Source organism: Neoarius graeffei, chromosome 4 (assembly GCF_027579695.1).
Source record: "Neoarius graeffei isolate fNeoGra1 chromosome 4, fNeoGra1.pri, whole genome shotgun sequence".
NCBI classification, from domain to species: domain Eukaryota; kingdom Metazoa; phylum Chordata; class Actinopteri; order Siluriformes; family Ariidae; genus Neoarius; species Neoarius graeffei.
In genome coordinates this window covers 74,555,078-74,627,166 of record NC_083572.1, presented here as the reverse complement: position 1 = coordinate 74,627,166, position 72,089 = coordinate 74,555,078, and the positions used below count along the sequence as shown (strand labels likewise).

Genomic DNA, 72,089 nt, shown 5'->3' with positions numbered 1-72,089 from the left:
CTGTACACCTTACCCCCCTTACACACTTCCCCCCCTTCCTCTCTCTCTCTCACTCTACACGCTGTTTTGCACTGTTATTGGAGATGCTTTAATCTCATTGTACATGTGTATAGTGACAATAAAGGCATTCTATTCTCTATTCTATTTAGCCTCTTTTCGTGCTTGGCATAGGTGGTCTATGTTTCACTAGCATAGAGGAGTATGGAGAGAATGCAAGACTGATAGACCAATACTTTAGTCTTAACTGTGAGGTAACTGTTTTCCCAGACACGATCCCGAAGTCTTGCCATTGCACCTGCAGCCTTGGCTATGCATTTGCGTACCTCATTGTCAAGGGAGAGGTTGTCCGTTATTGTTGAACCCAGATAGGTGAAGTCATTGACCACCTCGATAGAGGAACCATCGATTTCCATGCAAGGAGAGGCTGGCATGCCTTGTGCTAGTATCTTGGTCTTCTTGAGACTGATGGTTAGACCAAAGTCAGCGCAGGCTTTGGAAAATTTGTCCAGTAGCTCTTGGAGTTGAGCCTCTCTGTTGGAGACTAGGGCTGCATCATCCGCAAAGAGGAGTTCACGGATGCACAGAGTTCTCACCCTGGTCTTTGCTCATAGACGGGCAAGGTTGAATAGGCATCCGTCAGACCTGGTGTGGAGGTATACACCCTCGGCTGACTCAGCAAAAGCGTACTGGAGGAGAACCGAAAAGAAAATCCCAAAAAGGGTGGGAGGCAGAACGCACCATTACTTCACACCACTTAAGACGAGAAAGGTGTCAGATGTCGCACCGTTTACATGAATGGTGGTATATGTGTCTTCGTGAAAGGAGGTGATCAAGTTTAGTAGTCTCAGAGGGCAGCCAATCTTCTTGAGCACTGCTAGAAGGCCCGCTCTGCTGACAAGGTCGAAGGCCTTGGTTAAGTCAATGAATGCAATGAACAATGGCTGTTGCTGCTCATGACATTTTTCTTGTAGTTGGCGGATGGAGAATATCATGTCAACAGTTGATCTTCCAGATCTGAAACCACATTAAGATTCTGGATAAACTTGACTAGCCAACTGCTGGAGGCAAGGCAGAACTACACATGCAAAAATCTTCCCGATAATCACAAGGAGTGAAATGTCACGATAATTGTTACAGTCTCCTTGGTTGCCTTTGTGCTTATACAGGATGATCATGCAGGCATCCCTTAGTTCTTGAGGCAGGTTGCCTTGCTCCCAACAAAGGCAGAGGAGCTTGTGCAAAGGTTGTAAAAGGGTTGGCTTAGCACATTTTATGACTTCGGAAGGGATGCCATCCATGCCAGGGGCCTTGCCGGAAGAAATGTGGTCTATAGTTTCGCTGACGTCTTCAATGGAAAGAAGCGTGTCAAGATCTTCCAGGACATGTCAGGTTTGGCTACATTTTGAAGATATAAATAAACAGTTTAGCGCAATGACAACACATACATATTACAGCGCATCCACAGCTCATAGATCATTTCATGTGACATGCTTTTGTTAATTTTTATTTACTGAGAAAAGCAGTCTTTTTAGACAGCAAGAATCCCATTGCTATGGCAGCGGGATTGTTTACTAGTGTCCGTGTTAGTACTGCATATGTGTTATCTAGCCGAGTGAGATTTAAACTTCATAAAAGTGAAGTCTGTTGATGCGTGTACTTGGTTGCCAGTAAAAAATCACACGGTTACAGAAAATTTCTGATGAGATTTTTCGAATTAGAAGCCTTTATTTGTCACATATACACACACCGCTGATAAAGCAGAAAGAGCTGAGAGGAGGAAAGCTGAGTTTTGTGTTATCATCGTGGTAAATTGTTCACTTATATCTTCATCTCATCTCATCTCATCTCATTATCTCTAGCCGCTTTATCCTGTTCTACAGGGTCGCAGGCAAGCTGGAGCCTATCCCAGCTGACTACGGGTGAAAGGCGGGGTACACCCTGGACAAGTCGCCAGGTCATCACAGGGCTGACACATAGACACAGACAACCATTCACACTCACATTCACACCTACGGTCAATTTAGAGTCACCAGTTAACCTAACCTGCATGTCTTTGGACTGTGGGGGAAACCGGAGCACCCGGAGGAAACCCACGCGGACACGGGGAGAACATGCAAACTCCACACAGAAAGGCCCTCGCCAGCCATGGGGCTCGAACCCGGACCTTCTTGCTGTGAGGCGACAGCGCTAACCACTACACCACCGTGCCGCCACTTATATCTTCAAATGTAGCCAAAACTTACAAAAACAACTATATACCTTGAAAACTTTTATTATGGAGCTGCTTTGTGCTGTTAGAATTACAATAAGTGCTTTTTCAAGGGTTTTCCCATGTACGTACCTTGCGAAGTCGCCATGTTTGGACACGAAGATCCAAATACCGTCCGCTGAAAGTTAATGCCTTTGTGATAAAATCTTTTTTTTCTTGTAAAAATGAGCCTAAAGTAAACTTAGAAAACTACGTTGACAATTCTTTTCGAAAAGGAAAAAGTGATTAAGCGCTATAGACAGCTAAAACTTTTGTGCTTGGCCTTGTCGAGGGTTTTGTTTACCTGAACGCTTGCTCTCCACTTTGGTGTTGCTAAGCGATATCCAAGCATGTAACCTCTAGCTACAAAGAGCATATTGAAGTAGATCTGGGTGTAAAATGGTACAGTGCAAAAGTCTTTGATACATGCAAAGAAATGCTGTAGAGCAAAGATGCTTTGAAATAATGAAAGTAATATTTATAATTTTAAAAATACTGTAAAGAGCAGTAAATAATGATAAATGAAATAAAGTCGATATTTGATGTGACAATCCTTTATCCATTCATTATCTATGTCGCTTATCTGTCAGGGTTGGGAAGAAAGCTGGAACCAATCCCAGCCAACTTTGGGCAAAAGGCAGGGTTCACCCTGGGCAGGCCACCAATCCATCACAGGGCTAACACAGAGACAAACAGACATTCACACTTACATCTATGGGCAATTTAGAATCCATATGTCTTTAGACTGTGGCAGGAAACCCACACAGACACAGGGAGAACATGAAAACCCCACAAAGAAAAGCCCCAGTCAACCACGAGGTTTGAACCAAGAACCTTCTTGCTGTGAGGTGGCAGTGTTGACCACTGCACCACTGTGCCGCCCAATGCAGCAACCAAACTAATATGAAGCAAACTTCATATTAGTTTGCTTCATATCCATCCATAACCTCAACTACAATTTTGATAAGGATATTATCTGGTAAGATTTACTAAGCATGTTGCAGAACCAGTCACGGTTCTTCTGGACACTTTGACTGACACAATTGCTTCTTATTTTTGCAGCAAAACCCAGCAACCTTCAGAATGTTTTATGTCTGAAAAGTGTCTCTTACATAATATGCTGCTTTCTTCGCTGACCTACAAACATTTTTCTGCAACATTTCATTTTGTGTATGGAAAACTAAATGTGGGGCGGCACGGTGGTGTAGTGGTTAGCGCTGTCGCCTCACAGCAAGAAGGTCCTGGGTTCGAGCCCTGGGGCCGGCGAGGGCCTTTCTGTGTGGAGTTTGCATGTTCTCCCCGTGTCCACGTGGGTTTCCTCCGGGTGCTCCGGTTTCCCCCACAGTCCAAAGACATGCAGGTTAGGCTAACTGGTGACTCTAAATTGACCGTAGTGTGAATGTGAGTGTGAATGGTTGTCTGTGTCTATGTGTCAGCCCTGTGATGACCTGGCGACTTGTCCAGGGTGTACCCCGCCTTTCGCCCGTAGTCAGCTGGGATAGGCTCCAGCTTGCCTGCAACCCTGTAGAAGGATAAAGTGGCTAGAGATAATGAGATGAGATGAGAAAACTAAATGTTTTGAATCTAAAATGTTTCCATACTGACCTGATAATATGGAAGTCTCATCTCATCTCATTATCTGTAGCCACTTTATCCTGTTCTACAGGGTCGCAGGCAAGCTGGAGCCTATCCCAGCTGACTACGGGCAAAAGGCGGGGTACACCCTGGACAAGTCGCCAGGTCATCACAGGGCTGACACATAGACACAGACAACCATTCACACTCACATTCACACCTACGGTCAATTTAGAGTCCCCAGTTAACCTAACCTGCATGTCTTTGGACTGTGGGGGAAACCGGAGCACCCGGAGGAAACCCACACGGACACGGAGAGAACATGCAAACTCCGCACAGAAAGGCCCTTGCTGTGAACCCAGACCTCCTTGGTGTGAGGCGACAGTGTTAACCAGTACACCACCGTGCCGCCCAATATGGAAGTCATAAAATAAAAATCTATAACAAGGTTTGTACTATATATCAGGTGCCTAAGACTTCTGTACAGTACTGTACCATATGTTTATGAATTAAACTGTAAGCCCTGTTTATTGAATAACACAACCCAAGGCAAGACTGTGGGCCTACCTTGAAGAGGGCCAAGGATGAAACCATATGGGACACCCTGACAAACAGTAACAACATAGAAGAAGAAGAAGCCTTTATTTGTCACACATACACTCAAGCACAGATTTAAGCACACAGTGAAATTCTTCCTCTGCATTTAACCTATCTGAAGCAGTGAACATTCACATGCACACACACGTGAGTAATGAGCACACACACACATACCCAGAGTGGTGGGCAGCCATGCTACAGCGCCTGGGGAGCAGTTGGGAGTTATGGGCCCATTATGGGCCTTTTCCACTACCCTTTTTCAGCTCACTTCAGCCCAACACGGCTCGCGTTTCGACTACCTCAGAGCAGCATGACTGAGCTCACTTCAGCCCTGCTCAGCACCCAAAACTCGCATGGTTTTGGAGTGGGGCTGAAGTGAGCTCAACCGAGCCGAGTGGGGCTCACATGTGAGGAGTGTCCTCACATGCCCACACACGCCCTGCGAGCACGCTGGGATCTGTAAACACCGTAAACCCGGAAGAAGAAGAATTACGACAAAGAAGAAGAAGAAGATCAGAAAACTAGAAGATGGAAGACCAACCCAAGCGAGGAAAGGCCAGCCAGTTTATTGTTTACTATCCGGGTCGTGAGACTACCGCTTAAAAGGTCATTGATGTCACTGTTTGCGCCACCTAATGACATCACGTGACGTCCACCCACTTTCGCTAACTCCACCCAATGTGTCCACCCACTTCCAGCCAGCACGGTTCAGCGTGGTTGTAGTCGAAATGCAACCCCAACAGCCCCACTCAGCTCAACTCAGCCCAACTCAGCCACGTTGGTAGTGGAAAAGCCCCAATAGGTGCCTTGCTCGCTTCAGCACTTCAGCCCAACCTCAGGCCATGGCTGCCTCATGTTAACCTAACCTGCATGTCTTTGGACTGTGGGGGAAACTGGAGCATGTGAAGGAAACCCATGCAGACACGGGGAGAACATGCAAACTCCACACAGAAAGGCCCCCACCAGCCACTGGGCTCAAACCCAGAACCTTCTTGCTGTGAGGTGACAGTGCTAACCACTACACCACTGTGCTGCTGAAGCTAGTGCTGTCTGTTGGGTAGAATCTGAGTTAAGCTAAAGCAGTACTAAGTAACACTGAACAGCTGGAAGTAAAATGTTGTGAACAGCATTATCAAAAACTACTGGAAGATGGAATAGTAGGACATAACGAACCAAGAATCGGCAGCACAAAGGAGGTCATTTACTACTTTGATATGGGTACATTCAGTAATGTCATGGGAATAAAAGCCAGACTGGAAAGGCCACAGCAAAGGAGAAATGCCACACAACAATCGGAAGACAATGGGCTTTAACAGCATTCATTCTGTGATACTGGTTTGGAAGATCACAACGTCTACGAGTATTTTAAAACAGCAAAAGTAATTACAACAACAACTAATAATAATAATAATAATAATAATAATCATAGAGCAGCACAGTGGTGTAGTGGTTAGCGCTGTTGCCTCACAGCAAGAAGGTCCGGGTTCGAGCCCCGTGGCCGGCGAGGGCCTTTCTGTGCGGAGTTTGCATGTTCTCCCCGTGTCCGCGTGGGTTTCCTCCGGGTGCTCCGGTTTCCCCCACAGTCCAAAGACATGCAGGTTAGGTTAACTGGTGACTCTAAATTGACCGTAGGTGTGAATGTGAGTGTGAATGGTTGTCTCTATGTGTCAGCCCTGTGATGACCTGGCGACTTGTCCAGGGTGTACCCCGCCTTTTGCCCGTAGTCAGCTGGGATAGGCTCCAGCTTGCCTGCGACCATTATTATTATTATTATTATTATTATTATTATTTCAGAAGTATATGAATATAATGTCTGTGACAGTCATTAATTCAAAATTCCCATTGAAGACATGACCTTTTTCCTGTCAGGAAAAAAGCAGATATTTGTGTTCGATGGAAGCTGATTTTATAGTGAAACAATAGCGACCTCTAATGGTTAGTTCTCTCTCTCTCTCTCTCTCTCTCTCTCTCTCTCTCTCTCTCTCTCTCTCTTTCTCTCACACACACACACACACACACATTTGTATAAATTGTAAGAATGATGCTTCACCATAGTAGGTATGATAACCCAAATTGTTTTGTCTGTTTGTTTTTAAGTAGACCTCTTTAATGGGATTATTCTATATAAAAGCAATTTTATTACATTTCAGTTGCCATAAAAGCATTATTACATACCGTATTATTACATAAATGAACTTTGTGGACTTTCAAAGAATTTTATTGTCATTTATTGTTTTCATTGACTCTAGCAGTTACACTTGTCAGATGAGGGCAGTGGGTATCAAGTGCAAGTACTGTATTTGTGAAGGATTTCAGCATCGTGTTTGTGCCAAATCATGTTGTTGTTGTTGTTGTTGTTGTTGTTTTTCAAAAACCAGTGAATGAATAGATTAATGTATTTCAAACGTATTTTTCTCAGGGTGAGTTTTACATTACACTGATTTTAAACTGAAGTTTTTCTCCCCAAAGGGTCCCATAAAATGGAAAATATATGAAGTGAAGATTATTATAAGTAATAGACTTCCAAAAAATAAGCAAGACTTTTTTAGACAGTTACTCACAGTGATTATAGCTGCTCTTACCTCAGTAGTCCACTTAAAACTGATTCCCCTCCAGTGTACAGGGTGTATGTAGGTCAATAGGTGTGTAACTGTTGTCTCGTGGGACATGAATGAGAGTGGACAGAGAGTGGACAGAGCCCAGGCAGGGGTGGACATCCTCCCTGCGGTCAGCAGTCTCCTACTTCCTTTAGCTAAAGTGACATTATGAGGACAAAGCAGCGTCCAGCCACGTTACCCTCACACAACAGAAAAACAAACACTGGCTACGACATAACTGCAGGACATGAGAAACTGCAAACACATCAGTGCTGAGGGAAATGCTGAGACAGATGAGTAGAACCAAGATACAGGCCAATAAACTCGCTCAGACATAATGCACTTCCTAATTCTGCCATCAATTTTTTTACAGTTTACTTTGAGAAACAAAAAGTGCTGTACGGATACATTCCTGTTCACCTTGTATTGAAAAATACAATGCGGCTTGCCTTATTGAGTCAATAAGGGACATGAGTTTTCCTGTATTTATTTACGTCATTATATACACACACTAAGTCTTCACAGTGGTGAGAATAATGTAATAACCCTTACAGAAAAACCACATGAACTTCACATGTGATTTCTCACATGTGAAATATGTGGAAAATGTGTTTTGCACATGGGAAACATGTGGTTTTGGCCCAATTTTATGTGAATCACATGTGGGAATGTTTTACGCATGTGCTCTACATGGTAACACGTTACAAAATCTCATCTCATTATCTCTAGCCGCTTTATCCTGTTCTACAGGGTCGCAGGCAAGCTGGAGCCTATCCCAGCTGACTACGGGCGAAAGGCGGGGTACACCCTGGACAAGTCGCCAGGTCATCACAGGGCTGACACATAGACAGAGACAACCATTCACACTCACATTCACACCTACGCTCAATTTAGAGTCACCAGTTAACCTAACCTGCATGTCTTTGGACTGTGGGGGAAACCGGAGCACCCGGAGGAAACCCACGCGGACACGGGGAGAACATGCAAACTCCGCACAGAAAGGCCCTCGCTGGCCACGGGGCTCGAACCCGGACCTTCTTGCTGTGAGGCGACAGCGCTAACCACTACACCACCGTGCCGCCCGTTACAAAATCTGATACCATGTATTCCACATGTGGTAACATGTGATCACATGTGAAATACATGGGAAATGCATGTGTTTTTCTGTAAGGGAATGAATAAATCAAACCATTTTCACAAGAAATTCACATGTGAAACGCAAAAGGCTGTCGATGTACAGGTGTCAGTGTGAGACAGGGCATGGTCCTGTCCCTCTTCTACTTCTTCTTTCCTGTTTGGGGTCGCCACAGCAGATGACGTCCCTCCATCTCCTCCCGTCTTCTGTATCTTTTTCTGTACCACCAACTGTCCTCATGTCCTCCTTCACCACATCCATAAATCTCATCTTTGGTCTTCCTCTTTTCCTTCTGCCTGGCAACTCCATCTCCAACACTCTTTTCCCAACATACCCTGGATCCCTCCTCTGTACGTGTCCAAACCATTTCAATCTCGCCGCTCTCACTTATAGTCTCCAGAATGTCCTACATGTCCCATCCCTCTATTTCTAATCCTGTCCAACTTTATCACTCCTAATGGAAATCTCAGCATTTTCATCTCTGCTACCTCCAGTTCAGCCTCCTGTCTTTTTCTCAGTGAGGACATGGACATGGTCCCGTCCCTGACAATGACAGACTGTAAAGTTTAATGTAGAAATTTATGGACTTCCTCAGCTGAAACAGTATGAGGCAGGTGATAATATCTGAGAAGCAAAAGAGCAGAAGACAGAGTGGAATCACCGCAGGCTTCCCCTCAGGAGAATACGGACATTTTGTTGTTTTACAGTTTGTACTTTTTTTTTTAACATACATGACTCACTGTTGAGGGTTTTCCTGAATATAATTACCCCACAGAAAAAAAAAAAAATCTATAATATAATTAGGCACTTATGCTAATAACAGAGTTACTATCAAGTTAGGCTAAATATTACATGGTGTAAACCAGTAGCCATGGTTACTAACAAGTTAGTTATCATTTATATTAAGTTATATTATTGTAGAACTAGTCCTGATCAGTTCAGTGCAAATTTGCCTAATCATGCTGATAATATCCCCATCATTCTCAGAGATTTTGGACAGAAGGTTAAAGTGCATATCACGGGTAAATTCAGGAGCAAGATCAATGTAATTCTCCTATTTTATATTAAACTTTGGTCAAATATCTGTCAAATTTTGCATTTTGTGCAATTTTTTTACCTTGCGCAATACCAGAAAAATTCGGTTGAAATCAAGCCATTTGAGGCGAATTGGTCCGCCTCTGAAAAAACTTGGCATTTGGATTTCCCGGCAAACACTGATTTTCGTGACGTCGCGTGCGGGACGCCTTCCTCTGAATCCTACGTCAACACTGGTTTGTTTGTGAGAAAACGACCTGGTGGTTTTCTGCAAATTTCTTCAACGCCATCACGTAATTATTAAAATGGTTAACAGATGTATCGTAGGAGGGTGTAGCAACACCAATCTTGATGGGATTAGTACTCATCGTTTTCCACATTGCGCTCAGGTGACAATTCCATATTTCAATGTAAAATCGCGAGCTGCTAAACTTGGTGTACACAGGCTGTGCACTGAAACCGTGCAAAGCTCTCGCAGCCTGCTGGCGCTTCTGCAGGTGACGTCACGAATCTGGCTCCAGACTCCCTTGGGATTTTTCCAGACGCGTTTTGTTATTTTATTTTTTTCTGCTGTAGACAGATGGCCTTGTGCAAAATTACCCTTCTGGATGAGTGTGTAAAGGGACATACTTTCATATAAAAAAAAAAAACGAATTTGGTCCAGGATATGCACTTTTAAGATTATTAGATATGTATTTAATAGGTCATAAATACAAAAGTATACATTGCATAAATTAACAAATTAATTCAGTCAATTAACAAATAAAACAAATCTCAATAAATAACCTACCAGTCTATCCTATGTATTATAATTCAGAAATATGATGATTTGTTTGCTTGTTTTTGTAGATTAGATAATTGCTTGAATGTAGTCAACTTATTCTTTTTCTATTCAATAATCAATACAAAGTCCAATTATCAATCTTCTATGATTATCGATTAATAGAATAAATAAAAGCAGGGAATGGTTTAAAGCCCCAACACTTTTTAAGTTTATAACGTTATTTTCTTAAGATTGTTAGAACCAGAATATTTAAAAAAAAAAAAGCTCACAAAGTTTTCAAAAGCATCTCAGGGAATAATATAAAATAATTGAAAAATGCATCATATATCCCCTTTAGCAACCTCAACTATATTTATTATTATTATTATTAGTAGTAGTAGTAGTAGTAGTATTATTGTTGTTGTTGCTCAACAACAACATTGTATAACAACCTCAACTATATTTATTAACATGTTATTAACATATGGCGGCACGGTGGTGTAGTGGTTAGTACGGTTGCCTCACAGCAAGAAGGTTCCGGGTTCGAACCCAGCGGCCGGCGAGGGCCTTTCTGTGTGGAGTTTGCATGTTCTCCCCGTGTCTGCGTGGGTTTCCTCCGGGTGCTCCGGTTTCCCCCACAATCCAAAGACATGCAGTTAGGTTAACATGGGGTGGCCTTGGGCTGAGGTGCCCTTGAGCAAGGTACCGAACCCCTGACTGCTCCCCGGGCGCTCTGGTGTGGCTGCCCACTGCTCTGAGCATGTGTTCACTGCTTCAGATGGGTTAAATGCAGAGGATGAATTTCACTGTGCTTGAAGTGTGCATGTGACGAATAAAGGTTTCTTATTATTATTATTATTATAGCCACAGTCTTGGAACATATGAGCTATACTGGTTTTGAACTGCCTGCGGGAAGAATGAACATGTAAGAGTCAGTCCATTCTTGAGCTAAAATGTTTTCATTGTCTACTTTTCTCTTTTTAGAGCACACCATGTGAAATTACTTCTCTCTGACTATTTCTCCGACTGTCGTCTCTTGTCTCTCCCCTGTGTGTGTGTGTGTGTGTGTGTGTGTGTGTGTGTGTGTGTGTGTGTGTGTGTGTGTGTGTCAGTCATTGGCTCGAGTCCTCGACTTGAGGACTGTACAGATTTGATTGGCCAAAGAAAACAAATGCATAATTATTGTTAAAATACTTACATTTCCCTCGTCTGCAGTTTTGCCACAGACAGTTGGGATTGATCCCTCTTTTAGGAACAATTTCACTGCTAGTCCTGCGCTATACTGAACCAGGTTGGTAAAGCAGTCAGACACAGAAGTGATTAGCGCACACAAACAGGTGTTAGTTGACTGTTTGCCATCAAAAATAAATTCAGTCCACTCACTTCTTCTGTGCTCTGAGGCTGGGGGTCGGTGTAATGATGTGTACTGCTCTGTGCAGCTGACAACAAATTCCCACGCTTAGCTCACTTTGATATAACGCTAGCGAGTCCAGTGCTTGTGAGAAAAAATGGTGCCACTTCACAACTTTCTCTCAAGCCGTGGGTGGAGATACTCAGATGGGAGGTGGTATACAGTGTCTTGCAAAAGTATTCATCCCCCTTGGTGTTTGTCCTGTTTTGTCGCATTATAAGCTGGAATTAAAATGGATTTTGGGGGGTTAGCACCGTTTGATTTACACAACATGCCTACTACTTTAAAGGCGCAATTTTTTTTTTTTTTTACTATGACACAAACAATAACTAAGATGAAAAAACAGAAATCTGGAGTGTACATAAGTATTCACCCCTTTTTGTATGAAACCCCTAAATAAGAGCTGGTCCAGCCAATTCACTTCATAAGTCACATAATTAGTTGATTAAGATCCACCTGTGTGCAATCAAAGTGTCACATGATCTGTCACATGATGTCTGTATAAATCACCCTGTTCCAGAGGACCCTGACTCTGCTACACTACTAAGCAAGCAACATGAAAACCAAGGAGCCTCCAAACAGGTCAGAGACAAAGTTGTGGAGAAGTATAGATCAGGGTTGGGTTATAAAAACATCCCAAACTTTGAATGGAGCACCATTAAATCCATTATAGCAAAATGGAAAGAATATGGCACCACTACAAACCTGACAAGAGAAGGCCGCCCACCAAAACTCACAGACCAGGCAAGGAGGGCATTAATCAGAGATGCAACAAGGACACCAAAGATAACACTGAAGGAGCTGCAAAGATCCACAGTGGAGATGGGAGTATCTGTCCATAGGACCACTTTAAGCTGCACACTCCACAGAGTGGGGCTTTATGGAAGAGTGGCCAGAAAAAAAGTCATTGCTTAAGAAAACAAATTTGAAATTTGCCCAACAGCATGTGGCAGACTCCCCAAACACATGGAAGAAGATTCTCTGGTCAAATGAGACTAAAATTGAACTTTTTGGCCATCATGGGAAATGCCATGTGTGGCGCAAACCCAACATCCTGAGAACACCATTCCTACAGTGAAGCATGGTGGTGGCAGCATCATGCATCTTCAGGGACAGGAAAGCTGGTCAGGACTGAAGGAAAGATGGATGGCACTAAATACAGGGCAATTCTGGAGGAAAACCTGTTCGAGTCAGCCAGAGGTTTGAGACTGGGACAAAGGTTCATATTCCAGCAGGACAATGACCCTAAACATACTGCTAAAGCTGCACTGGAGTGATTTCAAGGGAAATATTTAAATGTCTTGGAATGGCCTAGTCAAAGCCCAGACCTCAGTCCAATTGAGAATCTGTGGCATAACTTGATTGCTGTACACTAGAGGTCTGCGCGGAACAGAATTTTCAGTCCCGCTCCCGCCTGGTCCCGCATTGTGCAGTCCTGCTCCCGCCCGCTCCCGCAAAGAATTATGATTTTCAGTCCCGCTCCCGCCCGCGCCTGCCATATTTTGTCCCGCTCCCGCCCGCAAATCCCACATGATGCAGACATTCGCGTTATTTCTCACGAAAGTTCTTGTCATTGGCTTGGGGAATTAAACATGCTGAGCTTAGCTGAGCTCTCCACTGACCGATCCTTCATTTATTGTAAGTTTATTGTTTAGACTCTGACATTCTGCTGACACATTCCAAGTTGAGCGCTGCATGCACTCATGATTGACAGCTCTCGCTTTGATTGACAGCTCTCGCTTTGATTGACAGCTCTCGCTTTGCGCACTCGCACTCCCACTTCCGAGTCTGTGGCGTTATGATTCCAACCGCGATTTCATTCTCCTCTCATATGAAGTGCTGCGCAACCACAACCAGCTCCTCAGATTATACACTGTCTATTTCTCGCTTTAAATTGAACAATCTGTGCGATACACAGTCCTTTTTAATACTAGTTAATACTTTTTAATACTTTTTTTAATACTTATGACTAATACTCGACTTTTTAACGGTAAATGTACCTCTTTTTAAAGCAGCACTTACTTCTGAAGCACTGTGAGCTTCACTAGAGGAGCTCTGCTCTTCTGCCATGATCGGAGATCTCAAACACGGAAGAGCAGAAAGGAATCGGAAACGTATGCGAGATTAGACCACATCCGCAAATTTAGGCATCTTAAAATATTTTTATTAATGCCAAATAAAATATTCAGCACAAATTATATACGATAGACATAAATTAATAATTTATAAATTTTATTTTAAACACGTTTTTAGTTAGCGGGACTGCAGCTTATCACCTCTCCCGCCCGCACCCGCATTGTGCACTCCCCCTCCCGCCCGCAATAAGCTTTCAAAATTTGTCCCGCGCCGCACTGCTTTGCGTCGGGTCCCGCGGGTCCCGCAGGACTCCCACAGGAGTGCAGGGCTCTACTGTACACCAACACAACCCATCTCACTTGAATGAGTTGGAGCAGTTTTGCCTTGAGGAATGGGCAAAAATCCCAGTGGCTAGATGTGCTACGCTAATAGAGACATACCCCAAGAGACTTGCAGCTGTAATTGTAGCAAAAGGTGGCTCTACAAAAGATTGACTTTTTTTGGGGGGGCGGTTGAATACCTATGCACATTCCAGAGTTCTGTTTTTTCATCTTTATTATTGTTTGTGTCACAATAAGAAAACAATTTGCACCTTTAAAGTGGTAGACATGTTGGGTAAATTAAATGGTGCTAACCCCCCCCCCCCCCCCCCCCCCAATCCATTTTACTTTCAGCTTATAATGCGACAAAACAGGACAAACACAAAGGGGGATGCATACTTTTGCAAGACACTGGATGTCCTCTTTAAAATATAAAAATAAGATGTATTATTCAAAATGAGAGAAAAAAGTATTTGGTCATTTCAGACCAAATACTGGCGCTTAATTTGCTTGGGGCACATATATGAAATTAAGGTGAAGGTAACTATAAAGTACCTTGGGTTTCATGCCAGAATGTTAAGGGAAATTCATCCATCCATTATCTGTAGCCGCTTGTCCTGTCCTACAGGGTCGCACGCAAGCTGGAGCCTATCCCAGCTGACTACGGGCGAAAGGCGGGGTACACCCTGGACAAGTCGCCAGGTCATCACAGGGCTGACACATAGACACAGACAATCATTCACACTCACATTCACACCTACAGTCAATTTAGAGTCACCAGTTAACCTAACCTGCATGTCTTTGGACTGTGGGGGAAACCAGAGCACCCGGAAGAAACCCACACGGACATGGGGAGAACATGCAAACTCCACACAGAAAGGCCCTCGCCAGCCGCTGGGCTCAAACCCAGGACCTTCTTGCTGTGAGGCAACAGTGCTAACCACTACACCACCGTGCCGCATTATGGGAAATTCCTGATAAAAATACCTTATTATGACAAAGATAAGCTCAAACATGGACTTCTAACAGTAATAAACAAGCCAGAACCTAGTGCTTGCATATTTTATGGTGTTTAGCCCCATCTACCTTATCAATACATAATAAACATGCTGCCAGTTGAGCCAAGCATTAGATCTAATAAAATACAGTAAGCCCTCAGTATTCGCGGGGGTTAGGGACCGAACATGGCCGCAAATAAGCCAAAATCGCGAATACTTGTAACCCCCCCCCATAAAACTGCTCTTTATGTAGCGCACGGTACTCTCGTTGATGCCGTAGTGACGAGCCACTGCCGCAAAACTCTTCCCTTACTTTAGCATATCGAGAAGTCCTACCTTCTCCTGCAGCATCATTACCTTCTTCTGGCGCTTAGGTTCCTTGGCAGGAGCCTTAGAAGATGCAGAGCGTTTAGGAGCCATTGTAGGGCGTAAAAATTATTCAAAAATACCAAGAACGCACAACACGTGAACAAGTCTGAACTACGGGAACCGCGAGACTGTACTGTACAATGCGCTCATTCGTATCAGCCAATGAGCAGCAGCCCGCCATTCAAACTTCAGCCAAGAGCGAGCGAGCATTCGGCTCTGAGAATGTAGCAGTGCGTAAACGTTCGATATGTTCGCCGCAAATGACCGCGAATCGCTGAGATTTCCACGAATGTATAGGAGATATGTTCTATATAAAATCCTGTGAATATGTGAATTCGCGAATACTGAACTGCGAATAGGCGGGGGTCTACTGTATATTGAATCCAAAGCCTACATCCAGATATACATTTTAGCATTGCACAGAGCTTTCACACTAACCTGATATAAAATGTTTTCCACACACACTGAAATCCAGTCTTCCTTTTTAACTGCAGCTCACCATTTTTCTCATTTTTTTGTATTCACCGGGAAGTGGTGAAAAGTTAAACCAGGCTTATCTCCACATCTGTTATTACATCCAAAAGCACTACAGGTCTCTGGCATTGTTCTTTTAGATGTAACTTCGACAAGTTTATCTGCAGATGTACTGAATTAGGCTTACAATCACTTGCGCACACTTGTGCTGGTCGTTGTCAAACACAAAGCTCACCCGGCAACACGGCTGCATAAACAAATCCACAGTTGCAATGACATCACGTGAAAGTCCTCCATAAAGCTCAGAGGACGTTGGGTCTGTTTTTCCAACAATGGTGTTGGTGAGTTTGTGTTTATTGACAGCATCATGAACTCAGAAGTGAACAGAGACAATTTGTTTGTTTGTTTCTTTGTTTGTTTGTTACTTGCAAAAATTGGAGATTTTTGCAAGTATGTTGATCTGTCTGTTTGTTTGTTTGTTTGTTTGTTTGTTTGTTTGTTTGTTTGTGCCCGAGCGTTGTCATTTCTTGACCAATCTTCACCAAAATGCACAGGACAACTCACTAGGGTTACACAAAGACATCATTAGTTTTTGGTGGGTCAAGGTCAAAGGTCAAGGTCACCAGGTCAAATCTTGTAAAAACACTTAATCGGCCATAACTTCCATTTCTTTGTGATTTTCGCAAGTATTGTGCTCTGCACAACTTTTCATTTGTTTGTTTGTTTGTTTTTCCTACCTTTCACAGCCCTTCTCCCTGGCAGCTAACACCACCAAGCTGAACACCAAGAGCTTTTATTTCATGTTATAAACTGCAGAAGTCACTTTATGCAATCTAGAACCTAAAGGCCTAACATGAACAATTAAGACTAATGAGATGTGATAGTAGGTCATTAATTTATGCTCAGTAGTTTATATAGAATATAATACCTTTATTGTCACTGCACAAATGTACAACGAAATTTAGTTCATCATTGGAGAGCAAAGTCGCTGCGTATGTGCACGCCGCCACTCTTGGGCACTTTAGCCCAAGGCCCTCCCATGTTAACCTAACGGCATGTCTTTGGACTGTGGGGGAAACCGGCGCACCCGGAGGAAACGCACACAGACATGGGGAGAACATGCAAACTCCACACAGAAAGGCTCCTGTCAGCCGCCGGGCTCCAACCCAGAACTTTCTTGCTGTGAGGCGACAGTGGTAATCACTTACATCACTGTAAAAAAGATTTTAATAAAGTGTTTATTGTGCATTATCACAACTAACTAATTAGTTATTTTCACAGAACAAGTCTCAGTTAGATTTGTAACTGAGATCTTCCGCTCCTCAGACCTGCCTGATCCATCCTGATGCCCTGTGTCTAGTTGGAGTCTCATCGCATCGCTCCTGTGGAGGACGGCCCCATATGGACAGTTGAAAGTCCCACTTGGAAGACGCTCTGGACTCTTACAGTAATGCTTTTATGCCTGAGGACTACAGTCAACTTGCTAACTTTAGGACTGCAGTTGTCATGAACAGTTTTGCACTCAAGTTTCCATCAGTGAAGAGTTTATAACGTCAACGAAACTGACTTCATGTTAAAACTATAATGAATTTCCTGGTTTCACAGTTATACTTTGACTCTACAGGTCACTGAATAAATAGAAATGAGTTATTTATAATCACATCTGTTATCACCCAAATGAGGATGGGTTCCCTTTTGAGTCTGGTTCCTCTCGAGGTTTCTTCCTCGTGTCGTCTGAGGGAGTTTTTCCTTGCCACCGTCGCCACAGGCTCGCTCATTGGGGATCGATTAGGGATAAAATTAGCTCATGTTTTGTCTTTAAATTTCTGTAAAGCTGCTTTGTGACAATGTCTGTTGTTAAAAGTGCTATACAAATAAACTTGACTTGACTTAGATGCTAAAATGTATCTTATAATGTTGACAAGAAATAGAAATGAATCTGATTTTTTGCTTGGTTTTTTTTGTTTGTTTTGTTTTTGTTGGGTCCATGAAAAAAAGAACACATGATCAACTGTATTGTCTTACTGTCAGTAACAGCACTGAAAACCAGAGTTTGGAGCAGCCTCCAAACATGACCACTCCAGACTGCACCTCCCAACATTCACAGCGCCCTCCGTCACCAAAATATTAAAGACTGCACCTGCCTCCAATTACTTCCCCTATATAAGCTCTCACTCTCAGTCAATGCGACGTATCATTCTGTGTCCCGTACCTGAATTTACCGAGCCGTTTGGTTTCCTGACTGACTTCCTGATTTAGACCTTGTTTCCTTGTCTATCCTGTATCACTCTGCTCGCTGATCAATTGACCCACACCCGTTTCCTGACTACGATTTCTGGCTCACGATTTGGCTCCAGCTGCAGTTTGCGCCGCACCTGCTCTCCCCTGCACCTGCATCCATAAGTGCCTGCGTTCTGACAGGATATTTCGCCAGCATGGATGCAGCAGAGGAGGCGAAGCAGACTGCAATCGACACACAGGGGCGATTGTTAGAACACCAGCAGATGATAAGCAATCTCAACACCAGGATGACACAACTCACTGCTGTGGTGTCGCAGGCCATCCTTACACGCCCCTCCTCTCCATCCGGCATGTCCCGAAGCAATCATCTGCCAGAAAGGTTTTCTGGGGAAGCTTCCCATTGTGGGCGGCATGGTGGTGTAGTGGTTAGCGCTGTTGCCTCACAGCAAGAAGGTCCGGGTTCAAGCCCCGTGGCCGGCGAGGGCCTTTCTGTGTGGAGTTTGCATGTTCTCCCCGTGTCCGCATGGGTTTCCTCCGGGTGCTCCGGTTTCCTCCACAGTCCAAAGACATGCAGGTTAGGTTAACTGGTGATTCTAAATTGACCGTAGGTGTGAATGTGAGTGTGAATGGTTGTCTGTGTCTATGTGTCAGCCCTGTGATGACCTGGCGACTTGTCCAGGGTGTACCCCGCCTTTCGCCCGTAGTCAGCTGGGATAGGCTCCAGCTCGCCTGCAACCCTGTAGAACAGGATAAAGCAGCTAGAGATAATGAGAGAGAGAGAGAGAGAGAGAGAGAGAGAGAGAGAGAGCTTCCCATTGTAAAGGATTTCTTCTTCAGTGTTCCTTGTATTTTTCATCTCTCATGGGGACAACAGATGAGCACAAGATCTCCCAGTTCATCAGTCTTCTTGCCAGTAAAGCTCTGAAATGTGGGTGTTCACCTCAGATGATTGGAGTTTTCCATTAGCCTTGTAGAAGTCAAGCCAAGAAGCCTTTATTTGTCACACATACCCTTAAGCACAGACTTAAGCACACAGTGAAATTCCTCCTCTGTATTTAACCCATCTGAAGCAGTGAGCACACGCATGCACACACAAGTGAGTAATGAGCGCACACACACATACCCAGAGCAGTGGGCAGCCATGCTACAGCACCTGGGGAACAGTTGGGGGTTAGGCGCCTTGCTCAAGACCACTTCAGCCCAACCTCAGGCCATAGCTGCCCCATGTTAACCTAATCTGCATGTCTTTGGACTGTAGGGGAAACTACCGCACCCAGCTGAAACCCACGCAGACATGGGGAGAACATGCAAACTCCACACAGAAAGGCTCCCGAACCCAGAACCTTCTTGCTGTGAGGCGACAGTGCTAACCACTACACCACCATGCTGCCCAATAGCGAATATAAATTCACCTTATAGCGAATTTCGAACTATGTTGGAGTAAAGACTGATTTTCCTGTTCTGCTTGATGGACATGGCTATGTGTCTGGGTTGGTTGCACTGCTTGCAGATTATAGAAGTAGTACCTTTTGTCTGCCTGAACACTGTGTGTGACCGCAATCCACAATGTTGTTGTTATAATCTGAAGTGCATATGTGCTCGTCAATAATGGGCTACTGACCCAAGAAATTAGAAGATTCTCCAACTCATACCAACTGCTCCGCTGCTGATTCAACAAAAGGGAAAAATACACAATGAGTGCTCCTAAAAATATATTTTTTTTCTCCAGAAACCAATAAAAACATGTTTCTACTTGTCAGCTGGTCCTGCTGACCATGCCAGAATTTGTTGGCATGGACCCACAATGGCCACAACTGATACAAAATTTGGAGTTGGATCACTGTAGTGAATATACCACCCTGAGAATCGATTAGTTTCATCCAGTGACACCAAACAGAGCAGGCCTGAGTTTCCCAAAAGCATCGTAGCACAAAGATCATCGTTAAATGGTAGAGCGAGCAGCACAATGAATGCTCTCTCTCCTAGTTAAGATGCTCTTAATGTTAAGAGGCTTTTGGGAAACCCACCCCAGCTGTGTTGCTATTAATTAGATGCACAGAACGTAAGGTTTCTGGTTAAAGCATCCATTAGGGAACAACTAAATGTATTTTTAGTAATATACACTAATGGATCCAAAAACTCAAAATCAGCATATACTGTATAGTCTAGGACCTGGCTTAGACATGTATGCACATAATTTAGGAGAGGATAACTCAGCTGTTACAGGCTAATTTGACCTCAAGGAATAACTTGGGATGTGTGCCAAACTTGCTATCCGGGGCGAACAGCCTGAAAATTACCAACCCAAGATGGCTGCCGGTATTACGGTATTATTATTGTGTTACTCTTCATGTTCCTGACCCTGGTTTATGTGACACATAAACAGTAATAATGTGATGTTAAAAGTTGTATTGTTGGCTGTTAAACATTTAGGCTCTCAAGATATTGCTGCCTACTAAAGTAATAAGTTTTGTTTTGTATTTTTCACTTTAAGTTAACATTCCATTGATCATAATAGTATGATTGAAAATACAATTTCTTTATAGTAATCAAATGCTTGCTTTCTTATACTCTCCTAAATTATGTGCATAGGTCTCCGCGTTCCATGATTTCATGTTTGAGGTAGGGTTATCCTGTTTTTCTCATGTTTTCTGTGAAAATGCAATTTTGGCCAATTTTTGGTGTTTTTTTTTTTTTACCTTGCCCTTGACCATAGCTTGTTCCCTTTTCCTTCAATCATGAAAATGATGTCACTAATGGATTCCCCATACCCAAAAACCCATAAAATGAGGTATTGCATATACTTCTGTGGTGAGTGGTTCAAGAATTGATATTTTCAATATGGCTCCCAGCAGCCATCTTGGATTGGTAATTTTCAGCCTGTTCAACCCAGATAGTGGTTTTGGTACACATCCCAAGTTGTTCACTGGGTTCAAATTAGCCTATAACAGTTGAGTTATCCTCTCCTAAATGATGTGCATACATATCTAACCCAGAGTGGCATGGTGGTGTAGTGGTTAGCACTGTCACCTCACAGCAAGAAGGTCCTGGGTTCAAGCCCAGTGGCCAGCGAGGGCCTTTCTGTGTGGAGTTTGCATGTTCTCCCCGTGTCCGCGTGGGTTTCCTCCGGGTGCTCCGGTTTCCCCTACAGTCCAAAGACATGCAGGTTAGGCTAATTGGTGGCTCTAAATTGAGCGTAGGTGTGAATGTGAGTGTGAATGGTTGTTTGTCACTGTGTCAGCCCTGTGATGACCTGGTGACTTGTCCAGGGTGTACCCCGCCTTTCGCCCGTAGTCAGCTGGGATAGGCTCCAGCTTGCCTGCGACCCTGTAGAACAGGATACTAGTAAGTGGCTACAGATAATGGATGGATGGATGGATGGATGGATGGATGGATGGATATCTAACCCAGGTCCTGTACTAATACTGGCACAGGAATACCAGACATTAACAACTGTCTTCCAGAAAGACTAGCAAATAACCTGTTTGTCTATTCAGGTGAACTAAAAGCAATAATAAAGGGTAGAAGAGATCAGACTGGATTGAGTAGTTATATACTCAGATTGAGCATCAATGCTCAGTATCACTAAAGAATGAATGAGAAAGGCTAATGAAATGGCAGAAAAACTGGCAAAAGCTGCTCTACATAAAACAGAGGTGGATGTAAGACTAGAACAGGGTAGATTTAGAAGCTAAATATATTTTCTTCTCAGTGATTTTGGAGAAATGGCAGAATAAATTTGCAAAACAATAACACTGCATGCCATATGTTCAAAATACATAAATCAACTAGAAGGGCATTCGGTAGAGTGCATACCTCCGCCAAGCCACATATTATCAACATCAAAACAAATCACTTGAACCGAGGATAATACTAAAGCTGTACACCAAATTTCATCAAAATCCGTTCATGACTTTTTGAGTTATGGTGGGAACAGACAAAAAAAATCCTTGATCCACACATATCCAGATTTGCATCAAAGTCTAATCAACTCGAGCAGCACGGTGGTGTAGTGGTTAGCACTGTTGCCTCACAGCAAGAAGGTAGTGGGTTCGAGCCCAGTGGCTGACGGGGGCCTTTGTGTGCGGAGTTTGCATGTTCTCCCCGTGTCTGTGTGGGTTTCCTCCGGGTGCTCCGGTTTCCCCCACAGTCCAAAGACATGCAGGTTAGGCTAATTGGTGGCTCTAAATGGACCGTAGGTGTGAATGTGAGTGTGAATGGTTGGTTGTCTCTGTGTCAGCCCTGCGATGACCTGGCGACTTGTCCAGGGTGTACCCCACCTCTCGCCCATAGTCAGCTGGGATAGGCTCCAGCTTGCCCATGATGCTGCACAGGATAAGTGGTTATGGATGATGGATGGATCTAATCAACTTTTCCTTGGCTCATGGCCCACCTTTCCTCAAAATTTCCTTAAAATCCGTTCAATAATTTTTGAGTTACGTTTGGGAAAAGTCAAACAAACAAACGGAGGCAAAAACATTACCTCCTCCAATAAAGTTGGTGAGGTAATTAGAAAGATGGGAGAGGAAAGAACAAGTCCTTCTCACCAGATTACATATGGAACAAGCCAAACATAATTCATACCTGATGGTAAACATGCAGATGGCCTGTGTGATCAACATGGGGTAGCAGACACAATGGAACATGCCATCTTACAGCATATAAAGTAGGGACTCATCTCATTCTCATTATCTCTAGCTACTTTATCCTGTTCTACAGGGTCGCAGGCAGGCTGGAGCCTATCCCAGCTGACTACGGGTAAAGTAGGGACTGTCTGATAAATTACCATGGCAATATTACATATTATATGCACAAATTGTACAATTTATTCTTAGTTTTAACTGAACTTTTTTGTACAGTTCCTATGTGAATAAATGAATAAAGTATCCTAAAATATTTCATAATTATATTAACATTGCATAGATATGCTATATTTGTGATAAAGATTGATTAACCTTTGTTTAATTAAGTAGGCTGCACCTTGAAAACACATAACTAATAAATACGCATGTTTCCAGATGACTATTTATGTATAGTTATGTATAGAAGCCTCATTAAAGTCATGATGTTGTGTTGAGTCCATAGTTTTTTCAGCTACATTTTGGCCTGTTTGAATAGTCTTGTAGTATCCATAGTATTTTAATACATTTCTATTTGAATGAAAATATGTTATGATGGAAATCACAGACCAATCATTATTGGTATTGATCCAAAAAAATCCCTTATTGGTTGGACCCTATATAAAGTACAGTGAAGAAAGAGAAGAGTTATTCAAAGTGCCTGGGGAACTGGGAAGGGAAGAGAGGAATTTAGTAGAGATCCTGGGAACAAAGGGATGCTAAGGTGGTGCAGAATAGTGATGTGATGAAGAACCTGAAGCTTCAGAACTTGCTTTGATAACTATGACGCATTGATTCGAAGCTTGTATTGAAATGCCAAAATCATGTGATCGAGTGACGAACAAAGCTTCATTCTGTACACACCTACATGACTGTGTCATCAGTGGTTCAGAAGCAATTAAAACTGTTTTAAACCACTGTGGTGTTTCTGTGCACTTGGTATTGAGTGCTTTAGTTTTATGAAAGTTTTATTGTTGAGGTTCACTGCAGCCTCAGTGACCCAAATATCCCCAGATCTGAGAATCCACTGCAGTACTGGGCATCACAAAGAAATAAGTTAATTTTAAAAAAATAATATGTTTATCCCAGTCTTTACTGGGACTAACATTGCACTGCATTTTTTAATGCATTCCAGCCTCCTCTGTTCGATGTGAATGTATTTTTTTCAAAGGCAGGAGAGGTTGTTAAAAAGAAAGGGAACAGATTGAGACCCAAGACTGTTGAACAGATACTTTTCTTCAATAAAAATCTTTCAACTCTCCATGTCCTACAAGCATGTTTATTCATCAGTCACGTGAGCAAAAATTTTTATATATATATATATATATATATATATATATATATATATATATATATATATATATATATATATATATATATATATACACACACAACCCCAATTCCAAAAAAGTTAGGATAAAGTACAAATTGTAAATAAAAACGGAATGCAATAATTTACAAATCTCAAAAACTGATATTGTATTCACAATAGAACATAGACAACATATCAAATGTCGAAAGTGAGACATTTTGAAATTTCATGCCAAATATTGGCTCATTTGAAATTTCATGACAGCAACACATCTCAAAAAAGTTGGGACAGGGGCGATAAGAGGCTGGAAAAGTTCAAGGTACAAAAAAGGAACAGCTGGAGGACCAAATTGCAACTCATTAGGTCAATTGGCAATAGGTCATTAACATGACTGGGTATAAAAAGAGCATCTTGGAGTGGCAGCGGCTCTCAGAAGTAAAGATGGGAAGAGGATCACCAATCCCGCTAATTCTGCCCCCACAAATAGTGGCGCAATATCAGAAAGGAGTTCAACAGTGTAAAATTGCAAAGAGTTTGAACATATCATCTACAGTGCATAATATCATCAAAAGATTCAGAGAATCTGGAAGAATCTCTGTGCGTAAGGGTCAAGGCCGGAAAACCATACTGGGTGCCCGTGATCTTCGGGCCCTTAGACGGCACTGCATCACATACAGGCATGCTTCTGTATTGGAAATCACAAAATGGGCTCAGGAATATTTCCAGAGAACATTATCTGTGAACACAATTCACCGTGCCATCCGCCGTTGCCAGCTAAAACTCTATAGTTCAAATGAGAAGCCGTATCTAAACATGATCCAGAAGCGCAGACGTCTTCTCTGGGCCAAGGCTCATTTAAAATGGACTGTGGCAAAGTGGAAAACTGTTCTGTGGTCAGACGAATCAAAATTTGAAGTTCTTTATGGAAATCAGGGACGCTGTGTCATTCGGAGTAAAGAGGAGAAGGACGACCCAAGTTGTTATCAGCGCTCAGTTCAGAAGCCTGCATCTCTGATGGTATGGGGTTGCATTAGTGCGTGTGGCATGGGCAGCTTACACATCTGGAAAGACACCATCAATGCTGAAAGGTATATCCAGGTTCTAGAGCAACGTATGCTCCCATCCAGACGAGGTCTCTTTCAGGGAAGACCTTGCATTTTCCAACATGACAATGCCAAACCACATACTGCATCAATTACAGCATCATGGCTGCGTAGAAGAAGGGTCCGGGTACTGAACTGGCCAGCCTGCAGTCCAGATCTTTCACCCATAGAAAACATTTGGCGCATCATAAAACGGAAGATACGACAAAAAAGACCAAAGACAGTTGAGCACATAGAATCCTACATTAGACAAGAATGGGTTAACATTCCTATCCCTAAACTTGAGCAACTTGTCTCCTCAGTCCCCAGACGTTTACAGACTGTTGTAAAGAGAAAAGGGGATGTCTCACAGTGGGAAACATGGCTGTAGCGGGTTCAACGTGTGGGTGGAGCACAGAAGACGGCAGGACAGAGATCAGGATGCAAAATGGTTTATTGCCAAACTTTTCAGCCTAACAATTAAAGTGAACACTCGGAGACTGACTCGCGCACACGCAGACTGTCGTCTCCTCTCACTGACTCCCCTCCGCTCTCCCTCTCCCTCCTTAAGTAGGGCGCGGTTTACTGGGGAAAACACACACAAAACATAGGTTAATCACACTCAGGTGAAGCGATTCTGCCACTTACCTTCCCCAACTCCGCCCTCCTGTCACAGACCGGCGCTTGACCACGCCCCCGCTGCCACATACCCCCACCGCCCGACTCAGGCCGGGCGCCCGTCCGGCCCGCAGCCGACTCCTCCCCCCCTTGACGGGAGAGGAAGTCCGCCACGACCATCTGCGCCCCCGGCCTGTGGACCACCTTGAAGTTGAAAGGTTGGAGCGCTAGATACCAACGGGTGATCCGCGCGTTGGCATCCTTCATGCGGTGGAGCCACTGGAGGGGCGCGTGGTCCGAACAGAGGGTGAAAGAGCGCCCCAGCAGGTAGTAACGGAGGGCGAGGACCGCCCACTTGATCACCAGGCACTCCTTCTCGATGGTGCTGTAGCACCCCTCACGCACTGACAGCTTTCGGCTGATGTATAATACTGGGCGATCCTCTCCCCCCACCTGCTGGGACAAAACGGCCCCCAGCCCTCTGTCCGACGCATCCGTCTGTAACAAAAAAGGGAGAGAAAAGTCAGGGGAGTGCAAAAGTGGCCCCCCACACAGTGCAGCCTTTACCTCAGAGAAAGCCCGCTGGCACTGCTCTGTCCACTGGACCAGATCTGGCACTCCCTTTTTAGTGAGGTCAGTCAGCGGGCTGGTGACATCCGAATAATTAGGTATAAACCTACGATAATAGCCAGCCAGCCCCAGGAACTGTCTCACCCCCTTTTTGGTCTTGGGCCTCGGGCAGGCCGCAATCGCTGCTGTCTTATTAATTTGGGGACGCACCTGCCCGTTACCCAAGTGGAAGCCCAGATACCGTACTTTCACCCGCCCAATCACACACTTCTTCGGGTTGGCAGTGAGCCCCGCCCGCCTCAGCGACCTAAGGACGGCCCTCGGGTGTTGCAGGTGCCACTGCCAGTCATTACTATAAATGATGATGTCGTCTAAGTAAGCGGCCGCATAGGTGGCGTGGGGCCGGAGGACCCGGTCCATCAGCCGCTGAAACGTAGCGGGCGCCCCAAACAGCCCAAACGGAAGTGTGACGAACTGGTGTAAGCCGAACGGTGTGGAAAAGGCCGTTTTTTCCCGGGATAATGGAGTCAAGGGGATCTGCCAATATCCCTTCGTCAAATCCAGTGTCAAGTAAAAGCGAGCCGTGCCTAGTCGATCGAGCAGCTCATCAATACGAGGCATTGGGTACTCGTCAAATTTAGACACCGCGTTGACTTTTCTATAGTCCACACAGAACCGGACCGAGCCGTCGGCCTTGGGAACCAAGACCACCGGGCTGCTCCAGTCACTGTGGGACTCCTCGACGATGCCCATTTCAAGCATGGCCTGAAGTTCTTCCTGAACCACCTTTTTTTTGTGTTCGGGTAATCTATAAGGACGGCTACGCACTACCACCCCCGGGGGCGTCTCTATGTGGTGTTCTATGAGGTTGGTGCGACCGGGCAGGGGCGAGAACACATCTGAAAGCTCGGCCTGCAACTGGGCGACCTCCGTGAGTTGGGTCGGGGAGAGGTGGTCTCCACAGGGGACCGGAGAGGTGCGAGATGCCAATGACCCTTTTTGGACCTCCGGCCCCAGCTCCGCCTTCTCCGGAACTACTGACACCAACGCCACGGGGACCTCCTCGTTCCAGAGCTTCAGCAGATTGAGGTGGTAGATCTGTAGCGCCCCCTCCCTGTCCGTTCGCCTAACCTCATAGTCGACGTCCCCGACTCGCCGTGTGACCTCAAAGGGCCCTTGCCACTTGGCGATTAATTTGGAGCTCGACGTGGGCAAACTGAGCAAACTGGGCAATATATATATATATATATATATATATATATATATATATATATATATATAAATAACCAGTAGGGGCCGCTAGCGTGCACTGTGTTAAACAAAGCTTCGAGGAAAGAACTCATTCGACTCATTTGGATTCGAAGCTTCATTTTCCCAATCACTAATGAATGAATCTTTCTACAGATTTATGTATTAATCACTTGCATAAACAAATGCTGGTCACGAAGGATTTTCTTATTCTCAGTGATAGATAGCGATATTTACAACTACGCAAAACTCCAAAGAAGAATGGGAACCAACAATCAGCTCTTGTTGTGCCCGGACCCATTTTTCAGGTGCAAAGGCCATCCATTTCCGCTTACTTTTTTTTTCTTCCGTGTTTTGGTTGAAGTGCTGTTCGTTTTAGTAAATATGCAGGTAAGGACTGTAAAGCTGAATGTAATTTAAGTTTCGGGTTTCTCACACTTCCTTTCCAGAGCAGAAACCCGCATGGCTTCTAATTTCTGGGAACTTTACATGTTGATGCATTTCTTCTGCACCGTTATTGCGGTGTGATTGAGATGTGAAACCGCCAGATATCGAGTTGTAAATGTAAACTGCGGTATTTATGTGAATCTTTACACGACGATATCTACATCAATAACGTTTACATGATGTGATGCAAAACTTGCTGTCTGAGTTTCTCTTTCATAGTCTGTTCATCATTATTAGGAGATGAGGCTTGGAGATGTTTGGGTGAGACGGCTGTGGAGTTCCTAATGAGATTGTTTAATAAGATCCTAGAGAATGAGAAAATGCCAAATGAATGGAGAAAGAGTGTGCTAGTCCCAATATACAAGAATAAGGGAGATGTACAGAGCTGCAGTAATTACAGAGGAATAAAATTGATGAGCCACACCATGAAGCTATGGGAAAGGGTATTGGAGGCGAGATTGAGGAGAGAGGTAGCAATCTGTGAACGAGAAATGTATATTGGGACTAGCACACTCTTTCTCTGTTCATTTGGCATTTTCTCATCCTCTAGGATCTTATTAAACAGGAACTCCACAGCCGTCTCACCCAAACATCTCCAAGCCTCATCTCCTAATAATGATGAACAGACTCATCTCATTATCTGTAGCCGCTTTATCCTGTTCTACAGGGTCGCAGGCAAGCTGGAGCCTATCCCAGCTGACTACGGGCGAAAGGCGGGGTACACCCTGGACAAGTCGCCAGGTCATCACAGGGCTGACACATAGACACAGACAACCATTCACACTCACGGTCAATTTAGAGTCACCAGTTAACCTAACCTGCATGTCTTTGGACTGTGGGGGAAACCGGAGCACCCGGAGGAAACCCACGCGGACACGGGGAGAACATGCAAACTCCGCACAGAAAGGCCCTCACCAGCCACGGAGCTCGAACCCAGACCTTCTTGCTGTGAGGCGACAGCGCTAACCACTACACCACCGTGCCGCCCTGATGAACAGACTATGAAAGAGAAACTTAGACAGCAAATTTTGCATCACATCATGTAAACGTTATCGATGTAGATATCGTTGTGTAAAGATTCACATAAATACTGTCACGGTCTGAATTTACCACCAGTCTGAATTTACCAGGTAAATTTATACTGTAGCAGCCATGGTCTGAATTTACCAACTTGGTATAATTGGGCCTAGTCTGAATTTACCAGCCGAATATGAGATGAAATGTTCATGTTCATACTTGAATTATTTACACTTTATCTTGATGAATATTGATTTGTTTAAGTGAGACTCCTCATGATTATAATAATTTAGTTATTCTCTCAAATTTACCAACTTGGTATAATTAGACTGCTGTCATTGGGCCTAGTCAGAATTTACCAGCCCAATATGATAGGAGATTTATGATCATGCTTGATCCACAAATAAATTATTTTCACTTTATCTTGATGAATATTGATTTGTTTGAGTAAGACTCATCATGATTATGGGTTGTTTTACAATCAGGGTACGCAAGCTAAAAATCCCATTTAACACTTATCATCTTCAATATCAAAAGGCTTGACTAAATAAACTTGGTTGTTTATTGTAGCCCTGTGATCGCTCTATTTACCATGCAAAAAAAATGTGGTGATAACGATATTTTTGGTGAATGTATGGCAATATGTGTCATATTTAGCAAAATTACTCGTGTCATTTAGAAAAAGTGCTTTTTTGACCACAGGTAGCTCCAAAAGGGATGCACTTACATCATTCTTTATACCATAAAACACATATTTGGTTCCATATCATTGGAAACATAGTTAAGTTTTAATGTTGAATGCCAGTAAGTTTTCAGACTATTTTGATCAAATTAGTATGGAATTGTGTCAAAAAAAAATGTCCTCTCCGAGACAGCTAATTTTTCAATATAAAATAACATATCTAAAACGATTATTTTCATCCTAAAATGTGGTCAAGATATTGGGACATAAATATTAGAGACAACTAACACAAAGCTTACAGCCTTATATTTAAAAGCGCTATGGAAGTAGTGGATTCTGAATTGTCAAAAAAAAAAAGTCCTCTCCAAGAATCACTTCATTAGTTTCTCCCAGCCCTGCTTAAAGCGACACTTAATCTTCTTTATCTTATAGCAGATTACACAAAGCTACCATACACACGTCAAAAAATGACCTGAAATCTGTTCTTTAACTTGTCCTTCACTTAAAAACTGGTACAAGAACCAGTTTGAATCAATTTGAATTTTGGACCCCTGTGACACAAACTTTGTACCCTGATTGTAAAACAACACTGATCATACTTGATCCACAAATAAATTATTTTCACTTTATCTTGATGAATATTGATTTGTTTGAGTGAGACTCATCATGAATATAATATAGTTATTCTGTCAAATTTACCAACCTGGTATAATTAGACTCCTGTCATTGGACCTAGTCAGAATTTACCAGCCCAATATGATATGGGATTTATGTTCATACTTGATCCACAAATAAATTTTCACTTTATCTTGATGAATGAATGAATGAATGAATGAATGAACGAACGACCCATGTTTTAGTTCCAGTTTATGCACTATGTAGGCTGATCAGGACCAGCCAGGAATGATGAACTTTATCTTCATGAATATTGATTTAAGTATATATGAAAGAACGAAGTCAGAATGTAAAGTGTTTTGAACAACTTTATTAACTTCATTTACACATATACTAATAAAATTCAATCCAAACCATTCTTGTCTACCGATAATCAAACCTCACAATTGTAGTCACAATTCGCATTCTATTAGTCCACAAATGTGTTGAAATGCTCGGTACAAAATCGCAGCAAGAAATGGTAAATTTAGACTTCCCGGAAGTTGACCGGGAAAAAAAAAATCGGTCTGCGCATACGCATGGTAAATTTATACCAGCGCACGATCAGACCATAACAACGGGTTTATGCCAAGGAAGAGCACGTCGGATGCAATTTTTGCTTTAAGAATGTTAATGGAGAAGTACAGAGAAGGCCAGAGAAAGCTACATTGTGTGTTTGTAGACCTGGAGAAGGCATACGATAGAGTGCCGAGAGATGAGTTATGGTATTGAATGAGGAGTATAGCAGAGTGGTGCAAGACATGTATGAGAAGAGTGAAACAGCAGTGAGGTGTGCAGTTGGAACGACTGAATGGTTCAAGGTGAAGGTGGGACTTCATCAAGGATCTGCTTTGAGTCCTTTTTTGTTTGCCATAGTGATGGATAGCTTGACGGACGAAGTGAGGCAAGAGTCACCATGGAACATGATGTTTGCGGATGATATTGTGATATGTGGTGAAAGTAGAAAGGAGGTTGAGTTGGGTTTGGAGAGATGGAGGGATGCATTGGAACGAAGAGGAATGAAGGTGAGCAGGAGCAAAACAGAATACATGTGCATCAATGAGAATGGGGATGAGAGTGTAGTGAAGATGCAAGGAGTAGACGTAAAGAAAGTTGGTGAATTCAAGTACCTGGGGTCAACTGTGCAGGAAAATGAGGGCTGCGATAGTGAGGTGAGAAAGAGAGCGCAGGCAGGGTGGAGCAGTTGGAGAAGGATTTCGGGAGTTGATAGGAAAGTCCCAGCAAAAGTGAAAGGTAAGACGTATAAGACAGTAGTGAGACCAGCTGTGATGTATGGATGGGAGACCGTACCCTTAACGAAGAGACAGGAGGCAAAGTCGGAGGTGGCGGAGTTGAGGATGTTAAGGTTTGCGACGGGAGGTTGGACAGGATAAGGAACGAGCACATCAGAGGGACAGCACATGTGGAGAGCTTGGGAATGAAGCTAAGAGAGATGAGACTGAGATGGTATGGGCACATCCTGAGAAGAGATGCAGAGCATGTGGGAAGGAGAATGTTGAGGATGGAGCTGCCAGGCAAGCGAAAATGAGGAAGGCCAAAGAGGAGATACATGGATGTGGTGAGAGAGGACATGAAAGTGGCAGGTGTGGTAGAGAAGGATGCGGAAGACAGGGAGCGATGGAGACGAAAGATCCGCTGTGGCGACCCCTAATCGGGAGCAGCCAAAAGAAGAAGAAGGAGAAGTCCGTTCATTATTACTAATGAAGCTCATTTGAAGTAAACAAACACACCTGTGTATCTGTATCTTCGACATCCTGACTGTGCTTCAGTGATAACTGAAGGTCCCTGGAGCCTTTCTGAGAACCACTGCAACACAGGACATTGAATTAAAAAAAAGACAGAAACGAATGAATGAAAAAGTCATGTTCAAAATCACAAACGTACACATCTTTACAGAGTTATCTGTTAATGCTTTGATTTTCAGCAACGAGAGGAGAAGCAGTTGGAAGCATCTCTTGAGTCTCTGATTTCTCGAGTCGCACATCTGAAAAATTCTCTACAAAATTTCATCTATAAGCTGGAAAATGAATATGACAGATTGACATGGTAAGTATGTGCAACACCTTAAATAATATTAACTTGTTCATGTAAGACAGATTAAATGGTGGTGGTGGTGTTCAATTCAATTCAAAATCCTTTACTTGTCCTCAAAGGGCCAATTCAAGGCAATCAGGTCGGCAAACAAAGTGCACGGAAATTTCATCTACACGTACACCAAGACAAGACTAAAATACCGACGGACAATCTAAAAAATACAAACTTAGAAATTACACCAAAAAAAAAAAAACAAGTATGTCACTTTAGAAAGACTGAATGCAATTAAAATGAAGTTAAAATGCGAGTGTCTTCATTGAAGTAAACTGACCATGTCTTGTACTGTTCTTGTTCACCAGTGTGATGGCTTCTGGAATAAACCCACACTTCCTCCTGTTTCATTGAAAAGTTTCATCTATGCAGCTAATTTGGTAATTATATGTGATTTTTAATACTTTGTACTGCATAAAAAGCTTGCTTACCCAAGCTTTCAAATCTCCGGAAGCTGGTACTGGCCCCCATCTCGGTTCAGGGAGGGCTTGAGGGTTCTGATGTGGATGGCTTCTCGTACACCTCGTTTAAACCAGTCCGGCTCCTGGTCTAGAACCGGGACTAGACCGGCTCCTGCTTCTAGACCAGGAGCCGGACTGGTTTAAACGAGGTGTATGAGAAGCCATCCACATTAGAATTCTCAAGCCCTCCCTGAACCGAGACGGGAGCCGGTACCAGCTTCCGGAGATTTTGGACAGCATTCTTTCGGGCGTGTGCAATGCATGCTTGAAGTGACGTCGTTTCCCCCTGACGAAGACTCTGGATAGAGTTGAAAGCTTGGGTCAGCAAGCTTTTTATGCAGTACAAAGTATTAAAAATAATTTATGATTCCTGCTATTTGTTTGACATCCATCCATTATCTGTAGCCACTTTATCCTGTTCTACAAGCTGGAGCCTATCCCAGCTGACTACGGGCGAGAGGCGGGGTACACCCTGGACAAGTCGCCAGGTCATCACAGGGCTGACACATAGGTGGGGTTTACATTAGACCGTATCAGCGGATCATCAGATTAACGTTTTTAAAACGATTAGTGTGCACACAGCAACGCCAATACACGATTCGCGTGCACACGGCAACGCCAATACACGGATGCACTCGGCTCCGCAGGCATCCTGCGCTCCAAATCACTCCGCCCTGAACAGCGAGTGCCCTCTGGAGGGTGCGCACTCCGGCCCTGCGCAGCTCACAGAGCGCGCGAGTGAAGCGCACGAGCAGTGATTCAGGACAAATAGCAGGAAGTGAAAGTCCACGCCGTTTTTCAGCAGTCGCATCACATGACCAACGTGGCATGACCAACGCCAGCGAATCAGGAAGGTGGATGTCACAGTGACGTTGTCCAATGACGACGTCAGCTAGAGCTCAGCACTGCGTTTCCTCGTTCCTCAATGTTTACACAGCACCGGATCAGATACGAACTGGGTTGAATACGTGGGCCCTGGCGGATTCAAATTGTTCCGCCTGTGGAGTCGTTTCCCGGCGTTTTAATGTGCACGGACAGTGTATCCGCGACGAAAACGAGACGGATACGGTCTAATGTAAACACCACCATAGACACAGACAACCATTCACACTCACATTCACACCTACGGTCAATTTAGAGTCACCAGTTAACCTAACCTGCACGTCTTTGAAAGTCATCATCGAGGAAATGTGTGAGGTCGCTGATAATCTTGTATGCCTTTACGGACGTGTTCAGTATAAAGCTGCGTTAGTGATCTTTGTGTTTGCCCAGTGATTTTTGAGCTGAGGTTAACAACGCCTTGCAGTCAATTCTTGTCCTTTTGACAAAGAGACTTTAAACCAGCAGGTACATGAAATCGTTAAAATACTTTCAATAAAAGATGGACTTGTGGAAAGTATGGAGTTGTTTATCTTGTGTGCACAAGACAAAATAATTTACTATAAATTCATATGCATCTCTAATGACTTCAAATGCACATGCAAGCACACTTGAGAAATCAACGACAATTAAAATATATCAGTGCAGCTTACTGCCATGGACCTCAAGGCATAGGCTTATCCACAAGATAAATAAATAATAATAATGTAATATATTTATTTAGGGGCGGCACGGTGGTGTAGTGGTTCGCGCCGTCGCCTCACAGCAAGAAGGTCCGGGTTCGAGCCCCGTGGCCGGCGAGGGCCTTTCTGTGTGGAGTTTGCATGTTCTCCCCGTGTCCGCGTGGGTTTCCTCCGGGTGCTCCGGTTTCCCCCACAGTCCAAAGACATGCAGGTTAGGTTAACTGGTGACTCTAAATTGAGCGTAGGTGTGAATGTGAGTGTGAATGGTTGTCTGTGTCTATGTGTCAGCCCTGTGATGACCTGGCGACTTGTCCAGGGTGTACCCCGCCTTTCGCCCGTAGTCAGCTGGGATAGGCTCCAGCTTGCCTGCGACCCTGTAGAACAGGATAAAGCGGCTAGAGATAATGAGATGAGATGAGATATTTATTTAGGATAGCCCAATTACGTGCACAATTCACAATCTCATCAAGTGCCACCATGAACATCTTTTCAGTGGGGTCCTCATACACACTAACCTCACACTTTTGGACTGTGGGGGAAACCGGAGCACCCGGAGGAAACCCATGCAGACACGGGGAGAACATGCAAACTCCGCACAGAAAGACCCCCCCCCCCAGCCTCTTGACTTGAACCCAGAACCTTCTTGCTCTGAGGTGACAGTGCTAACCACTACACTACCATGCTGCCAAATAACTTGTGCACACAAGATTAAAAAAAAAAAGTCACCTTTTGGGATTATAGGAGCTGTGTAGAAAAGCAGTTGTAATCTAGCAAATAAAAATCCCTTCGGCTGAAGAAGCTTCAAGAAAAGTTGCTATTCAGGGTCGTGTCAGGAGTCAAACCGGGATGGTCCATGTTCCTTGAAAGATTTTGTGTTTCTGCTATTTCAGAGCGAAGTGTTTCAGACCACTTTGAGTCAGGGTTTGTGCACAGTGTGTAATAGACTAAACGTATCGTGTTTATATGATGTCATTCTAAGTAGAGCTGTATGATGATATGATACTGATATTGAAAAATCTGATCCATTTGATTAAGGATCACTTTTACTGTCAGGTGTTGGCGGTTTTTTATCCTTTTAATTTTTTTAAATTTTTTACCAATTATTTAATTTTACTTGTTTCATCATCAAATATTTTCACTTTTATTATCCCCTGCTGGCCGAGAGGCCCAGAGGGGGATTATGTTGTGGCCAAGTCCGTCCGTCCGTCCCGGAAAGGGTTCTCACCTTCTGAAATCAACTCCTCTTACAATTTTTGCAGGAATTTCACGAAACTTGGCAAAAGGGCTTTGTTATAGGACAGTAATACGCATATTGCAATTTCCTTTGCAGTATATTGTAGCGGGGGATATTGTGCTCTCGGAGCACTCTTGTCATAATTGCTGGACAGAAATCTCTGGTCCTTTGTTTGTGTTTTCTTTGCAAACCCTTACCGAAATTATATATATATATATATTGTGATCTATATATTTCATGCGCTGTGAAGATATTTTTGCCATATTGTCCTGCCCGAAAGATATGTGCATCTGATGTCAGCTGCCTTCTTTCAGGTAACTAGTAACCCTAGTAAAGAGGCACAATAATAAGTAAACTTAACACACCCATCGATCATACCGTATATTGCGGATTATTAGATGCTTTGTCTGCTCTGGTTTCTGATCTTGAAATATGGTAAAGCTGCCTTCTTAAAAATGTCACTTTGCGTGTGATTATAACTGCACATTTGGCATTTGAAAAGCACATTCCTTTTGATTCACAGTTTTATTATAAAAATAATGAATCATTACGAGCAGGCCTGACATAGCGATTAATGGTGCATACAGATTACCTCACAACTACATTATTCTTGACCTCTGTGCATTCAAGCTACGAAACGGTGCGGGTAAAGCATAGAGGTCTCCAGGTTCCTCAGTCTGTGATGCATGGTGGATATTTTTCCCAGCAAAACAGTGACCTGTATGGTTCGGGTTATAACGAGCAAATATGTCTGTATGTTGATTTAATCTAAACCAGAGTAAGGACTAGTAAATACAGTGTAACTCATGTAAAGGTAAAGAAGTGCTGCTTTGTTGATTGTTGATTTGACGTCCTTTGCTGCGTTCAGAGTTGCGTGGGCCGTCCTGAATTGTTTGGGAATTGCGGGTTGAAGGACATTCTTGATCTTTTTTTTTTTCCCTAATTAGAGGTCAGAAATTATGATTTACAAGATTTAGTTGTCTGCAGCAGGGCGGCACGGTGGTGTAGTGGTTAGCGCTGTCGCCTCACAGCAAGAAGGTCCGGGTTCGAGCCCCGTGGCCGGCGAGGGCCTTTCTGTGTGGAGTTTGCATGTTCTCCCCGTGTCCGCGTGGGTTTCCTCCGGGTGCTCCGGTTTCCCCCACAGTCCAAAGACATGCAGGTTAGGTTAACTGGTGACTCTAAATTGAGCGTAGGTGTGAATGTGAGTGTGAATGGTTGTCTGTGTCTATGTGTCAGCCCTGTGATGACCTGGCAACTTGTCCAGGGTGTACCCCGCCTTTCGCCCGTAGTCAGCTGGGATAGGCTCCAGCTTGCCTGTGACCCTGTAGAAGGATAAAGCGGCTAGAGATAATGAGATGAGATGAGTTGTCTGCAGCATAAGATGCATACATAAGGACAATAGAAAGGGCTTCAGCTGAAGAATTGAACTGAATTGCCTTTATTGTCATTGTAAATGTCTAGGACGACGACTACTTCTCTTGGCTGCTCCCGATTAGGGGTTGCCACAGCGGATCTTTCGTCTCCATTGCTCCCCGTCTTCCGCATCCTTCTCTACCACACCTGCCACTTTCATGTCCTCTCTCACCACATCCATGTATCTCCTCTTTGGCCTTCCTCGTTTTCGTTTGCCTGGCAGCATCATCCTCAACATTCTCCTTCCAACATGCTCTGCATCTCTTCTCAGGATGTGCTCATACCATCTCAGTCTCATCTCTCTTAGCTTCATTCCCAAGCTCTCCACATGTGCTGTCCCTCTGATGTGCTCGTTCCTTATCCTGTCCAACCTCCCATCGCAAACCTTAACATCCTCAACTCCGCCACCTCCGACTTTGCCTCCTGTCTCTTCGTTAAAGGTACGGTCTCCAATCCGTACATCACAGCTGGTCTCACTCCTGTCTTATACATCTTACCTTTCACTTTTGCTGGGACTTTCCTATCAACTCCCGAAATCCTTCTCCAACTGCTCCACCCTGCCTGCGCTCTCTTTCTCACCTCACTATCGCAGCCCTCATTTTCCTGCACAGTTGACCCCAGGTACTTGAATTCACCAACTTTCTTTACGTCTACTCCTTGCATCTTCACTCCATTCTCAGTGATGCACATGTATTCTGTTTTGCTCCTGCTCACCTTCATTCCTCTTCGTTCCAATGCATACCTCCATCTCTCCAAACCCAACTCAACCTCCTTTCTACTTTCACCACATATCACAATATCATCCGCAAACATCATGTTCCACAGTTACTCTTGCTACCATCCTAAGTGTCTAGGACAAAATTAAAAAAATTAAAATTGCCACTCAATGGTGCAAGCGTAGAAATACAGGGCACTGAAGACAAAACAAAAGGCATAAAATGAGAATTTGTGATACTCAAAATTAAGCAATCTGTATAAAAATAAAGTGCAGGTGCATAGCAGCATGAATGAATTATATTCTTATTTGTGCTTGTTATTATTTAAAGTGCTTTCGGGGGGGGAGCAAACTGTTTCTGAATCTGGAGGTGAGTGCTGTAGCCAACCTATAACGCCTGCCAAAGGGTAACGGTTCAAAAAGGTGGTGGCTGGGGTGGGTGGAGTCCTTGATGATGTTGGTGGCTGTGCTGAGGTAGTGTGAGGTGGCAGTGCCCTCCTGAGAGAGGAGTGGGCAGCCTGTTCTTTTCTCTACTAACTTCACCTCTCTCTGGAGCTCTGAACTCATCTCATCTCATTATCTCTAGCCACTTTATCCTTCTACAGGGTCGCAGGCAAGCTGGAGCCTATCCCAGCTGACTACGGGCGAAAGGCGGGGTACACCCTGGACAAGTCGCCAGGTCATCACAGGGCTGACACATAGACACAGACAACCATTCACACTCACATTCACACCTACGGTCAATTTAGAGTCACCAGTTAACCTAACCTGCATGTCTTTGGACTGTGGGGGAAACCGGAGCACCCGGAGGAAACCCACGCGGACACGGGGAGAACATGCAAACTCCGCACAGAAAGGCCCTCGCCGGCCCCGGGGCTCGAACCCAGGACCTTCTTGCTGTGAGGCGACAGCGCTAACCACTACACCACCGTGCCGCCGAGCTCTGAACTAACTACAGTAAACTATACTAACATTTAATCTTTCAAAACGGATTATTTTGGCATCAAGTAACAGCACAGACAACTTAAATCCTGATGTAGAAGACTAATCATTGCGGATACTGATGTGTTTTAAACTTTGCAGGCCTTCAGTGCTGGACAACTTTGCACTTTTGTCTGGGCAGCTAAACACCATCAACAAGCTGTTACGTAATGAGAAAACTCCATCCTACCGGAACCAGGTCATCATTCCCCTTCTGCTGTCACCCGACAGGGACGAGGAGCTGGCAGTTAGTATCAGGGATTTTTCATTGTGTTCTAATCAGAGCAGGTGAAACTGCATAAAGGTGTGCGTTTTCTTAATCTGAACTTCATCCTGCAGTTTTTCTTTCTCTACTGCAGAAACTGACAGAGCAGCGCGTACCTGTGTTCAGCCACGAGATCGTACCGGACCACCTGAGGACAAAACCCGACCCAGAAGTAGAAGAGCAGGAGAAACAACTGAGTACAGAAGCTGCCAGGATTGGACAGGAAGTAGCTCAGGTAATGACACTAACTACAGTCATGTAATCTCAGCCTTGGTATCTGAACTTTACACTACCTTTCAAAAGTTTGGGTGAGCCTTTCAATTATTATACACTATAAATACTAGATGGTGTAGTATATGGGAACCTCCCCATCACACCCATATGTGCTTTTTGAACATCTCGTTCCAGATTTAGACCCCATTTGATGTGATGATAACCTCCACTCTTCTGGGAAGACTTTCCACTAGATTTTAAGCCAGTACCTCACTGGGCTTGCGACAAATCGCGAACGTCATTCACAAGAGAGTTTCAAAAGTGTCTTGAAACATTCGCGGGGCTTCTCAGTTTCCTCGCATGAGTCCCAAAGTGTCGCTCCTTCGTCGCTGAAATTTTGAACATGTTCAAAAAATTCGTGCGACAAAATTTCTCTCAAAATAGCCGCAAATGCGTCGCAAAGCTGTCACGAACCCTTCTCAAGTCAGTTTCCGTGAGACAGGAAGTGCGAGTGTATCTCACTGGGCTGCGACAGCCTGCGACTAGTTGGAGACACAACAATTGCGATAAAATACGCGAATATCAATTCAGTGCGATTCCAAGTGATAATTGTCGCTAATTTGCATATTTCATCGCAATTGTTGTGTCTCCAACGAGTCGCAGGCTGTCGCAGCCCAGTGAGATACTACCCTTAGAGTGTGACACTGGGGATTTGTGCTCACTGAGCCACATGAGCATTAGTGAGGTCAGAGGGTGGTTTCAGGTGAGGAGGCTTGGGGTGCACCCAGTGTTCTAGTTCATCCCAAAGGCTTTAAGTGGTTTTGAGGTCAGGGCTCTGTGCAGGCCACACAAGTTCATCCACACAAACCTTGGCACACCATGTTTTCATGGACCTGTCTTTGTGCCCAGGGGCATTGTTACGTCTGGGCCCCATAGTGCCAGTAAAGGGAAACTGTAATGCTGCAGAATATAAAGATATTCAATGTAATTGTGGGCTTCCAACTTTGTGGCAACACTTTGGGGAAGACCAACATATAGGTGAGAGAGTCAGGTGTCCACATACTTTTGACCAAACAGTGTTTTTAACCTTTCATATGATTATTCTCATTATTTTAATGACTGAAATGTATACAGTCTAGATATACACAAATTATAGACAAAAGCTGTTTTATTTTTTCGATGATTAATATGTGAACTGTTAGTAGTTACTAAACTTAATATTTAATATTGGAATTGTTTTACATCATTTTCAATAAAATTGATTTTCGTGTGTTTTATTTAAATATATATATATACACACACACACACACACACACATCTAGTCATGTGAAGAAAGCAGCAGATGCATTTGCTGCTTTGAGGGACCGAGTGTGGTCCCAGCGTGGGTTAAGAAAGAGCACAAAGTTCTCTGTTTACAACGCATGTGTTCTACCTTGTCTGCTCTATTCTTGTGAAACGTGGGTGACATACCATAGACATCTAGATGTTCTTGAAAAATTCCATCAAGGTCGATTCTCGGAATTTACTGGACATCATACACGCCTGACACAGCTGTGTTTCTCATCTCATTATCTCTAGCCGCTTTATCCTGTTCTACAGGGTCGCAGGCAAGCTGGAGCCTATCCCAGCTGACTACGGGCGAAAGGCGGGGTACACCCTGGACAAGTCGCCAGGTCATCACAGGGCTGACACATAGACACAGACAACCATTCACACTCACATTCACACCTACGGTCAATTTAGAGTCACCAGTTAACCTAACCTGCATGTCTTTGGACTGTGGGGGAAACCGGAGCACCCGGAGGAAACCCACGCGGACATGGGGAGAACATGCAAACTCCGCACAGAAAGGCCCTCACCGGCCACGGGGCTCGAACCCGGACCTTCTTGCTGTGAGGCGACAGCGCTAACCACTACACCACCGTGCCGCCACAGCTGTGTTTGAAAAGGCTAATTCATTTAGTGTAGAAGCACATTCATCATCGCAGGCTTTGTTGGACGGGCCATGTTATACGCATGGAACAAAACAGAATTCCGAAGCAGATGCTCTATGGCGAGTTGCTGCAAGGCACTCGGCCACGACACAAGCTACAAAGATGGCATCAAAGAATCCCTAGTAGCATGCAAAATTGATGACAATGACTGGGAAACAATCGCTTGTGACCGTGGAAAATGGAGACAATCAATCAGCAATGGTTGCAAGTCTTTCCATGAGAATGCAGTGAGGTGGGCACAAGTCAAACGAGCCGCACGAAAAGGAGAATTCGTCGATCCGTCAGTCAACCAATTCATATATGACCAGCGTGGCAGACTCTTTCTCTCTACAGCTGGCCTCCTTAGCTACCAGAGAAGCCACATCGGTAGAGCAGTACCAAATTACGATGAATATATGCTGGAGGTTGATCTGACTTATCATGTTTGCCAGAAGGTCTGTAAAAAACTTTCCAGACTAAGACGCCATATGAAAACACGTGTGCAACTGCAACAACAGGCTACAGTTAATTCGGGACCTGTGCACACCGATTGCGTTTGCCGGCTTTGCAACAAGCTCTGTAAATCTCTGGCTGGCTTCAAATGCCACTGTCATTCCCATAACAACTAATTTTAGAATGATTCTGTCAGCGATGGTCATATTCATTTAATGAGTCGACAGCCATTATACATGTATATAACACACATATATACACTGTGACGTTGTTGCGAGTTGGCCTCTCAGTCAGGAGATCGTGAGTTCTACTCGCGGTCGGGTCATAGCAAAGACCATCATAAAAATGGTACCTACTGCCGTCTGGCAAGGCACGCTGCAATACAGATGCGAGTGGGGAGTCAAATTCTTGTGGTTACCAGAGGACCAGCCCCACCCACACACACACTGTAACCCTAGCTATGTAATAGGTGAGAGGCCGAAAGCTACAGAAACTGAGATCGGCGCCGCCCTATGTGTCATATGGCGAGGGAAGGACTTTCAACTTTTCCGAGGGGGGGTAAAGCAATCTGATGTTGTTTTAGGTCATATTTATGCAGAAATATACAACCCCGATTCCAAAAAAGTTGGGACAAAGTACAAATTGTAAATAAAAACGGAATGCAATAATTTACAAATCTCAAAAACTGATGTTGTACTCACAATAGAACATAGACAACATATCAAATGTCGAAAGTGAGACATTTTGAAATTTCATGCCAAATATTGGCTCATTTGAAATTTCATGACAGCAACACATCTCAAAAAAGTTGGGACAGGGGCAATAAGAGGCTGGAAAAGTTCAAGGTACAAAAAAGGAACAGCTGGAGGACCAAATTGCAACTCATTAGATCAATTGGCAATAGGTCATTAACATGACTGGGTATAAAAAGAGCATCTTGGAGTGGCAGCGGCTCTCAGAAGTAAAGATGGGAAGAGGATCACCAATCCCCCTAATTCTGCGCCGACAAATAGTGGAGCAATATCAGAAAGGAGTTCGACAGTGTAAAATTGCAAAGAGTTTGAACATATCATCATCTACAGTGCATAATATCATCAAAAGATTCAGAGAATCTGGAAGAATCTCTGTGCGTAAGGGTCAAGGCTGGAAAACCATACTGGGTGCCCGTGATCTTCGGGCCCTTAGACGGCACTGCATCACATACAGGCATGCTTCTGTATTGGAAATCACAAAATGGGCTCAGGAATATTTCCAGAGAACATTATCTGTGAACACAATTCACCGTGCCATCTGCCGTTGCCAGCTAAAACTCTATAGTTCAAAGAAGAAGCCGTATCTAAACATGATCCAGAAGCGCAGACGTCTTCTCTGGGCCAAGGCTCGTTTAAAATGGACTGTGGCAAAGTGGAAAACTGTTCTGTGGTCAGACGAATCAAAATTTGAAGTTCTTTATGGAAATCAGGGACGCTGTGTCATTGGGACTAAAGAGGAGAAGGACGACCCAAGTTGTTATCAGCGCTCGGTTCAGAAGCCTGCATCTCTGATGGTATGGGGTTGCATTAGTGCGTGTGGCATGGGCAGCTTACACATCTGGAAAGACACCATCGATGCTGAAAGGTATATCCAGGTTCTAGAGCAACATATGCTCCCATCCAGATGACGTCTCTTTCGGGGAAGACCTTGCATTTTCCAACATGACAATGCCAAACCACATACTGCATCAATTACAGCATCATGGCTGCGTAGAAGAAGGGTCCGGGTACTGAACTGGCCAGCCTGCAGTCCAGAGCTTTCACCCATAGAAAACATTTGGCGCATCATAAAACGGAAGATATGACAAAAAAGACCTAAGACAGTTGAGCAACTAGACATTAGACAAGAATGGGTTAACATTCCTATCCCTAAACTTGAGCAACTTGTCTCCTCAGTCCCCAGACGTTTACAGACTGTTGTAAAGAGAAAAGGGGATGTCTCACAGTGGTAAACATGGCCTTGTCCCAGCTTTTTTGAGATGTGTTGTTGTCATGAAATTTAAAATCACCTAATTTTTCACTTTAAATTATACATTGATATGTCATCTATGTTCTATTCTGAATAAAATATGGAATTTTGAAACTTCCACATCATTGCATTCCGTTTTTATTTACAGTTTGTACTTTGTCCCAACTTTTTTGGAATCGGGGTTGTAGAAAATTCTAAAGGGTTCACAAACTTTCAAGCACCACTGTATGTAAGGTGTAATTGTTTCTATAGTCAGCTATAGGTCTCTGTATAATATTACTATTGTTCGTTAATGTTGGTTTGTGTAAACAGAAACAGATCCAGACCCTGAACAAACTCTGCTCGAGTCTTTTGGAGAAGCTCAATAACCCTCGAGACGACAGAGACGCAGAAACATCAGGTGTTTGTTCATGTTTTTTCTCTTTGTCACATTGGTTTTATAAAAGTTAAAAAGTCCATGACGTTTCTTTTGTATCCCAGTGTAAAACTGTCCACGGGCTCGATCAGTAACCAAGTACAGTTACCAGCAGTTTATGTTTTAACCTGATCACTCGCTGTGGTGTAACTATAATCACACAGCTCAGAGCCGAGAGCAAATGTAAACTAGTTTTGCATTTCTTTGCAGAAGGAATAGTGCATACTTCATCAGTAATTACTGCTTTGTGCTTCGAAAGCGCTGATACTGTGTCATTTATCAGTACCATTCCAAAGTTTGGACACACCTTCTGAGTCCATGTTTTTTTCTTTATTTTTATTCATTAAAAGACAATGTCTTAAAGTAATGATAGACGTCGTTTCTCTTTACTTAGTTGCGCAATTCTTGACATAATATGGATTACTACAGTTGCGGAATAGGGCTATTTACTGTCGTCGTCTTCTTTTGGCTGCTCCCGATTAGGGGTCGCCACAGCGGATCTTTCGTCTCCATCGCTCCCTGTCTTCCGCATCCTTCTCTACCACACCTGCCACTTTCATGTCCTCTCTCACCACATCCATGTATCTCCTCTTTGGCCTTCCTCGTTTTCGTTTGCCTGGCAGCTCCATCCTCAACATTCTCCTTCCCACATGCTCTGCATCTCTTCTCAGGATGTGCCCATACCATCTCAGTCTCATCTCTCTTAGCTTCATTCCCAAGCTCTCCACATGTGCTGTCCCTCTGATGTGCTCGTTCCTTATCCTGTCCAACCTCCCATCGCAAACCTTAACATCCTCAACTCCGCCACCTCCGACTTTGCCTCCTGTCTCTTCGTTAAGGGTACGGTCTCCCATCCATACATCACAGCTGGTCTCACTACTGTCTTATACGTCTTACCTTTCACTTTTGCTGGGACTTTCCTATCAACTCCCGAAATCCCTCTCCAACTGCTGCACCCTGCTTGCACTCTCTTTCTCACCTCACTATCGCAGCCCCCATTTTCCTGCACAGTTGACCCCAGGTACTTGAATTCATCAACTTTCTTTACGTCTACTCCTTGCATCTTCACTACACTCTCATCCCCATTCTCATTTGCTGTATTTTTATTATTTACTGTTTGATCTGAAACGCATTAAAGGAACAGTCCACCGTACTTCCATAATGAAATATGCTCTTATCTGAATTGAGACGAGCTGCTCCGTACCTCTCCGAGCTTTGCGCGACCTCCCAGTCAGTCAGACGCAGTCAGACGCGCTGTCACTCCTGTTAGCAATGTAGCTAGGCTCAGCATGGCCAATGGTATTTTTTGGGGCTGTAGTTAGATGCGACCAAACTCTTCCGCGTTTTTCCTGTTTACATAGGTTTATATGACCAGTGATATGAAACAAGTTCAGTTACACAAATTGAAACGTAGCGATTTTCTATGCTATGGAAAGTCCGCACTATAATGACAGGCGTACTAACACCTTCTGCGCGCTTCGGCAGTGCATTGATACGGAGCTCAGATATCACTGCGCTGCCGAAGCACGCAGAAGGTGTTAGTACGCCTGTCATTATAGTGCGCACTTTCCATAGTATAGAAAATCGCTACGTTTCAATTTGTGTAACTGAACTTGTTTCATATCACTGGTCATATAAACCTATGTAAACAGGAAAAACGTGGAAGAGTTTGGTCGCATCTAACTACAGCCCCAAAAAATACCATTGGCCATACTGAGCCTAGCTACATTGCTAACAGGAGTGACAGCGCGTCTGACTGACTGGGAGGTCGCGCAAAGCTCGGAGAGGTACGGAGCAGCTCGTCTCAATTCAGACGAGCATATTTCATTATGGAAGTACGGTGGACTGTTCCTTTAAGAAGGCAAGAAATTGCACTAATTAACTTTTGACGAGGCACACCTGTTAATTGAAAAGCATTCCAGCTAAGTCTGAAACGTGTTTTGCTTATTTAACACCCTTTTTTTTTCCTTTACCGCATAATTCCATACATGTTCCATGTGTTATTTCATAGTTTTAAATATCTTCATTATTGTTCTGCAATGTAGAAATTAGTCAAAATACAGAAAAACCTATGAATGAGTCGGGGTGGCCAAACTTTTGACTGGTACTGTATATTGAAGGTGGCTGATCAAAAATGACAAGTTTTGTTGAAGTTATCAGCCATATTTGGAGTCATCAGTGAAGTTAGCTAAAGATGTTCTAGTTCAGAATTGTTCTAATTCACAAGTTAAAGAGGAGCGTGGGATCAGTGTAGGGTTTACAGTCATTTTTCAATAATTTATAAGCACATTAGAGACAGTATCAGATTTCAAGTCTTGCTCATCACTTCCAAAGCCCTGCATAATCTTACTCCCATCTACCTTAGCCCATGTTTACATTAGACCGTATCAGCGGATCATCAGATTAACGTTTTTAAAACGATTAGTGTGCACACAGCAACACCAATACACGATTTGCGTGCACACAGCAACACCAATACACGGATACGCTCGGCTCCGCAGGCATCCTGCGCTCCAAATCACTCCGCCCTGAACAGCGAGTGCCCTCTGGAGGGTGCGCACTCCGGCCCTGCGCAGCTCACAGAGCGCGCGAGTGAAGTGAACAAGCTGTGATTCGGGACTGAGCCGCTGTATGTGTGATCCCAGCGCATATCACTTACCACTTGCAAGTGGAAGGATGGCAAGCCTAAAGACAATCATAACTACACAATGGGCAGTATTTGCAGTATTTTCATACTTTTATACTCTTTAATGAAAGGTGATACAAGGCGGAAGTCCGCGCCGTTTTTCAGCAGTCGCGTCACATGACCAACGCCAGCGAATCAGGAGGGTGGATGTCACAGTGATGTTGTCCAATGAGACGCCAGCTAGAGCTCAGCACAGCGTATCCGCGTATTCTGAATGTTTACACAGCACCGGAGCTGACACGATCTGGATTGAATACATGGACCCGGGCGGATTCCCGTTTCCCGGCGTTTCCAGGCGGTTTAATGTAAACGGACAGTGCATCCGCGAAGAAAACGAGACAGATACGGTCTAATGTAAATTTGGCCTTAGAGAACTACTGACTCCCTCCACCCCCTCTCGCTCACTAAGATCTTCTGGCAACTGCCTGCCGGACGTGCTGTCCCATGCACCATGATGGAGAGCAGGTCCTTCCGTGCCGTTGTCCCTAAACTCTGGAGTTCTCTTCCTCAGTCTCTCCGTGACTGCTTTTCTTTCTCCCCTTTCAAATCTCAATTGAAGACTTATCTCTTTCATAATCATTTCTCTTCCTGCTTTTTTTTCTTCTTCCCCTTGTAAAGTGACCTTGCGATATTGAAAGGCACTATAGAAATGTAACATTGTTGTTATTATTATTGTTGTTGCACAGTATTGTATGAGACAGGGGGCTTCCTTTTGGACCCAAACCCTGCTTTTCAAATAATTATACAGGCAAGTCTTAAGGGGACTTTACTTTTCAGATTTATGACAACTTTACCGCTGACTAACTTGGACAGTAGCTAAAATTCCGTGTTGGTAAATTTCAGCTGCTGAGCTAATTTGCTTCCAGCCGTTCTATGAAGCTGGACTTATTTTTAACGTTGGGACATGTTGTGTGTGTGTGTGTTTTAAGCCTCAGTCACAACCGGCCGTACGTGCTTCTACGGCTGGTCTATGTGCAAAAAATGTAAGAAATGCATGGAGGGCGCGCGTGAAACGCACGGAAGGCGCGCGTGTGACGTGCTGATTTTCGAGCCGTAGACTGGCCGCAGACCGGCCGCAGAGGTTCTTTGTCATGTCAAACAAACTCTACGGGTGCTTACGTTTTTTTCAGGTTGCAAGACAAACTTACGGCCAACGTGCGTATTTCTCCATGAACAAAAAAAAAACGCAGCGATTTGGGAAACGCCAAAAATCGCACGGCCAAAAAATCGTACGTCCGGTTGTGACCTAGGCTTAAAGGAGAACTCAAGTCATTTTTAAACTTGCTTTATTTCTTAATTAACGTGTTATTCAATTACGTTTTCGGTTTTAGTAACCTTATATCGTGACTCATATCGGCAACTAATTGCAATTAAATATTATACTTATTGGCCTATTCGGTTTTTAGCCATGTTGAATTTAGCTCGTTTGGTCCACGGCAGGCATCGGTTACCTGCGTGATCTTCACGAGACTTGTGCGAGACTTCAAAACGTGAAGTGTCAGCCAGGCATCAGTGCCGCCATTTTGAAATCTGTTTTCCAAACGAAATATTGCACAAAAATGAGTTTAAATGACGATTACGGCCTACTTTTTCAAACTTTCCTGATTACTATCAAAACAAGCAAAACTTCCGACTTGATTACGTCAGCAATCGAAAGAGGACGCGTGCGTCTTTTGACATCATTGGCAAATGTTGGCCACTTTGATTTCCGCTGCACGTTTTACTTCCGTCCTACGATGTCTCGCACAGGTCTCAACGAATCTCGTTTACGGCCATTGCTTTGACATATGGACTGATATATTACATAGCGTATTTCAAACACTCATAACTTGCTATAGCAGTGACAAAATAGCGATCAGAAATGCATTCCGATATTTAATAAAATGAGAAATAGAATTTTGATGATAAATTTGCCTTCAGTTCTCTTTTAACAAAATCGACTCGTACATGTGCCAGTAGCCGACAAGGAGTGTAGCGCCGAGTTTCCTATAAGGCATGTATGACGAGATTGAGTGGAATAACTGTTTTATTCTATCCACATTCACTGGATTTTGAGAAATGGAGCTTTTTTTTTCCCTTTCAAATTCGATAAATAAAATTTTTATACAAAACGTCTGACAAAATCATTCTGCTTAGAATGTAAACAGACTCCTGAAATAATAGTAGGAATTTGTAAGAAATGCTGTAATTCTTGAAAAAAAAAAGATACGTTCTGGCCATCAAATACTTTTATTCCATATTTTGTTGCTTTTTTGGGGTTTTGTTTTCAAGTAGAGTTTTTATTTCGTCCTCGGTTGGTTCAGCAACACACTCCACCATTTTGTTTTTCTCTACTCATGGTATATGAGCTGATAGCCTAGTAGTAGAGTAGCCAATCAGAATGTACGATTGCTCTTATCCAGTGAATGTGGATAGAATAAATAATCATATTCCATACATCACATACGACTTCAAAAACCTCTGCCAAAACGGGGTTCTAATGAAGTCTGTCCACTTGGTGAGCATCTTGGCAATGCTCTCAGACCAGTTCTTTTTCAGTCACAACAAGACCAGGCTTCTGTCTACTTAAATTGCCAGAAACAGAGAGACAACATGTATCCAATAAAATGAAGTTCTCTGGGTTGCTCCATCTCCTGCATGTTTCTCCATCACTGAATGAGCAAAAACCCCTTGTTTATCAGTGTGGTTATCTTCTAGAGTGTTTTATAGAGATTCAGTGCTTTAGGTGTGCTGTTTCTACCACTGGAGCATTTAATATTAACTGATTTGGATCAGTCAGGGGCGGCACGGTGGTGTAGTGGTTAGCGCTGTCGCCTCACAGCAAGAAGGTCCTGGGTTCGAGCCCCGGGGCCGGCGAGGGCCTTTCTGTGTGGAGTTTGCATGTTCTCCCCGTGTCCGCGTGGGTTTCCTCCGGGTGCTCCGGTTTCCCCCACAGTCCAAAGACATGCAGGTTAGGTTAACTGGTGACTCTAAATTGACCGTAGGTGTGAATGTGAGTGTGAATGGTTGTCTGTGTCTATGTGTCAGCCCTGTGATGACCTGGCGACTTGTCCAGGGTGTACCCCGCCTTTCGCCCGTAGTCAGCTGGGATAGGCTCCAGCTTGCCTGCGACCCTGTAGAAGGATAAAGCGGCTAGAGATAATGAGATGAGATGAGATGGATCAGTCAGTCAATATATTACTCGTAAGCAAGTAGGTTGCATATCTTTTTTTTTTTTTCCCTTCCCTATCTCTCTTTGTGCCTGTGTGCCTCAGCTATGCGCCAGAACAAACAGTGGTTTAACCCAACCGACACCAATGCCTTGGTGGCGGCAGTTGGCTTTGGGAAAGGCTTGTCCAAGTGCAGACCGCCCGCTTCAGTGGCTCCTGGACATCCGGGACAAACCATGATGACGGGGGGACCCACGCTGCAGCAGGTGACCATTCCTGGTGCTCCTGGACATCAGGGGGGTATCGGCGCATCTGTGGCACAACAGCAGCCTGGCCAGCCTGGTAGGAGGCTTTTGTTTGTACAACACACACACACACACACACACACACACACACACACACACTTCCTAATACTGTTCTGTTTTGATTTTTCAGGGAAAATGCCGAGCAGCATTAAGACCAATATTAAGTCAGCCTCAGGTTCAATGCATCCTTACAACCGGTAACTGTGAAAGCTCACGTTCTGCTTGAGCACCTGTTTCAAGGAGAATGACAAATCTGTAATATTGTACTTGTTTCTATATATCTTTTTTTTTTTTTTTTAAATAAACACTGTGTGAATTTACCTTATTCTTTCTCCTCGTATCCTATATGAAATTATATAAATTTGGTAATGGTATATGTTACCACTGCTGACTTGGTTGGGCATAAAAGGCATGTTTTTGTTGTTGTTGTTTGCCCCCCCATGCAGTCATTCTATTTTCAAACCTTCCGTAAACCAAAATTGTTCAGTAACTAATACCAAATGACAATATCATGGCCTTTATAATTTCTTGACTTGCATTCCATAATTCATAAGCCTAATGAGTAAGATTACTATTTTAAAACATAATTTGAAATAGCAAATCAAATGTTTTGTCTTTACGGAGCAGCCTACTCCACCTGTTTGACATGACTGTTGATGTAACCTTGTTTATGTTACAAGCTGCTTATTAAAAGCGTCTGTGTAGCGAGCAGGCATGTAATGATGTATCATGCAATGACCCAAGTGTATGATGATTTGAATTGAAATAAAAAAAAATGAATCCCAGGTATTATCTGGCTGTGTTGTCCCTTAGTTTTTCCGAACTGTAATTGCGTTGTTTAGACAGAAGTAACTAAAAATGGCAGGAATGCATGTGATTTCAACCTGGGCAAAGGAACACCTCTTATGCCACAAAAACACACAAAATCAGATCTAAATCTGGGGAAGAGCTGTTCTGCGATTGACTGTACAAAATAGATTTAACAAGAAATCGGAGCTCCCTTTTTACAGACTGCCGAAAGCTAAAGAAAAGAGAAGCAAATGGAGGTAATGTTCATAAAAGTTTATTAAGAAAAGGCTTATTATTAGGATTCCTTTTATTACAAATAAAAATTTTAGTTGGGGCGGCACGGTGGTGTAGTGGTTAGCGCTGTCGCCTCACAGCAAGAAGGTCCGGGTTCGAGCCCCGTGGCTGGCGAGGGCCTTTCTGTGCGGAGTTTGCATGTTCTCCCCGTGTCCGCGTGGGTTTCCTCCGGGTGCTCCGGTTTCCCCCACAGTCCAAAGACATGCAGGTTAGGTTAACTGGTGACTCTAAATTGACCGTAGGTGTGAATGTGAGTGTGAATGGTTGTCTGTGTCTATGTGTCAGCCCTGTGATGACCTGGCGACTTGTCCAGGGTGTACCCCGCCTTTCGCCCGTAGTCAGCTGGGATAGGCTCCAGCTTGCCTGCGACCCTGTAGAACAGGATAAAGCGGCTAGAGATAATGAGATGAAAAATTTTAGTTAATATGCTATTATTTTACTCCAACCTTTTATGAATGTGGGTAAATTATTGGTAATTAAGATAATTACTTTTTTAGTTTAACAAAAGGAATATTTGTTGATGAATAGGAAAATAAATATTGCATTTGGGGGGACGACAATTTTTTTCGTTTAATTTTATTTTAAAAAATATCACGGGAAAATTTAATCATGAACCCATTGCCGTGAATCCAATCGTGAATTGGGTGAATCGTTACATGCCTAGCTGCAAGTGTTTTGTTTATTTGATGTTATGTCTAAGGTCAGATGAAGACACAAATCGAAACATGACACACTTGTTCAGTGCTCGAAGCCAAGGATTGCTTTGTGTATATTTGTGCTTATACTGCGCACCTCCGAGGGCTTGTTGAGAAAACTATTGCAATATCTGATCATGTGACCTTTTAGGAGAAAAAAAAATTCAATATTCAGTAAGATAAAATAAGAAAATATGTTCCAGTTTATTAGGACTATCGAGGTTTTTTTTGGATGATGACATTTTTCAACGAACATTGCACAGTTTAAGTATCTACAGTATATACTGAAATGTTTTATATACTGAATGAACCTAATGAAAAATATGTTGCTTTGGTGAGCCTGTTCCTGGAGTGGTCTGTTTAAGATGCAATGGGTGCACAACAGTCCTTCACAAACTGTAGTAATTAAACAGCTGCATGGTTAACTGATGTACATCACACACCATTATTCAAAAGTAAAAGATTAGTGATTTAATAACCCTTAAGGAGTTGAAAAAAAAAGTAAAAAAATTAATTTCACGTTACTTTTTAACTCTGTGTGAAATCTAAAAACGCACCCCCCACACACAAAAGCTGGAAAGTCTGCACACCCCTCACCTTCTCCACGTTTTGTTACGTTACAGACTTATTCTACAATAGATTGAGTTCATTTTTTGTCACAAAGTAGCACATAATGACAAAGCGAAAGCAGGTTTTTAGAAAATGCACAATTTTATTTTACTGACAAAAATAGGTCATTTAGGGGTTACATATCTGTACACACCCTTAGCCTAATGCTTGGTTGATGCGCCTTTGGCAACAATTACAGCTTCAAGGTGTCTTGGGAAAGAAGCTACGAGCTTGGCACACTTTTTTCTGGACATTTTTGCCCATTCCTCTTGGCATATCCTTGCAAGCTCCGTCAGGTTGGATGGGGAGCATCGGTACACAGCCATTTTCAGCTCTTTCTGCAGATGTTCAATTGGATTCAGGTCTGGGCTCTGGCTGGGCCACTCAAGGACATTCACAGACTTTCTCCGAAGTCACTCCTTTATTCTCTTGGCTGTGTGCTTCGGGTCATTGTCATTTTGAAAGGTAAACCTTCACCCCAGAGTGCTCCGGAGCAGGTTTTCTTCAAGGATCTCAGTGTACTTAGCTGCATTCATCTTTCCCTCTATCAGGACTAGTTGTCCTGTTCGCGCTGCTGAAAAATATCCCCACATCATGATGCTGCCACTGCCATGCTTCACTGTAGGGATGGCATTAACCAGGTGATGAGCGGTGCTTGGTTTCCTCCAGACGTGATGTTTGGTCTTCAGGCCAAAAAGTTCAATTTTGGTTTCATCAGACTAGAGAATCTTGTTTCTCATGGTTTGAGAGTCCTCTAGGTGCCTTTTGGCAAACTCCAAGCGGGCTGTCATGTGCATTTTACTAAGGAGTGGCTTCCGTCTGGCCACTCTACCATAAAGGCCTGATTTGTGGAGTGTTGCCTGGATGGTTGATCTTCTGAAAGGTTCTCCCATCTCCACAAGGATACGCTGGAGCTCTATCAGAGTGACCCTCAGGTTCCTGCGTACCTCCCTGGCCAAGGCCTGTCTTCCCCGATTGCTCAGTTTGGCTGGGCGGCCAAGTCTAGGAAGATTCTTGGTGGTTCCAAACTTCTTCCATTTACAAATGATGGTGGCCACTGTGCTCTTTGGGACCTAGAAAGGTGCAGTAATTTTTCTGTAACCTTCTCCAGATCTATGCCTTGACACAATCCTGTTTCTGAGGTCTGCAAATAATTTCTTTGACCCAATAGTTTGGAGCTTGCTCTGACATGCACTGTCAACTGTGGGACCTCATATAGGTAGGTGTTGGCAATCCCCAATCATGTCCAATCAATTGAATTTACCACAGGTGGACGCCAATTAAGTTGTAGAAACATCCATCCATTATCTGTAGCTGCTTATCCTGTTCTCTCTTTTTTTTAAAAAAATATTTTTGGGGGGCTTTTTCCACCTTTATTGGATAGGACAGTGTAGAGACAGGAAATGAGAGAGACGGGGAGGGATGGGGTTAATGACCTCAGGTCAGAATCGAACCCGGGTACCCGGATTTATGGTATGGCACCTGAGCCACGACACCCTGCTGTTCTACAGGGTTACAGGCAAACATGGAGTCTATCCCAGCTGATTATGGGCGAGAGGCAGGGTACACCCTGGACAAGTCACCAGGTCATCGCAGCATTGTAGAAACATCTCAAGCAGTATCAGTGGAAACAAAATGCACCACAGCTCACTTTTGGGTGTCATATCAAAGGGTGTACACACTTGTGTACATATGATATTTTACATTTTGATTTCTAAGAAATTAGCACAAATGTCTAAAAACCTGCTTTCACTTTGTTATTATGGGCTATTTTGTGTAGAATTTTGTAGCAAAAAATGAACTCAATCTATTGGAGAATAAGTCTGTAACGTAATAAAATGTGGAGACAGTGAAAGGGGTGGGCAGACTTTCTGGCTTGACTGTGTGTGGTATATATATATATGTGTGTGTGTATATATATGGGGCGGCATGGTGGTGTAGTGGTTAGCGCTGTCGCCTCACAGCAAGAAGGTCCGGGTTCGAGCCCCGTGGCCGGCGAGGGCCTTTCTGTGCAGAGTTTGCATGTTCTCCCCGTGGGTTTCCTCCAGGTGCTCCGGTTTCCCCCACAGTCCAAAGACATGCAGGTCAGGTTAACTGGTGACTCTAAATTGACCGTAGGTGTGAATGTGAGTGTGAATGGTTGTCTGTGTCTATGTGTCAGCCCTGTGATGACCTGGCGACATGTCCAGGGTGTACCCCGCCTCTCACCCATAGTCAGCTGGGATAGGCTGCAGCTTGCCCGCGACCCTGTAGAACAGGATAAAGCGGCGAGAGATAATGAGATATTATAAACAAGTAATCGTATGGTTCCTCGTAAAATTAAGGAGTGATTTCGAAGTTTTGAAATTTCAAAACTTTCGAAATCACGAGTGAAATTAATCCTTAATTTTACTCGGCCCCATACGATTACCTATACTAATTCCGTAATTTTTAAATTAGTTTGAATTATTCGGTTTTGTTTCGATTTGACAGAAACAGCTACTTTTATTTTGAACAGATAAGGATTTGTTATTCATGAAGAAGTACTTTTCTTTTGACATCGTTATGAATGCTAAAGCGGAAGTTTGTGTTCTCTTTTCCGTCTTCCGTCGGAAACGATTGCGTGCCAAAATGCTTCCTATAGCCTATATACGTGCACTACGTAGGATGTATAATATGGTCTTTTTCACCCTACCTAGTGCACTAGATGTGAGAGAGGCCGGTATTTAGGATTCAGCCAGGAACCTACAGTCAGCAGAGGCTAAGTTTAACACTACGGAATTAAAAAAAAAAAAAACACACACACACCATATATTTTGTTGCTATTGTGTAAACAGCTAATTAGCTAGTGATGGTAAACACGGCATGGCAGAAAAACAGGACAATGAGGTAAGTATAATGAATATAATGTTTTAGCTGTTATGGCAGTAGCATGCGTTTATAATCCCTGCTCTTTTCTGGCCCATTTATGGAACTTGTTTACTCAGTTGTTTTTCTGTGATTTATCTGGACCCTGACTGGTTGTGTCTAAGAAATCCTGAGGTAATATTTTGCTCTAATTGTTCACGCTTCCATGGACAAGTTCTTAAATGCCTATATATTAAAAAAATGTATGTCTTGTAGTTTTATGGTTGCCACATTAGACTCATACTTCCAGTTTGCAGAATATGACAGCTGACATTAGGAAGTGTTTACTCTGTTTGTTTGTTTGTTTGTTTGTTTATCAGGAGACTCTTCCATCATTAGTTGTTCTGAGGAGACAAAAACAGTGTTGTCATCTGCTTACTGTTTACCTGCCCCTCCCTGATATGGCTCAGTCTGTTCACAACAACAATCATTGATTTTGTATTTCAGTTTGTCTTTCGTCCTAAGCTGCATTGGCCAGCTTTGCAGATGACGCTCTTAGGAACATGGACAATGGTAAACTATATGGAGCTGGCTTCTTGGAAAGCCTTAAATCACACAATTCTGCTGAATAAACTATCTGAAACGTTTTGATTCTTACTTGACGGCAAGGTATCTACGCACCTTTTGTGGTCAAGAACTCTCAGAGCCACTACCATGTAGCCTTGGTGTGCCACAGGGACGTATTCTTGGTCCGCTTCTTTTCATCATCTCCGTCAATGAGCTTCCTGACGTTATTCGACATCCTCAACGCCGATGATACAGTATTGTATTATTTCTCCTCTTCAGCAGCTGACGTTGAAGGAAAGCTTAATGATGAGCTCAGAATGGTTGGTGCATGGTTTAAGGACAATCATTTTAACATTGAATATGTCTAAAGCTATGCCGTTTAGAAGTAAAAGGAAAACTAGTAACATCTCTACCATATCCATTCAAGTACACTCAAAAGAGACCGAGTGTGTGGAGGAATTCAAGTACCTCGGCGTGATCTTTTTAAGTGACATGTCTTGGTCTGCTCACATTGAGAAACAGATCTCCAAAATCAACAAACGTCTTGGTCTACTGAAGCGAATTAAGCATCTTTTACCGAAATTCGCTAGACCGTTGTACTTCAATACCTTAGTTCTACTGCTCTTTGATTATGGTGATGTATGGGGAGACAAAGACAACACCACACTTATGCAGTCACTTCAAATTCTACACAGTAAAGCCACACAAATCATCCCGGATCGCCCTCGACAGTCCTTGGTGTCTGATGCTCGAAAGGAACTTGAGTGGAATGAGCTTAAACAATGCAGACTTTCCCATCAATCAGGGATGAGAGTTTTCCGCTTTTCGGCGGATTTCCACTTTTTCTGAGCGAAAATCGATATTATGCCAAATCCGTTGAGTTTTTTTTTTTTTTTTTTTCATTGAGGGGGGTTGGGGTATGTTCCTTCGTGATACTCAAGCGTACGACAATGTTACATGTTTACATTTTCGCCATCTTTAGTCTCGCTAAGTCTCACGGTAGAATACGTGTTATCTACAATGTAATTGGCCAAAACATCGCTGGCGAGAGCATGACAGCCAATCATAACAGTTCTTACAAAAGTACCCGCATCTGTTCTATTTTATTGAAACTTGCACATGTTCATTGTCGCTGCGCTTCAAAAACACGTTTCTCTTTCGTATCGGCTTTTTTACTCAAAATGCCGAATACAATTGACAAGCGAGACGAAGCAAAGGTACGTGAAATCGATGCTGGTATAAAAAAACAGAGAGAGGACTGACAAGCTTTTGTCTTTGGCCAAAAAGCTGAAGAAGTCGAAATTATTAAATGAAAATGAGAAGTGACTCATCTCATTATCTGTAGCCTCTTTATCCTGTTCTACAGGGTCGCAGGCAAGCTGGAGCCTATCCCAGCTGACTACGGGAGAAAGGCGGGGTACACCCTGGACAAGTCGCCAGGTCATCACAGGGCTGACACATAGACACACAACTATTCACACTCACATTCACACCTACGGTCAATTTAGAGTCACCAGTTAACCTAACCTGCATGTCTTTGGACTGTGGGGGAAACCGGAGCACCCGGAGGAAACCCACGCGGACACGGGGAGAACATGCAAACTCCACACAGAAAGGCCCTCGCCGGCCACGGGGCTCGAACCCGGACCTTCTTGCTGTGAGGCGACAGCGCTAACCACTACACCACCGTGCCACCCCTGAGAAGTGACTGTGAACTATAAATAATTGTATAAAGTGTACATAGACATTATCCCATAAACTTAGCATTCGTTTGATTTAATACATTGAACATGATGGTCAGTAAATCTGAATTAATGCTGACAGTTTTGAAAACTTAAATATTTCAAAAGACTTCGAAATCATATGCAACTAATGAGGACATAGGGTGACTGACCTTTTCTCCCTAAGAAATTTTATTTAATATATGAACATTTTGATAATTAATGAAACTTACGTTTAATGTGAATTTAGTTTGTCATTTTTGTTGATCATAAATTATAACCATACCCTTGAATGTAGAATTTGATTTTATTTTGAATTCAAACAATACTCCTGTTGATTTGAAACATATTTTCATGTAAATGTATAAAAAAGACAACAGATTTTTTTATCTACTCCAGCTCAGATTGCAGGAAAAGTGGTTTGTAAGGCCTTATTTTTCAAAATTTTCCTGGGGGGTATTCCTCCCAGACCCCCGGCTTCGGGCGGCGTCTTGTTTTCTGCTTTTTTGGTGACCACCCACTCTCATCCCTGATCAATGTCTATATATCTTGAAGTGTAAAAACAGTCTATTCTCGTCAGATCTAAAGCCATCAGACTGTACAATTCCTCTCTGGGGGGGGGGGGAGGGGTAACAGGAGGACAGAGGACGGGAAGGAGCAGTAGCCTAGCCCGACAATAAACAAGACTGGACAATGTGCAATACCTCTTCTGTTGGACTTTTTTCCCCCCCCTTCCTCTTCCCTAGATTTTATTCTTATTCTTTTTTATATTTGTATGTGCAGATACCTAATTTAATTTATCTAGAAGTTTTTCTCTATTTCTAGTCTCTGTTTATCCTGTAATGATGCTACTGGAATTTTAATTTCCCTGAGGGAACCTTCCCAAAGGGATCAATAAAGTTCTATCTAATCTAATCTAAAGCTAACTACGATGAATGAGCACGATCATGGTACAAGACATGGACATGATTTTCGCCTACCAGCTGTGAAGACAAATTGGGGAAAACAATTGATTCCATATCACGCCATTAAAGAATGGAACAATCTAAATAGGGTGGCACGGTGGTGTAGTGGTTAGCACGGTCGCCTCACAGCAAGAAGTTTCTGGGTTCGCGGCCGGCGGGGGCCTTTCTGTGTGGAGTTTCTATTTCCTTCAGGTGCTCCGGTTTCCCCCCACAGTGCAAACACATGCGGTTAGGTTAATCTGGGACGGCCTTGGGCTGAGGTGCCCTTGAGCGAGGCACCTAACTCCCAACTGCTCCCTGGGCGCTGTTAGCATGGCTGCCCACTGCTCTGGGTGTGTGTGTGCTCATTGCTCACGTGTGTGTGCATGTGTGTGTTCACTGCTTCAGATGGGTTAAATGCAGAGAGGAATTTCACAAGTGTGTGATGAATAAATTTGTGCTTTCTTTCTTTCTTTCTTTCTTTCTTTCTTTCTTTCTTTCTTTCTTTCTTTCTTTCTTTCTTTCTTTCTAAATGATGAACTTAAACAGTGTTTTAATATTTCTAAATTTGTCAAAATTCTTTCAGTGTATATGATTAGATCTTGCATTTAAATTTTTTACACTTTTTTTTTTAAATTTCACTTCATTTATAATTTTAAACTTTTTGTTTCAACTGACCATTCAAAACTTTTGTCTTAAACCTTCTTTTTTTTTAATGCTGTAACAAGTGTACAGGATCTTCTTGAAAATCACTTTGGTGAAGAAGCATCCTGTTAAAATATCAGTGTAAATTTAAAAAAAGAAAGTTTTTGTTTGCTTTTTAAACCTCTGAGGCAGTTTGTGGAGAGCCTCAGCACTTATGGCCCTTTTCCACTACCCTTTTTCAGCTCACTTCAGCCCGACACGGCTCGCGTTTCGACTACCTCAGAACAGCACGACTCAGCTCGCTTCAGCCCTGCTTAGCACCCAAAACTCGCACCGTTTTGGAGTGGGGCTGAAGCGAGCCAAACCGAGCTGAGTGGGGCTGGGGCCGTGAGCAGACACTCCCCTGTGCACTGATTGGTGAGGAGGAGTGTCCTCACATGCCCACACACGCCCCGCGAGCACGCTGGGATCTGTAAACACCGCAAACCCGGAAGAAGAATAATTACGAATTACGAGAATTTCTGAAGCCTTATGCGCCTCGCCTCATCTATACGCTCTTGCCAGTATCTGTTGCCGTTGTCGGTGACAACAAGCCACAGCACCAAGACCAGCAACACTAACGACTCCATGTCCTCCATGTTTATTGTTTACTATCCGGGTCGTGAGACTACCGCTTAAAAGGTCACTGATGTCACTGTTTGCACCGCCTAACGACATCACGTGACGACCACCCACTTTCGCTAACTCCACCCAATGTGTCCACCCACTTCCAGCCAGCACGGTTCAGCGCAGTTGTAGTCGAAATGCCACTCAGCTCGACTCAGCCCAACTCAGCCGCGTTGGTAGTGGAAAAGCGGCATTAGTTATGACTTACACAGAATTTAATTTAATTCACTAGTTTCAAATGCAAACACACAGAGACAGGTATCTTAACTGCGCAGGCTGATCATCTACATGTCCACACGCATGCAGGTTTTTGCACTTTTACATCTCATTATTATTTTTATGCATGCATGAATATAAACAGCTCTTGCCACAAATCGTACTGGCATGATCTATGACTCTTGCTGCAATGCAGGGCTTGCGTTCATAAACCGTAATGTGGTCAAGGGCAACGTGAGTTTTTCGGGCACCTCGTGAACATCTATCTCTGTGTCTGTGTCCTTCTTGTTTCTGCAGGTGGAGGAGGCTGATCAGGTGTACTTGCTGATGAATGAAAACTACCACATATCACGCAATGTGCGTTTGTCCTGGTTCCTCAGCAGACTCAACCAGGTCATCAGGCCCTCACCTAAATTCGAGCTGGTGTGTGAAATATGTTCTCGGCTGATTTTATTTTATGTTTCTGGGTTCAGAATAAGGGTGCACGGATATAAATACCTCCAACATGATAAACGTTTGACTCCAGTTTTTAGCGATGCCCTGTAACTCTGTGGCATCAGCTCTGTTTGTTTATTCCTTTAGGGAAAGTACTATAATTTTAACAGATGACTCCTTGCCTTTAGCAGTTTAACAGTCGTCACTGTCCTGATCAGTTGGTTGCATTAATTAATTAATTAATTACAGTAATTTGCCACAACTGGAAATTAGATTTTCAGATTTTTTTTCACACCGTGCACCATCAAATAGAGAGATTATCCCACTACTATTTTAAACTCCTTTAAAGTGCATATCACGGGTAAATTCAGGAGCAAGATCAATATAATTCTCCTATTTTATATTAAACTTTGGTCAAATATCTGTCACACTTTGCATTTTGTACAATTTTTTTTTACCTTGCGCAATACCAGAAAAATTCAGTTGAAATCAAGCCATTTGAGGCGAATTGGTCCGCCTCTGAAAAAACTTGGCATTTGGATTTCCCGGCAAACGTTGATTTTCGTGACGTCGTGTGCGGGACGCCTCCTTCTGAATCCTACGTCAGCGCTGGTTTGTTTATGAGAAAACGACCTGGTGGTTTTCTGCAAATTTCTTCAACGTTATCACGTAATTATTAAAATGGTTAACAGATGTATCGTAGGAGGCTGTAGCAACACCAATCTTGATGGGATTAGTACTCATCGTTTTCCAAAAGACCGGACAATGAGAGAGAAATGGGAGCGCTTGGTCTACACAGGCTGTGCACTGAAACCGTGCAAAGCTCTCACAGCCTGCTGGCGCTTCCGCAGGTGACGTCACGAATCTGGCTCCAGACTCCCTTGGGATTTTTCCAGACGCGTTTTGTTATTTTATTTTTTTCTGCTGTAGACAGATGGCCTTGTGCAAAATTACCCTTCTGGATGAGTGTGTAAAGGGACATACTTTCATATTTAAAAAAAAGAAATTGGTCCAGAATATGCACTTTAACCTATTCAGTCTTATCGAATCATGGATTTTTAAAAAGATGCATTCACAATGGCATTCCTGTCATCTGCTAAAAAAAAAAAAAAAAAAAGCAATTGTTTTTCAGTTTAGTGTTTTTTGACAGACAAAAGACAGTAAAACATAAAAATTACACTGATCGCCCAAGTTGAACTTCTTTCTCTGATGTAACCATGTTTCAGCCAATCAGAGGTACCGGGGTGTGGAGTACAAGTATCGGGGGTCGGGGGGGGGCTTTGACCTTCACCCTCAACAAAGACGGAGCAAGTCAGAACCACAGCTCAGTGTGTTTTCAGACAATTGCTAACATGTCCTTGTGAACCTGATGTATCTATCAGCTTTAACTTTTTGCTCTTCGTTTCTGTCTGTCATGTAGTAGTGTTCTCGATTTTATATTTCTAAATTTTCTAAAAGTTTGAAATGATTGTGCTCTCTGTGGTTAGAAACGGGGTCCGTCTGTCCGGTCATGTTTTTGTTTCCGGGCCGTATTTTTAAAACTACTGAAGATATCTTCATGAAACTTTGTGTAAGCAACATGTCAACTGGTGCCTTTTGCTATTTTGGATTTTTGAAAAAAAGTGTTTTTCACATTTTTACATTAAAAAAAATTGATTTTGACTTGGTTTCGAAAAGCAATGTTCGTTTCCGGAGCATATATCCAAAACTATTCATGATACGGATTTGAAACTTGGTCTACATGTTAACAAGGTGATGTAGATGTGCCTTTTCATACTAAGAAATTTGAGAAATTTTTCATGTTTCCATGGAAACAATTTCAGACTTAGTCTCTCACGTTAGTCTTAGGGGTCGGTTTTGTTTCCGGAGCAGAACTTGAAAACTGAGTGTTATGGTCTTGAAAGTTGGTATATGTGCTGATTAAGTTATGTATATGTGCATTTTGATACTAAGAAACGTGAGAAATTTTAATTTTTAGCTCACCTGGACCAAAGGTCCGGTGGGTTTATGCCATGGGCTGCTGAGGTTTCCTGCAGCAGAACTTGAAAAAATGTGACAAATAATATCTTGAAACTTGGTATATAGGGCGGGGGATATAGAAGACTCTGTCTTCTTGTTCGTCCTGTTTCATTCCAAGCTCACTGTGACCACTGAGTGGAGAAAAACCTCATACAGGTGTTCTCAGTACATTCCAGTTTGGTGAAGTTTCCTGGGTTGTTTTTTTGTTTTTTGCAGCTTAAATCAGATAAAGAGCTGGATGTCCTGAGCATCCTCCCGAAAGGATGGCAGCCCGATTCACCTCCTTCCTCACTGCCGTATCTGCTGGTGCCATCCACACGAGTCACCTTCCTGGCCCGCAGATACCGCTTCATCATCGAGCTGGACCTCAGCCCCTCCACCGGGATTGTGGTAAGAGTTGCTTTTAGTCTCCACTGCTTATTTTGGCAGATACTCTAATGGTAGTGTCCACAAGGCACACGCTGATGATAAAGGAAATGTCTCATGACTGGGGGGCCAGGAATAATGAGCGCAGTTTGACCAGAGCTGGATCCAAAATCGCATAATTTTATATCTTGAGTATAAGTAGTGAGTTCCTTCTTGAATATTTAGCAGGATATCATATACTCTCAGTACGCCTGATGGAGAATATGACAAATGTATCGTATGTCATACTTGAAGATGGATCTCACAGACCAAGGGTTCCTGGTTCTTTCCTGAGCTCAGGTTCTTCCATTGTGTCTCTGTTTTTTTTTTTTTTTTCTCTCTCTGGGTTCTCAGGTTTCCTTTCACCTTCCAAAAACAGACTGGTAGTTGAAATGGCTATGATGCGTGAGCTGTAGGTGTGAATGGGGTGTCCTTGTGATGGACTGACTTTCTGCCTTTCACTTATAGGGTAGTCACACTAGAGGCGGAATGAGCCGGAATGCCTTCGGAATGAAAATTCTTCGTATATTCCGGGATATTCGAAGTGCATTCTAAAAATTCTGAGTGCATTCCAAGCATTCGGGCCCATTCTTGTGGCCGGCCCGAATGTTTTTGCTCATGCTCAAAACAATCGAGGTGCATTCGAAGAGGAGAAATATCAAACGGCATTCGAAGTGTATTCCGACTGCATTCTAAATATTCTTATGGCATTCCAACAGCAGTCAAAATATTTTGATCGCATTCGAGGAAAAAATCGAAATGGCAAGCCACTTCAAATCCTGCCAGAATGTCCCGAATGAGCCGGAATGCCGTCGGAATGAAAATTCTTCGTATATTCCGGGATATTCGAAGTACATTCTAAGTATTCGAGCTGCATTCTCTTTGAATTCTTAGACGTTCGAAACATTCGGCTGCTATTCCGGGAGCGTTCTGACTGCATTTGAGGTGAATTCGTACAGCATTCGAGGCACCTTCCGACCAGACTTCGGGTGGTATTCGGGCAGCAATCGAACCGCACTCGTATGGCATTCGAAGTGCATTCTTAATATTCTTCCTGCATTCCAACAGCATTCTAGGTATTCCTACTGTGTTCCAGCTACATTTGAACTGCATTCGAAAGCTAATACACCCGGAATGTGCAAGAATCATTCGAGGCAGGTTCAAAGCGCATTCTAAGTATTCGAACGGCATTTTTACAAGGCTGTAAGAATGTTGGTCAGTTTGAAATTCCCGCCCGAATGTGGCACGAATTTTGAAAAAATTTTCATTCCGGTTGGTTCTGCTTGATTCCTGCTAATTCCGAATAAGTATGAAGGGGGCCTTAGTGTTCCTGGGACTAGCTGGATAAAGCAGTTGCTGATGATAATTCTGCAATGCACCATATATATCAGAATATATACACTCTCTGCCACCTTATTAGGAACACTTGTACACCTGCAGTTCTCTAATCAGCCGATCCCTCGACAGCAGCGCAGTGCATAAAATCACGCAGATATAAATCAAGAGCTTCAGTTAATGTTCACTTCAAACATCAGAACGAGTAAAAATTGTGATCTCAAAGTGTGACTTTCACTGTGGCGTGGGTGTTGGTTTGAGTTTTTCAGAAACTGCTGATCTCCTGTGGTTTTCACACACAGCAGTCTCTAGAGTTTACACAGAACGGTGCGGAAAAGCAAACGCACCGAGTGAGCGACGGTTCTGTGGGTGGAAACGCCTTGTTGATAAAAGAGCTCAGAGGAAAATGGCTAGATTGGTTCAAGCTGCCAGGAAGGGATATAGTAACTCATATAATCACTCTTTACAACCGTGGTGAGCAGAAAAGCATCTCAGCATGCAACAGCAGAAGAACACACTGGGTTCCACTCCTGCCAGCCAAGAACAGGAATCTTAGACTCAAGAACAAGTTCCTATTAAAGTGACCGCTGAGTGTAGGTTTGCTAATGAACTACTAGAAAATTAGTCGTGTTCCATGAAATATTATATTTTTATGTCTTAAACTTTTTACAATTTTATAGATTTAAAAATGATGCAATTCTACCATCAGTGCCACATTCTCAAACATTTGTAATTGTATTGCCAAATAAAACTTTGAAAAATGTGTTAAAAATAATTTTATAACCCGTGTTATTTCAGAAAAGTGTATTATGATAAATGATATCCCAGTACTGATTGTTATATGTATATGCCCATTTAATACGTTGATGCCCGACTATAATTGCCAAGAAAGTGTGAAGCATGGCCCACTGGGTTCTTTCTGCTTTCAGTCAGAGCAGGAGGAGATCAGAAACCCTTCTGGTTTGAACATTGTCGTCCCCCCGTTTTTCTTTTAATTTAGTCACACAGTCTCTTGGAAGAGTGCTGTGCCACCCAGGAGCCTTTGGTTTGAGTTTTCTAAATATCACACACACAGAGAGTGTGCCAGAACACTGCTACAAACTGTTTTAAAAATGGATCTTCCTGTGGGCAACCAACATAACCACACACGACCATGTCATGGCAGATGTTTACTTCTCTATCTGGTTATGTTTCTGCACAGCAACATGGACAGGAAAAAGCAATTTATCAGATTAAAACTATCCATGGTACTGCTAATAATAGAAATAAACTTAAAATTAGGCTAAAATCAGGCTTGTAGTACTCGAGTCCAGGACTCTGACTCGAGTCTGACTTGTGCCCTAATTTTAAGGACTCGTGACTCGACTTGGACTTGAGCACTGATGACTCGGACTTGTGCATTAACTGCATTAGGACTCGTCAAATGGAGACGAGGACTTGGATTTTTTTTCTTTATTTTTTGTAACATGCCATAATAATTTGGCATAAGATATCTATATCTACATTAATTTTGTACTAATTTCATGCAAGAGTGTCACAACTGTGCGCCTTGACGCGTGCATTAGACACTCTGGCGGACTCTCACGTCCACCATAAACGACTTGCACCTGCACAGGATTAAGGCGCAATCGGAGCGCCTATATAAAAACTGTGAAAACACACTTACTTTGCGAAGTATTGAGTTGTGTTGCTGACACGTTACCAAGCCTTATTTCCTTGTTTGGTTTCCTGATCCTGGATTTCCTGTTTCTCGTCTTTGATTCTGCCGAGTCTATGATAGCCTGTTTGTGTCTCATTCGACCTGCAGCCTGTTTTGACCGTTTTATGATTTTGCCTGCCTTTCTGGATTGTTTACCTGTCTTCACTTGTATTAATAAACACCCCTTCTGCACTTACATCTGTCTCCCAACCATCTCTGACAGAATACTTCGCACTGCCTGACAAAGAGAATGCACATTCACCTGTTCATACGTCATGTTCAGGAACAAACTCATGTTAATGGCACTAAAACGGCCACCGTTAAATGGTGTGGTTGGAGTCTTGTACTCTGATCAATAGTGGACTCAATTTTTTTTTAATGACTTGGACTTGACCATTGGGGACTTGAGATTGGACTCAAGGTTTAGTGACTCGACTACAGCACTGGCTAAAATCCAGGCATCTGCATTGGGTGTAGTTTAAACTGAACTACGGTCTGTGACTGCAAGAGCCTACAGTCGATTGTGAGAGCAGTTGAAGACATCATTGGGGTTTCTCTACAGACCAACGTCTCTTACAACAACCCTGTTAGTTATGTTGTGCCATGGTCCTGGAGACACTATTTCTTTCTCTAGCATGCAGAATGAAAAGAGAAATACCATACCCATACCGGATCGGTCAGGGCCCGGGTTAACAACGACCGCCTCCGGTACTGTTGGTCAACAGGGTGCCGGTGGAAAGTGTGCTACTGTTGCGCCAAAATGGAGAAGGAGAAAGAGAGGGGGGAGGCGTGTTAGGAGAGAGCATGAAAGATGGAAGGGAAAGGGCTTAGAATTGAGGGTAGAAACACTGAATGTGGGAACATTGACTGGCAGAGCGAGAGAGTTAGCAGGTATGATGGAAAGAAGGAAGTTGGACATTGTGTGTGCAGGAGACGAGGTGGAAAGGAAGCAAGGCCAAGAACATTGGAGATGGATGCAAGTTGTTTTGTTATGGAGTTGATGGAAAGAGAAATGGTGTTGGTATTGTTTTGAGGGAAGAGTTGGTCAGCAGTGTGACTGATGTGAAGAGGGTGTCAGAGTGATGGGCATGAAGTTGGAGATTCAAGGAGTGGTAATCAATGTTGTGTGTGTGTACGCCCCACAGGTTGGATGTGAGAATGAGTCTTTCTGGGAAAAGATGGATGAAGTAGTAGAAAGTATACCAAGGGAGGAGCGTGTGCTGATAGGAGCAGATTTCAACAGACATGTTGGTGAGGGAAACAGAGGAGATGAGGACGTGATGGGCAGATATGGTGTAAGAGAGAGATGTGGAAGGGCAAATGGTGGTTGAATTTTCAAAGAGGGTGAATTTGGCAATAGTCAATACATACTTCGAGAAGAAAGAGCAGCACAGGGTGACGTTTAAGAGTGGAGGAAGATCTACACAGGTGGACTACATACTCTGCAGAAGGGGTAACCTGAAGGAGATCGGAGACTGTAAAGTGATGGCAGGGGAGAGTGTAGCTAGACAACATCAAGTGGTCATGTGCAGGATGAGCTTGAAAGTGAAAAAGAGGAAGCGTGAAATAGTGGAGCCGAAGATTAAGTGGTGGAAACTAAGAGGTTGAACATCAGAAGGAGTTTAGGGAAGAAATGAGACGAGCATCGAGTGGTCATGGAAGTCTTCCAGAAGATGGGAATACTACTGCTGTACTAGTAAGAGAGGCAGCAAGGAAGGTGCTAGGGTGGTCATCGGGAAGGAAGAAGGAAGACAAGGAGACATGGTGGTGGAACAAAGAAGTGGAGGAAATTATAAAAGAGGCTAGCAAAGAAGAATTGGGACAATCAGAGAGACGAGGAAAGCAGGCGGCTATACAGAGAGACGAGACAGAAGGCAAAAAGAGCGGTAGCAAAGGCGAAAACAGATGCATACCAGGAGTTGTACGAAAGACTGGAGACCAAAGGAGGAGAGAAAGACCTGTACAGACTAGCTAGGCAGAGAAACAGGGAAGCGAGGGATGTACAGCAGGTGAGAGTGATGAAAGGTGTAAATGGAAATGTGCTGACAAACAGTGTATTAAGAAGGTGACAAGAGTACTTTGAGGATTTATTAAATGAGGAGAATCCAAGAGAGAAAAGGTCAGATTCGTTGGAGACGGCAAATCAGGAAGTAGAATTGGTTAGTAAGGATGAGGTGAGGGCAGCCATGAAAAGAATGAAGACTGGGAAAGCAGTCGGACCAGATGGTATCCCGATTGAGGCTTGGAGATGTTTGGGTGAGACGGCTGTGGAGTTCCTAATGAGATTGTTTAATAAGATCCTAGAGAATGAGAAAATGCCAAATGAATGGAGAGTGTGCTAGTCCCAATATACAAGAATAAGGGAGATGTACAGAGCTGCAGTAATTACAGAGGAATAAAATTGATGAGCCACACCATGAAGCTATGGGAAAGGGTATTGGAGGCGAGATTGAGGAGAGAGGTAGCAATCTGTGAACAGCAGTATGGGTTTATGCCAAGGAAGAGCATGTCGGATGCAATTTTTGTGTTAAGAATGTTAACGGAGAAGTACAGAGAAGGCCAGAGAAAGCTACATTGTGTGTTTGTAGATCTGGAGAAGGCATACGATAGAGTGCCAAGAGATGAGTTATGGTATTGTATGAGAAAGAGTGGAGTGAATGAGAAGTATATCAGAGTGGTGCAAGACATGTATGAGAAGAGTGAAACAGCAGTGAGGTGTGCAGTTGGAACAACTGAATGTTTCAAGGTGAAGGTGGGACTTCATCAAGGATCTGCTTTGAGTCCTTTCTTGTTTGCCATAGTGATGGATAGCTTGACGGACGAAGTGAGGCAAGAGTCACCATGGAACATTATGTTTGCGGATGATATTGTGATATGTGGTGAAAGTAGAAAGGAGGTTGAGTTGGGTTTGGAGAGGTATGCATTGGAATGAAGAGGAATGAAGGTGAGCAGTAGCAAAACAGAATACATGTGCATCAATGAGAATGGGGATGAGAGGGGTTCCGGTGACGTCATCACAGCAAATGGCTGCTTGAGATAACAGCTCCTCCAAGAATTTAGCTATTTCGCCTCAAAAAGTAGTCAAATACCATTTGACTTTTAATAATACATGATCAAAATGTTGGGGGTGAGACAAAAAACAAGGGAACAGTTTGGAAAAAAAGCTACTGGACAGACTAGTGCAGTTGGTGGAGATAATGCTAGTTCACCTCGTGATGATGCTAGCTTAAACCAAGTCACGGCAGCTAGCCTGACAAAAGTACTAGAGGAGATTCGGGAATTTCGCAAAGATTTGAAGGAACAATTTAATGACCTCAAAGTTGAACTCACTAAAGTGGACCAAAAAGTTGAGGAGGTGGAAAATCGAATTGGTGTAGTAGAAGACCGCACTCAGAATGTGGAGCAAGTGTTAGGAAAACTGATAAAAGAAGTGACTCAACTCGAAAATAAAATACTCGACCAAGAAGGTAGATCCAGACGAAAGAATATACGAATATACAATGTCCCAGAAGACGCAGAGGGATCATCAATGATGGACTTTGTGGAAAAGCTGTTGCATGATAAACTGGAAATACCTGAAACAACGAATATCGACATTGAGAGAGCACACAGAGCACTTGTGCCTAAACCTACTGGAGATAAGGAAGACAAGCCACGGTCAATAGTGATCAGATTTCTCTGATACAAAACTAAAGAAGAAATCCTACGCAAAGCGTGGGGGAAGAAAAAAGTGTTCTTAGACGATGAGACACAAATATTTTTTGACAATGACTATCCCCCAGTTGTTTTACAGAAGCGAAAGGAATATGCTGAAGCAAAACGAGTCTTGAAACAAAATGGTATTCGCTTCCAAACTCCTTTTCCAGCCAAACTGCGAGTGTACTACGAGAATGGTAGAGCCGTGTCCCAATCAGCAGAGGAAGCAACGACAGATATGAAGAACAGAGGACTCCCCATCAACGCGATTAAGGTTACACCAAAGGAGGATCTAATCGTGCAGCTGTCACACACTGCATGGGAGAGAGTAGAGTCCCGTGGACTGAGAGGGGAGGATGCAGAGCAAGAATGAGTTCTGCGAGTTAACAGGGACATTCCCCCCCACCATCCCCGCTACGGGTAGGCTACCTATATGGTTAAAAGATGTTTGTGAAAATATTTAACGTCCCAAATCTTAACCCTTTGGTGACTGACCCCTTGAACATGGTTCCTCCAGGAACGATGACGTTTCAGTCGTCAAGACAACGGAAAAACTAAAATACAAGAGCATTTTGTTTTGTGCACAAGAGCATTGTGACGCATCTTTCTGTTTTTGTATTTTAGTTCTTCTGTTGTCTTGACAACTGAAAAGTCATAGTTCCTGGAGGAACCATTTTCAAGGGGTCAGTCACCAAAGGGTTAATGTCTCAAAAAAAATTTCTTATTTATGTTTGAGACAATTTTCTTCCCTGACAAATACAAATTAACGTAGGCTACAATGGAGGAGTTAGTCCTTAAGTTAGCCTTAGTACTTGGATGGATAGAGACACTTTTTCTTTCCCCTTTGGGAAATCCTAGTGGAGGCCCTCAACCTATTGAGAGGCTTTCCTCTGGAGCTAATTCTAGCTTAATTAAGGGTCATTTAAGGACCTCAGCCTTGGAATCACTGTTAGTTTGTTTCTTGTTTTATTGTGTGAAAATGTTATTGACTGTTCTCTCAGGGAGTCTCGTCTCGTCGTCTTCCGCTTTATCCGGGGCCGGGTCGCGGAGGCAGCAGTCTGAGCATGGAAGCCCAAACTTCCCTTTCGCCAGACACCTCGGCCAGATCCTCGGGAAGAACACCCAGGCGTTCCCAGGCCAGCCGAGAGACATAGTCCCTCCAGCGTGTCCTGGGTCTTCCCCGGGGCCTCCTCCCAGGGGGACATGCCTGGAACACCTCCCCAGGGAGGCATCCAGGAGGCATCCGAAATAGATGCCTGAGCCACCTCAGCTGATTCCTCTCGATGTGGAGGAGCAGCGGCTCTACTCCGAGCTCCTCCCGAGTGACTCTGTTTCTCACCCTATCGCTAAGGGAGCGCTCAGCCACCCTGCGAAGGAAACTCATTTCGACTGCTTGTATCCGCGATCTTGTTCTTTCAGTCATTACCCAAAGCTCATGACCATAGGTGAGAGTCGGAACTTAGATCGACCAGTAAATCGAGAGCTTCGCCTTTTGGCTCAGCTCCTTCACCACGACGGACCGGTAAAGCGACCGCATCACTGTGGAGGCTGCACCGATCCGTCTGTTGATCTCACACTCCATCCTTCCCTCACTCCTTAAACTCCTCCACTTGAGGCAGGACTTCTCCACCAACCTGGAGAGGGCAAGCCACCCTTTTCTAGTCGAGAACCATGGCTTTGGACTTGGAGGTGCTGATTCTCATCCCAGCCGCTTCACACTCGACTGCAAACCACCCCAGTGCATGCTGAAGGTCCTGGTTTGAAGAAGCCAACAGGACATCATCATCTGCCAAAAGCAGAGATGAAATCCTGTGGTTCCCAAACAGGATTCCTTCCGGAGGGCGGCACAGTGGTGTAGTGGTTAGCGCTGTTGCCTCACAGCAAGAAGGTCCGGGTTCGAGCCTCGTGGCCGGCGAGGGCCTTTCTGTGTGGAGTTTGCATGTTCTCCCTGTGTCCCCGTGGGTTTCCTCTGGGTGCTCTGGTTTCCCCCACAGTCCAAAGACATGCAGGTTAGGTTAACTGGTGACTCTAAATTGACCGTAGGTGTGAATGTGAGTGTGCATGGTTGTCTGTGTCTATGAGTCAGCCTTGTGATGACCTGGCGACTTGTCCAGGGTGTACCCCGCCTTTCGCCCGTAGTCAGCTGGGATAGGCTCCAGCTTGCCTGCGACCCTGTAGAACAGGATAAAGCGGCTACAGATGATGAGATGAGATGAGAGTCCTTCCGGCCCCTGGCTGTGCCTAGAAATTCTGTCCATAAATTCTCCCCCTCCTGAGGCGCTGGACGGTTTGCCAGAATTTCTTCGAGGCCGACCAATAGTCCTTCTCCATAGCCTCCCTGAACTCCTCCCAGTTCCGAGTTTTTGCCTCCGCAACTGCCCGAGCTGCGGCACGCCTGGCCTGCCGATACCCGTCAGCTGCCTCAGGAGTCCCGGAGGTCAACATGGCCTGATAGGACTCCTCCTTCAGCTTGACGGTATCCCTTACTTCTGGTGTCCACCACTGGGT

General features: G+C 43.6%; 2 protein-coding genes across 15 annotated transcripts in view; both read left to right on the top strand.

Moving 5' to 3' along the window:
• Positions 1-27,430: 27,430 nt before the first annotated feature.
• Positions 27,431-50,805, top strand: med8 (mediator complex subunit 8). Of its 2 annotated transcripts, XM_060919706.1 has the most exons (8): positions 27,431-27,678; positions 32,034-32,155; positions 32,503-32,574; positions 38,663-38,807; positions 38,920-39,060; positions 43,778-43,865; positions 49,821-50,057; positions 50,151-50,805. In XM_060919706.1, the coding sequence occupies exons 3-8, from the start codon at positions 32,561-32,563 to the stop codon at positions 50,219-50,221; spliced, it is 696 nt and encodes a 231-aa protein (XP_060775689.1). In that variant the 5' UTR covers positions 27,431-27,678; positions 32,034-32,155; positions 32,503-32,560; the 3' UTR covers positions 50,222-50,805. The 2 variants fall into 2 exon arrangements, with proteins under 2 accessions (XP_060775689.1, XP_060775688.1); XM_060919705.1 differs by lacking the exon at positions 32,503-32,574 and having other exon boundaries at positions 27,432-27,678.
• Positions 50,806-55,067: 4,262 nt separating this feature from the next.
• The window catches only part of szt2 (SZT2 subunit of KICSTOR complex), a 290,455-nt gene continuing 273,433 nt past the window's right edge, over positions 55,068-72,089 (top strand). For 10 of the 13 annotated variants that reach the window (XM_060919698.1, XM_060919695.1, XM_060919703.1 and 7 more), the window contains exons 1-3: positions 55,068-55,275; positions 60,290-60,415; positions 62,663-62,836. In XM_060919698.1, the coding sequence (XP_060775681.1) occupies positions 55,252-55,275; positions 60,290-60,415; positions 62,663-62,836 (324 nt within the window). In that variant the 5' untranslated portion in view covers positions 55,068-55,251. The remainder of the gene's footprint in view (positions 55,276-60,289; positions 60,416-62,662; positions 62,837-72,089) is intronic. The other 3 variants (XM_060919702.1, XM_060919704.1, XM_060919699.1) reach the window with 1 other exon arrangement.

Bases quoted from the DNA above. Each gene is read 5' to 3' on its own strand.
- med8 (XM_060919705.1), top strand. From the start codon at position 27,550: ATGGGAACCAACAATCAGCTCTTGTTGTGCCCGGACCCATTTTTCAGG. The intron at 27,679-32,033 runs GTAAGGACTGTA...TTTGATTTTCAG, and splicing joins TCGTTTTAGTAAATATGCAG to CAACGAGAGGAGAAGCAGTT. The intron at 43,866-49,820 runs GTGTTTGTTCAT...TGTGTGCCTCAG, and splicing joins CAGAGACGCAGAAACATCAG to CTATGCGCCAGAACAAACAG.